Below are 72,089 nucleotides of genomic sequence, written 5' to 3'. Positions count from 1 at the left end.
TCCCAGATTATTGTTTATAAAAGTTTCCCCACCAATAAGGTTAAACTGACTGGCCTACAGTTGCTGGGTTTATCCTTGCATCCTTTTTTGAACAAGGGTGTAACATTTGCAATTCTCCAGTCCTTTGGCTCCACCCCCATATCTACGGATGTTTGGAAGATTATGACCAGTACCTCCGCAATTTCCAACCTTACTTCCCTCAGCAACCTAGGATGCATCCAATCTGGACCGGGTGATTTATCTATTTTAAGTATAGCTAGCTTTTCTAGCACCTCTTCTTTATCAATTTTTAGCCCATCCAGTATCTCAACTATATCTTCCTTTACTGAGACTCTGGCAGCTTCTTCTTCCTTGGTAAAGACAGATGCAAAGTATTCATTTAGTACCTCGGCCATCCCCTCTGCTTCCATGTGTAGATCTCCTTTATGGTCCCTAATCGGCCCCACCCCTTCTCTTAATACCCGTTTACTGTTTACATGCCTGTAGAAGACTTTTGGATCCTTTTTATGTTGGCCGCCAGTCTATTCTCATACTTTCTCTTTGCCCCTCTTATTTCCATTTTCACTTCCCCTCTGAACTTTCTATATTCTGCCTGGTTCTCACTTGTGTTTTCAACCTGACATCTGTCATACGCCCCTTTTTTCTGTTTCATCTTACTCACTATCTCTTTTGTCATCCAGGGAGCTTTTGGCTTTAGTTGCACTCATAGGCACTCAATCTCCCTCAAGTCAGATTATTGCTTATCAATCCCTACATGGTGGCCACTTTGTGAGGTTGTTGAATTTGACACCAACTTGGTTGCAAGTAATCTTTATTGAGTTTGACCGAGTCTTGACACACCCAGTGTCTTAAGCAATAGTCAGTCAGAGAAATAAATGGTATTACCTGCTTTCACTCTGCATAGGGAACGCAACCTTCATTGATTCTTTTGTACTTGTCTATACAAATTGTGAAGGAAAGCTTAAGATCTTTATTGGTCACTAATTATAGACAGGCATCCCTTAAAAGGAGTTGTTTTTCAGTTTCCTAACTGATCTGTTGATCATTGTCTTATTTGTTTGTGATTATAGAGTACCCTCTTATCTGGGAGAGCACTGACGCCTTATTCAGCATTCCTTGTTCACCAAAGACGTCTCCTTGCTGACAAAGCTTTTTCTTGCTAAATGTCATCCATACCCTGAAGAATTCTGGGAATGAGTAAATTGACCATTTTATTATTTCTAGTTACAGTACAAGTCTACGAGCAATTTATAAGAACATAAGAACATAAGAAATAGGAGCAGGAGTAGGCCAATCGGCCCCTCAAGCCTGCTCCGCCATTCAATAAGATCATGGCTGATCTGATCCTAACCTCAAATTTAAATTCATGTCCAATTTCCTGCCCGCTCCCCGTAACCCCTAATTCCCTTTACTTCTAGGAAACTGTCTATTTCTGTTTTAAATTTATCTAATGATGTAGCTTCCACAGCTTCCTGGGGCAGCAAATTCCACAGACCTACTACCCTCTGAATGAAGAAGTTTCTCCTCATCTCAGTTTTGAAAGAGCACCCCCTTATTCTAAGATTATGCCTCCTAGTTCTAGTTTCACCCATCCTTGGGAACATCCTTACTGCATCCACCCGATCAAGCCCCTTCACAATCTTATATGTTTCAATAAGATCGCCTCTCATTCTTCTGAACTCCAATGAGTAGAGTCCCAATCTACTCAACCTCTCCTCATATGTCTGCCCCCTCATCCTCGGGATTAACCGAGTGAACCTTCTTTGTACTGCCTCGAGAGCAAGTATGTCTTTTCTTAAGTATGGAGACCAAAACTGTATGCAGTATTCCAGGTGCGGTCTCACCAATACCTTCTATAACTGCAGCAATACCTCCCTGTTTTTATATTCTATCCCCCTAGCAATAAAAGCCAACATTTCGTTGGCCTTCTTGATCACCTGCTGCACCTGCATACTAACTTTTTGATTTTCTTGCACTAAGACCCCCAGATCCCTTTGTACTGCAGTACTTTCCAGTTTCTCGCCATTAAGATAATAACTTGCTCTCTGATTTTTCCTGCCAAAGTGCATAACCTCACATTTTCCAATATTGTATTGCATCTGCCAAATCTCCGCCCACTCACCCAGCCTGTCTATATCCCCTTGTAAGTTTTTTATGTCCTCTTCACTCTCTACTTTCTCTCCCATCATTGTATCATCTGCAAACTTTGATATGTTACATTCGGTCCCCTCCTCCAAATCGTTAATATAGATTGTAAAGAGTTGGGGACCCAGCACCAACCCCTGCGGAACACCACTGGCTACTGGTTGCCAGTCCGAGAATGAACCATTTATCCCAACTCTCTGCTTCCTGTCAGATAACCAATCCTCCACCCATGCCAGAATATTACCCCCAATCCAGTGATTCTTTATCTTGAGCAATAATCTTTTATGTGGCACCTTGTCGAATGCCTTCTGGAAGTCTAAATACACTACGTCCACTGGTTCCCCTTTATCCACCCTGTACGTTATGTCCTCAAAGAACTCAAGCAAATTTGTCAGACATGACTTCCCCTTCATAAAGCCATGCTGACTTTGTCCTATTAACTTATGTTCATCCAAATGTTCCGCTACTGTCTCCTTAATAATAGACTCCAAAATTTTACCCACCACAGGCGGGTTAGGCTAACTGGTCTATAATTTCCAGCCTTCTGCCTACTGCCCTTTTTAAATGAGGGTGTTACATTAGCAGTTTTCCAATCTGCCGGCACCTTTGCCGAGTCCAGAGAATTTTGGAAAATTATTACCAAAGCATCCACAATCCCTACTGCCACTTCCCTCAAGACCCTAGGATGTAAGCCATCAGGTCCAGGGGATTTATCCGCCTTGAGTCCCATTAATTTACTAAGTACCAATTCCTTAGTGATTTTAATCGTATTTAGCTCCTCCCCCCCGAGAGTCCCCTGTTTGTCCAGTGTTGGGATATTCTTAGTGTCCTCTACCGTAAAGACTGAAACAAAATATTTGTTCAGCATTTTTGCCATCTCCATGTTTCCCACCATTAATTTCCTGGTCTCATCCTCTAAAGGGCCTACGTTTGCCTTAGCCACCCTTTTTCTTTTTATATAACTGTAGAAACTCTTGCTATCTTTTTTTATATTCTTTGCTCATTTATTTTCATAATCTATCTTCCCTTTCTTAATCAATCCTTTCGTTACTTTTTGCTGTCTTTTGAAGACTTCCCAATCTTCTATCCTCCCACTAAGTTTGGCTACCTTATATGTCCTTGTTTTTAGTCGGATACTATCCTTAATTTCTTTACTTAGCCACGGATGGCTGTCATTTCTTTTACACCCTTTTTTCCTCAGTGGAATATATATGTTTTGAAAGTTGTAAAATAACTCCTTAAATGAACACCACTGCTCATGTACCGCCTTACCCTTTAATCTATTTTCCCAGTCCACTTTAATCAATTCCGCTCTCATACCATCATAGTCTCCTTTATTCAAGCTCAGTACGCTTGTTTGAGAACCAACCTTTTCACCCTCTAATTGGATATGGAATGTAACCATGTTATGGTTACTCATTCCAAGGGGATCCTTAACTCGGACATTATTAATTAATCCTGGCTCATTACACAGGACCAGGTCCAAGGTTGCCTGCCCCCTTGTAGGATCAGTTACATACTGCTCAAGAAATCCATCCCTAATACACTCAATAAACTCTTCCTCAAGGTTGCCCTGCCTAATTTGATTTGTCCAGTTAATATGATAGTTAAAATCCCCCATAATTATAGTTGTTCCCTTATTACATGCCCCGACTATTTCCTAATTAATACTTCTTCCAGCAGAGTTGCAACTATTAGGAGGCCTATATACTCCGCCCACTAGTGTTTTTTTCCCCTTATTATTCCTTATCTCTACCCAAACTGTTTCATTATCCTGATCCTTTGTCCCAATATCATTTCTCTGTATTACAGTGAATCCTTCCTTTATTAACATAGCCACCCCACCTCCCCTTCCTTCCTGCCTGTCCTTCCTGATTGTTAAATAACCTGGCATTTTTAATTCCCAGTAGTTGTCACCCTGCAGCCATGTTTCTGTAATGGCCACAAGATCATACCCATACGTAGTTATTTGTGCCGTTAACTCGTCCATTTTGTTACGAATGCTACGTGCATTCAGATAAAGAACTTTCAAATATGTTTTGTGACACTTAGTTCCTGCTTTTTCTTTTTTTAACACTTTACCTTTTACTCCATACCTTCTGTCCCTTCCTGACACGCTTTCCTCTTTCTCCCTGCTCAGGTTCCCAACCCCTTGCCACAGCTTTGATGCTGGGTTAATCGCCTTACGCCTTCTAGTTTTTATTTTATCTGTCGTGCCTAAAGTACACTTTCTTTCCGCTGCTCTACGCTTTTCCTTTTCACTTGTTCTTGAACAACTGTTTGTACTATTTGTATTGTAGATTTCCCCTGGGTCTTCCCCTCTCTTGCTGCTCTCAACTTTATTCTCTTCTGACTCCCCGCTCAGGTTCCCATCCCCCTGCCACTCTAGTTTAAACCTTCCCCAACAGCACTAGCAAACACCCCCGCGAGGACATTGGTCCCGGTCCTGCTCGGGTGTAACCCGTCCCGCTTGTACAGGTCCCACCTTCCCCAGAAACGGTCCCAATGTCTCAGGAATCTAAATCCCTCCCTCCTACACCATCCCTGCAGCCACGCATTCATCCTGTCTATTCTCCTGTTCCTATACTCACTAGCACGTGGCACTGGTAGTAATCCTGAGATCATTACCTTTGAAGTCCTGCTTTTTAATTTATCTCCTAACTCCTTAAATTCATCTTGCAGGACCTCATCCCTTTTTTTACCTATTTCGTTGGTACCAATATGGACCACGACTACTGGCTGTTCACCCTCCCCCTCCAGAATGCCCTGCAGCCGCTCCGTGACATCCTTGACCCGAATATCAGGGAGGCAACATACCATCCTGGAGTCACGGTTGCGGCCGCAGAAACGCCTATCTGTTCCCCTTACAATTGAATCCCCTATCACTATAGCCCTGCCACTCTTCTTCCCATAGCGAGGTGTTCGTCGTCATTGATGACATGTTGAAGGCTGCGGAGAACATGGCGTAGTTTCTCCGCTCCGGGGACGTACTGGACAACGTAGGGTACTCTGTTGGCACCTCGCTAAGGCCATCCCCACACCTCCACTACTCGCCTTCAAACAGCCACCCAACCTCAAACAGACCATCGTTCGCAGCAAATTACCCAGCTTTCAGGAGAACAGCGTCCACGACACCACACAACCCTGCCACGGCAACCTCTGCAAGACATGCCAGATCATCGACACAGATACCACCATCACACGAGAGGACACCACCCACCAGGTACATGGTTCATACTCCTGTGACTCGGCCAACGTTGTCTACCTCATACGTTGCAGGAAAGGATGCCCCGGAGCATGGTACATTGGCGAGACCATGCAGACACTGCGACAACGGATGAACGGACACCGCACAACAATCGCCAGACAGGAGGGTTCCCTCCCAGTCGGGGAACACTTCAGCAGTCAAGGACATTCAGCCACCGACCTTCGGGTAAGCATTCTCCAAGGCAGCCTTCGAGACACACGACAACGCAAAATCGTCGAACAGAAATTGATAGCCAAGTTCCGCACCCATGAGGACGGCCTCAACCGGGATCTTGGGTTCATGTCACGCTACACGTAACCCCACCAGCGAATAAAAGTTATCTGTTTTTAATACAACGGGTCATTCTCTGTCTTTCTCTTCCTTTCGGATGTTTCTCCCTCTCTCTCTCTCTCTGTCTTGTGTTCTGGCCATTTGTATATTTGGTGGTCCTGTAGGTAACACCTCTCTGTCTGAACACTTTGATTGCCTTGACAACGGGCAGTTGGAAAGATTATCTGTAATCACCAGGTTTTGTTCTCTGAATATAAATGTGAAACGTTCAAGGATTCCCACATTCACCTGACGAAGGAGAAAGCCTCCGAAAGCTTGTGATTTTCAAATAAAATTGTTGGACTATAACCTGGTGTTGTACGATTCTTTACATTTGTCAACCCCAGTCCATCACCGGCATCTCCACATCATATATAAGAATAGGGTATCTTACAACCAGTCTTGGGAGTGTTTGATGGGATGGTGTAGAGGGAGCTTTACTCTGTTTCTAACCCGTGCTGTACCTGCCCTGGGAGTGTTTGATGGGACAGTGTAGAGGGAGCTTTACTCTGTATCTAACCCGTGCTGTACCTGCCCTGGGAGTGTTTGATGGGACAGTGTAGAGGGAGCATCACTCTCTATCTAACCCGTGCTGTACTCAGTTCATCTCATTCTTCTGAGTCAGAAGGTTATGGGTTCAGAGCTGCACTATCTACTTGCGTATGTAATCTCAGTCGGCACTTCAGTGCAGTGCTGAGGGAGTGTTTCATTGTTGGAATTGTTACCTATTGAATGAGATGTTGAAACAAGGCGGCTTCTGCCTTTTCAGGTGGACATTAAAGATCCCATAGGGTTATTTTAAGAAGAGCAGCGGATTCTGTTAGGAATGTAAATTTTGTAATATATTGATGAAGTCAGCAGTCCTGCACCTGTACGCCAAGATGAGTTCAACATGCAAACACTCAAAGGTTCATTAAAGATTAAATGAACCAACATACTCACAGCCAATATCGAGATTACATAAGATGTGGTTGTGAAAGAAAGACTTGTATTTATATAGCACCTTTCACAGCCTCAGGACGTCCCAAAGCACTTCGCAGACAATGAAGTACTTTTTTTTTGAAGTGTAGTCACTGTTGTAATGCAGGAAACGCGGCAGCAGCCAATTTGCACCCAGCAAGATCCCACAAACAGCAATGTGATAATGACCAGGTAATCTGTTTTAGTGATGTTGGTTAAAGGTTAAGTATTGGTCAGGACACCGGGGAGAACCCCCCTGCTCGTCTAATAGTGCCAGGGGATCTTTTACATCCACCTGAGAGGGCAGACTGGTCCTCGGTTTCCTGTCTCATCCGAAAGACGGCACGTCTGACAGTGCAGCACTCCCTCAGTACCCAAGTGCCAGCTTAGATTTTGTGCTCAAGTCTCTGGAATGGGATTTGAACCCACAACCTTCGGTGTCAGAAGGCGAGAGTGCCACCCACTGTGCCAGGCTGACAAGATACACACATTACAGCCGTTTGAGCTCAACCCTCCAGTGGTCTTCCTTCTTCATCCCCCCAAGCCATAGTTCCAATTTTACCCCATTTATACTGTTTCTAGCTGCACTACTCCATAGGCATCTGTATTCCATGTGTCTTCACCCACTCTCAGTGCCAGTCCCTAGCAAGATGTCCCCAGGCCTGCGAAATATTTTGGTCCTCAAAGTTGCACATAAAGTACCGGTGTTTGTGTTAGCAAGACATAACACAGAAGGGAGTCGCCAGCTGTTGTGATAAAGGGAATCTAAATGTAAACAATGTGTGACCTGACCTGAAAATGTGTCTGTCCAGAGGTCGTGTGCAGACTGCACACGACCTCTGGACAGACACATTTTCAGCCTTTTTGCTGCCTAATTATAAGATTATTTAACTACAGAACTAAAATGGAATATAATATACGAATATAAATGGATCCTTCACTATTTCTGACAGGTTCTCCCAGTGTCCTGGCCAATATTCTTCCTGCAGCCAATACCACAAAACCAGCTTATCTGCTCATTCATTCACTCGCTGTTTGTGGGACTTGGCTGCGTGCAGAAAGCAAAATACTGAAGATGCCGGAAATCTGAAATAAAATCAGAGAATGCTGGAAACACTCAGCAGGTCAGGCAGCGTGTGTGGAGAGGGAAAAGAGGTTAGGTTAACTTTTCATGTCCTATGACCCTTCAACAGAACCCAAAAACTCGTTCATAAGACCTGAAATGTTAATCTAACATTTTCCCTCTCTCTACAGATGCTGCCTGACCCGCTGAGTCTTTCAAGTATTTTCTGTTTTCACTTGCTGTATGCAATTTGACTGTTGTATTAGCCTAGAAAATAACAATGATTGCAGTTCAAAAAGTATTGTTTGGTTGTGAAACGTTATATAAATGTGTTCTCTCTTTCTTTCTTTCAAAACCCATCGCACTTTAGAGTAGTACATAGGAATACGTGATCAGGAGTAGGCCATTCAGCCCCTCGATCCTGTTCTACCATTTAATTAAATTATGTACCTGAACTGCATTTACCCACTTTTGCTCCATATCCCTTGATACCTTCCAACAAAAATCTATCCATTCCCGTCTTGAAAGCTCCAATTGAGCCCCAGCATCCACAGCCTTTAGGGGGAGAGAGTTCCACATTTCCAATATCCTTTATGTGAAAAATGCTTCCTGATTTCCCTCCTAAATGGCCTGCCTCTAATTTTAAGATTATATCCCCTCGTTCTTGATTCCCCCACCAGGGGAAATAATTTTTTTGCATCTACCCTGTTGAATCCCTTTAATATTTTAAAGACTTAATAGAGCCAGATAATTGGCTCTCAACTGGAAGATTGTGGTGGAAAAAAATTGGATAAGGGCCGTTTTTGGGTGCGGGTAGCGTGATGCAATATTAACCCACGCCCAATGACCCCTGCGCAGGCAGGATGCGAGTTTCGGCTGGCCAGAGGACTCACCTGGAATCAGCATTCCATTCCGGGCCTTGCATGTGGAATCAATGCAATTCACACTTTCCACCAGCAGGGGAGCTCAATCTCTTAAAGGGCAGATGTTTCTTAGAAATCTCTTAAAGGTAGCTGGTACCTGTTATTTGTTGAATATAACAGTCTACTGTCTGCACGGAGTCTGAACGGAGATCAGACATCGCACACGTAAAGCACAGACGCAGGTCCCATCCCCATGTTTACACACTGATGAGTTATGTTAAAACATTGAATAAAGGTTGCGCACTACTAAATCCCACATCCTCCAATCTGCAGGCCAGACCTCACTAAACTGCCGATCCGAGTTTGTACCAGGCCTGTGAGAGTGCATGCACCAAGGTTCTCTGCTGATGCGCTAAAGGCCTTGGTGTAAGAGGTGGACAGAAGGAGGGACATCCTATATCTGCGGGGGTGGAGTTGGGGTTGGGGAGCAAGATGCCCTCCAGACGTACACCCAAATGGCAGTGGGAGGCAGCGGGGGATGAAGTCAATGCCAGGGGCACAGCATCATGAACATGGATGCAGTGCAGGAAGAAGTTCAATGCCTAGACGCAAATGGTCAAGGTGAGTGAGGTCAACTGTCAAGTGGCGTCTCCTACCAACTGCACCACTAGCCACATCCACTGCACCACACACTACACCCCCCATCACCCACACACCAAAAAACTCTTTCCATCAGTACTCAACCCTTCCAATCAGATGCTTCCTCTCACCCTCACATTACGTCTGTTTCAAGCCGCCTACCCACAACTCACAGGCCACACACACTGGCAGCTATTCAACCATGACAGGCACATCACCCAGACACACGTCCTGCTTTCTTGCAGGAGAAGGTGGCGCATATCAGGAGGCAGCAAGTGGCAGTGGCATTTAGCCCCTCGAGCCTGTTCCACCATTCAATGAGATCATGGTGGACCTGTGACCTAACTCCATATACCCGCCTTAGCCCCACATCCCTGAATACCCTTGGTTCACAGAAATCGATCAATCTCAGATATAACTTTCACAATTGAGCTGGCATCAACTGCCATCTGCAGAAGAGTGTTCCAAACTTCTCCCAACCTTTGTGTGTAGAAGCATTTCCGAACTTCACTCCTGCTTGAAATGTTAGGCTATCTCTCCACGTCCTAGTATTCAAGTCTAGGAGACCTCCAAAAACAGTTATAAATGTCTCAGCAGCCAGAAGCAATAATCCAGCCATTAACCTGTAGATACTTCATGGTCCCTTTAAATAGTGCCGGTGGGGGGTCCTCCAGGCACTCTAGGACACGTTCAGTTGGTCGGGGTTAATGATGTGCGTTGAGTTGAGCGTTAAGTCCCAAAATACTGTCCATAACTTTAAATCAGCGTTGTACACTGATTGAAGCCATGTTCTCCCCACTTCACATGATTCCAGTGATCGTTATCTGCACCTGCGCTAACTCCTATACCAAGATGGCGTCCGCGCACGTCACACTGGAAACGTGCGTGCGCATCCAAGCAGCTATCTTGGATGTCAGAGAGGCCGTGTAACGCCAAAATAACGGGCGCTACTCAGCCCAATTTGGCGCCCTGTATGTTTGGGACCCAGGGGATTATATTACTCCAAGCAGGTTGTTCAGGTTCACTAAGTTTCATTTGTTAGCTTGTTTGTTTTTGTTTGGTAAGGGTACAAAGGAATATGGAACCAAGGCGGTTGCATGGAGATGGGTAAATATCAGCCATGATCTAATTAAATGGTAGAAAAGGCTCGAGGGGATGAATGGCCTACTCCTGTTCCTATATTCCGAGGTTTGAAGGGAAGAGCAAGGAGGCCCATCTCAGTCAAGTAGGATCGATGGAGGAGGAGGAGTGTAAAATTCCCTCCATTGAATCGTACACGAGTGGAGATAGGGCTCTCTGCACGATCTCCTTCACACCTTTCAGACTGGAAGAAGGGTCATGAGAATACCAGCAAACATTCCGCGTCACACTGCTCCCTCAAAACCAGCAAACATTCCCCATCACGCTGCTCCCTCATAACCAGCAAACATTCCCCACCACACTGCTCCCTCAAAACCAGCAAACATTCTCCATCACACTGCTCCCTCAAAACCAGCAAACATTCCCCATCACACTGCTCCCTCAAAACCAGCAAACATTCTCCATCACACTGCTCCCTCAAAACCAGCAAACATTCCCCATCACACTGCTCCCCCAAAACCAGCAAACATTCTCCATCACACTGCTCCCTCAAAACCAGCAAACATTCCCCATCACACTGCTCCCTCAAAACCAGCAAACATTCTCCATCACACTGCTCCCTCAAAACCAGCAAACATTCCCCATCACACTGCTCTCTCAAAACCAGCAAACATTCCCCATCACACTGCTCCCTCAAAACCAGCAAACATTCCTCATCACACTGCTCCCTCAAAACCAGCAAACATTCCCCATCACACTGCTCCCTCAAAACCAGCAAACATTCTCCATCACACTGCTCCCTCATAACCAGCAAACATTCCCCATCACAATGCTCCCTCATAACCAGCAAACATTCCCCATCACACTGCTCCCACAAAACCAGCAAACATTCCCCATCACACTGCTCCCTCAAAACCAGCAAACATTCTCCATCACACTGCTCCCCCAAAACCAGCAAACATTCCCCATCACACTGCTCCCCCAAAACCAGCAAACATTCCCCATCACACTGCTCCCTCAAAACCAGCAAACATTCCCCATCACACTGCTCCCCCAAAACCAGCAAACATTCCCCATCACACTGCTCCCTCAAAACCAGCAAACATTCCCCATCACACTGCTCCCCCAAAACCAGCAAACATTCTCCATCACACTGCTCCCCCAAAACCAGCAAACATTCCCCATCACACTGCTCCCTCAAAACCAGCAAACATTCCCCATCACACTGCTCCCCCAAAACCAGCAAACATTCCCCATCACACTGCTCCCTCAAAACCAGCAAACATTCTCCATCACACTGCTCCCCCAAAACCAGCAAACATTCCCCATCACACTGCTCCCCCAAAACCAGCAAACATTCCCCATCACACTGCTCCCTCAAAACCAGCAAACATTCCCCATCACACTGCTCCCCCAAAACCAGCAAACATTCCCCATCACACTGCTCCCTCAAAACCAGCAAACATTCCCCATCACACTGCTCCCCCAAAACCAGCAAACATTCTCCATCACACTGCTCCCCCAAAACCAGCAAACATTCCCCATCACACTGCTCCCTCAAAACCAGCAAACATTCCCCATCACACTGCTCCCCCAAAACCAGCAAACATTCCCCATCACACTGCTCCCTCAAAACCAGCAAACATTCCCCATCACACTGCTCCCTCAAAACCAGCAAACATTCCCCATCACACTGCTCCCCCAAAACCAGCAAACATTCCCCATCACACTGCTCCCTCAAAACCAGCAAACATTCCCCATCACACTGCTCCCTCAAAACCAGCAAACATTCCCCATCACACTGCTCCCTCAAAACCAGCAAACATTCTCCATCACACTGCTCCCTCAAAACCAGCAAACATTCCCCATCACACTGCTCCCTCAAAACCAGCAAACATTCCTCATCACACTGCTCCCTCAAAACCAGCAAACATTCCCCATCACACTGCTCCCTCAAAACCAGCAAACATTCCCCATCACACTGCTCCCTCAAAACCAGCAAACATTCTCCATCACACTGCTCCCTCAAAACCAGCAAACATTCCCCATCACACTGCTCCCTCAAAACCAGCAAACATTCCCCATCACACTGCTCCCTCAAAACCAGCAAACATTCCCCATCACACTGCTCCCTCAAAACCAGCAAACATTCCTCATCACACTGCTCCCTCAAAACCAGCAAACATTCCCCATCACACTGCTCCCTCAAAACCAGCAAACATTCCTCATCACACTGCTCCCTCAAAACCAGCAAACATTCCCCATCACACTGCTCCCTCAAAACCAGCAAACATTCCCCATCACACTGCTCCCTCAAAACCAGCAAACATTCTCCATCACACTGCTCCCTCAAAACCAGCAAACATTCCCCATCACACTGCTCCCTCAAAACCAGCAAACATTCCCCATCACACTGCTCCCTCAAAACCAGCAAACATTCTCCATCACACTGCTCCCCCAAAACCAGCAAACATTCCCCATCACACTGCTCCCTCAAAACCAGCAAACATTCCCCATCACACTGCTCCCCCAAAACCAGCAAACATTCCCCATCACACTGCTCCCCCAAAACCAGCAAACATTCCCCATCACACTGCTCCCTCAAAACCAGCAAACATTCCCCATCACACTGCTCCCCCAAAACCAGCAAACATTCCCCATCACACTGCTCCCTCAAAACCAGCAAACATTCCCATCACACTGCTCCCTCAAAACCAGCAAACATTCTCCATCACACTGCTCCCCCAAAACCAGCAAACATTCTCCATCACACTGCTCCCCCAAAACCAGCAAACATTCCCCATCACACTGCTCCCCCAAAACCAGCAAACATTCCCCATCACACTGCTCCCCCAAAACCAGCAAACATTCTCCATCACACTGCTCCCCCAAAACCAGCAAACATTCTCCATCACACTGCTCCCTCAAAACCAGCAAACATTCCCCATCACACTGCTCCCTCAAAACCAGCAAACATTCCCCATCACACTGCTCCCTCAAAACCAGCAAACATTCCCCATCACACTGCTCCCTCAAAACCAGCAAACATTCCCCATCACACTGCTCCCTCAAAACCAGCAAACATTCTCCATCACACTGCTCCCCCAAAACCAGCAAACATTCTCCATCACACTGCTCCCTCAAAACCAGCAAACATTCCCCATCACACTGCTCCCTCAAAACCAGCAAACATTCCCCATCACACTGCTCCCTCAAAACCAGCAAACATTCCCCATCACACTGCTCCCTCAAAACCAGCAAACATTCCCCATCACACTGCTCCCGCAAAACCAGCAATCATTCCCCATCACACTGCTCCCTCAAAACCAGCAAACATTCCCCATCACACTGCTCCCCTAAAAACCAGCAAACATTCCCCATCACACTGCTCCCCCAAAACCAGCAAACATTCCCCATCACACTGCTCCCTCAAAACCAGCAAACATTCCCCATCACACTGCTCCCTCAAAACCAGCAAACATTCTCCATCACACTGCTCCCTCAAAACCAGCAAACATTCCCCATCACACTGCTCCCGCAAAACCAGCAAACATTCTCCATCACACTGCTCCCTCAAAACCAGCAAACATTCCCCATCACACTGCTCCCTCAAAACCAGCAAACATTCTCCATCACACTGCTCCCCCAAAACCAGCAAACATTCCCCATCACACTGCTCCCTCAAAACCAGCAAACATTCCCCATCACACTGCTCCCTCATAACCAGCAAACATTCTCCATCACACTGCTCCCTCAAAACCAGCAAACATTCCCCATCACACTGCTCCCTCAAAACCAGCAAACATTCCCCATCACACTGCTCCCTCAAAACCAGCAAACATTCCCCATCACACTGCTCCCTCAAAACCAGCAAACATTCTCCATCACACTGCTCCCCTAAAACCAGCAAACATTCCCCATCACACTGCTCCCTCAAAACCAGCAAACATTCCCCATCACACTGCTCCCTCAAAACCAGCAAACATTCTCCATCACACTGCTCCCCCAAAACCAGCAAACATTCCCCATCACACTGCTCCCTCAAAACCAGCAAACATTCTCCATCACACTGCTCCCTCAAAACCAGCAAACATTCCCCATCACACTGCTCCCTCAAAACCAGCAAACATTCCCCATCACACTGCTCCCGCAAAACCAGCAATCATTCCCCATCACACTGCTCCCTCAAAACCAGCAAACATTCCCCATCACACTGCTCCCCCAAAACCAGCAAACATTCCTCATCACACTGCTCCCTCAAAACCAGCAAATATTCCCCATCACACTGCTCCCTCATAACCAGCAAACATTCCCCATCACACTGCTCCCTCAAAACCAGCAAACATTCTCCATCACACTGCTCCCTCAAAACCAGCAAACATTCCCCATCACACTGCTCCCTCAAAACCAGCAAACATTCCCCATCACACTGCTCCCCCAAAACCAGCAAACATTCCCCATCACAATGCTCCCTCAAAACCAGCAAACATTCCCCATCACACTGCTCCCTCAAAACCAGCAAACATTCTCCATCACACTGCTCCCTCAAAACCAGCAAACATTCCCCATCACACTGCTCCCTCAAAACCAGCAAACATTCCCCATCACACTGCTCCCCCAAAACCAGCAAACATTCCCCATCACAATGCTCCCTCAAAACCAGCAAACATTCCCCATCACACTGCTCCCTCAAAACCAGCAAACATTCCCCATCACACTGCTCCCTCAAAACCAGCAAACATTCCCCATCACACTGCTCCCTCAAAACCAGCAAACATTCTCCATCACACTGCTCCCACAAAACCAGCAAACATTCCCCATCACACTGCTCCCTCAAAACCAGCAAACATTCCCCATCACAATGCTCCCTCATAACCAGCAAACATTCCCCATCACACTGCTCCCTCAAAACAAGCAAACATTCCCCATCACACTGCTCCCTCAAAACCAGCAAACATTCCCCATCACAATGCTCCCTCATAACCAGCAAACATTCCCCATCACACTGCTCCCTCAAAACCAGCAAACATTCCCCATCACACTGCTCCCTCAAAACGAGCAAACATTCCCCATCACACTGCTCCCTCAAAACCAGCAAACATTCTCCATCACACTGCTCCCCCAAAACCAGCAAACATTCCCCATCACACTGCTCCCCAAACCAGCAAACATTCTCCATCACACTGCTCCCCCAAAACCAGCAAACATTCCCCATCACACTGCTCCCGCAAAACCAGCAAACATTCCCCATCACACTGCTCCCTCAAAACCAGCAAACATTCCCCATCACACTGCTCCCCCAAAACCAGCAAACATTCCCCATCACACTGCTCCCTCAAAACCAGCAAACATTCCCCATCACACTGCTCCCTCAAAACCAGCAAACATTCCCCATCACACTGCTCCCCCAAAACCAGCAAACATTCCCCATCACACTGCTCCCTCAAAACCAGCAAACATTCCCCATCACACTGCTCCCCCAAAACCAGCAAACATTCTCCATCACACTGCTCCCCCAAAACCAGCAAACATTCCCCATCACACTGCTCCCCCAAAACCAGCAAACCTTCCCCATCACACTGCTCCACCAAAACCAGCAAACATTCCCCATCACACTGCTCCCTCAAAACCAGCAAACATTCCCCATCACACTGCTCCCCCAAAACCAGCAAACATTCCCCATCACAATGCTCCCTCAAAACCAGCAAACATTCTGCATCACACTGCTCCCCCAAAACCAGCAAACATTCCCCATCACACTGCTCTCTCAAAACCAGCAAACATTCCCCATCACACTGCTCCCCCAAAACCAGCAAACATTCTCCATCACACTGCTCCCCCAAAACCAGCAAACATTCCCCATCACACTGCTCCCCCAAAACCAGCAAACATTCCCCATCACACTGCTCCCCCAAAACCAGCAAACATTCTCCATCACACTGCTCCCCCAAAACCAGCAAACATTCCCCATTACACTGCTCCCTCAAAACCAGCAAACATTCCCCATCACACTGCTCCCCCAAAACCAGCAAACATTCTCCATCACACTGCTCCCCCAAAACCAGCAAACATTCCCCATCACACTGCTCCCCCAAAACCAGCAAACATTCCCCATTACACTGCTCCCTCAAAACCAGCAAACATTCCCCATCACACTGCTCCCCCAAAACCAGCAAACATTCCCCATTACACTGCTCCCTCAAAACCAGCAAACATTCCCCATCACACTGCTCCCTCAAAACCAGCAAACATTCTCCATCACACTGCTCCCCCAAAACCAGCAATCATTCCCCATCACACTGCTCCCTCAAAACCAGCAATCATTCCCCATCACACTGCTCCCTCAAAACCAGCAAACATTCTCCATCACACTGCTCCCCCAAAACCAGCAAACATTCCCCATCACACTGCTCCCCCAAAACCAGCAATCATTCCCCATCACACTGCTCCCTCAAAACCAGCAAACATTCCCCATCACACTGCTCCCCCAAAACCAGCAAACATTCTGCATCACACTGCTCCCCCAAAACCAGCAAACATTCCCCATCACACTGCTCCCTCAAAACCAGCAAACATTCCCCATCACACTGCTCCCCCAAAACCAGCAAACATTCTCCATCACACTGCTCCCCCAAAACCAGCAAACATTCCCCATCACACTGCTCCCTCAAAACCAGCAAACATTCCCCATCACACTGCTCCCCCAAAACCAGCAAACATTCTCCATCACACTGCTCCCCCAAAACCAGCAAACATTCCCCATCACACTGCTCCCCCAAAACCAGCAAACATTCCCCATCACACTGCTCCCTCAAAACCAGCAAACATTCCCCATCACACTGCTCCCTCAAAACCAGCAAACATTCCTCATCACACTGCTCCCCCAAAACCAGCAAACATTCCCCATCACACTGCTCCCTCAAAACCAGCAAACATTCCCCATCACACTGCTCCCTCAAAACCAGCAAACATTCCCCATCACACTGCTCCCTCAAAACCAGCAAACATTACCCATCACACTGCTCCCTCAAAACCAGCAAACATTATCCATCACACTGCTCCCCCAAAACCAGCAAACATTCACCATCACACTGCTCCCCCAAAACCAGCAAACATTCCCCATCACACTGCTCCCTCAAAACCAGCAAACATTCCCCATCACACTGCTCCCTCAAAACCAGCAAACATTCCCCATCACACTGCTCCTGCAAAACCAGCAAACATTCCCCATCACACTGCTCCCTCAAAACCAGCAAACATTCCCCATCACACTGCTCCCGCAAAACCAGCAAACATTCCCCATCACACTGCTCCCTCAAAACCAGCAAACATTCCCCATCACACTGCTCCCTCATAACCAGCAAACATTCCCCATCACACTGCTCCCGCAAAACCAGCAAACATTCACCATCACACTGCTCCCTCAAAACCAGCAAACATTCCCCATCACACTGCTCCCTCAAAACCAGCAAACATTCCCCATCACACTGCTCCCTCAAAACCAGCAAACATTCCCCATCACACTGCTCCCTCAAAACCAGCAAACATTCCCCATCACACTGCTCCTGCAAAACCAGCAAACATTCCCCATCACACTGCTCCCTCAAAACCAGCAAACATTCCCCATCACACTGCTCCCTCAAAACCAGCAAACATTCCCCATCACACTGCTCCCTCAAAACCAGCAAACATTCCCCATCACACTGCTCCCTCAAAACCAGCAAACATTCCCCATCACACTGCTCCTGCAAAACCAGCAAACATTCCCCATCACACTGCTCCCTCAAAACCAGCAAACATTCCCCATCACACTGTTCCCCCAAAACCAGCAAACATTCCCCATCACACTGCTCCCCAAAACCAGCAAACATTCCCCATCACACTGTTCCCTCAAAACCAGCAAACATTCCCCATCACACTGTTCCCCCAAAACCAGCAAACATTCCCCATCACACAGCTCCCTCAAAACCAGCAAACATTCCCCATCACACTGCTCCCGCAAAACCAGCAAACATTCCCCATCACACTGCTCCCTCAAAACCAGCAAACATTCCCCATCACACTGTTCCCTCAAAACCAGCAAACATTCCCCATCACACTGCTCCCGCAAAACCAGCAAACATTCTCCATCACACTGCTCCCTCAAAACCAGCAAACATTCCCCATCACACTGCTCCCTCAAAACCAGCAAACATTCCCCATCACACTGCTCCCGCAAAACCAGCAATCATTCCCCATCACACTGCTCCCTCAAAACCAGCAAACATTCCCCATCACACTGCTCCCCCAAAACCAGCAAACATTCCCCATCACACTGCTCCCCCAAAACCAGCAAACATTCCCCATCACACTGCTCCCTCAAAACCAGCAAACATTCCCCATCACACTGCTCCCTCAAAACCAGCAAACATTCCCCATCACACTGCTCCCTCAAAACCAGCAAACATTCCCCATCACACTGCTCCCTCAAAACCAGCAAACATTCTCCATCACACTGCTCCCTCAAAACCAGCAAACATTCCCCATCACACTGCTCCCTCAAAACCAGCAAACATTCTCCATCACACTGCTCCCTCAAAACCAGCAAACATTCCCCATCACACTGCTCCCCCAAAACCAGAAAACATTCCCCATCACACTGCTCCCGCAAAACCAGCAAACATTCTCCATCACACTGCTCCCTCAAAACCAGCAAACATTCCCCATCACACTGCTCCCTCATAACCAGCAAACATTCCCCATTACACTGCTCCCCCAAAACCAGCAAACATTCCCCATCACACTGCTCCCTCAAAACCAGCAAACATTCCCCATCACACTGCTCCCTCATAACCAGCAAACATTCCCCATCACACTGCTCCCTCAAAACCAGCAAACATTCTCCATCACACTGCTCCCTCAAAACCAGCAAACATTCCCCATCACACTGCTCCCTCAAAACCAGCAAACATTCCCCATCACACTGCTCCCTCAAAACCAGCAAACATTCTCCATCACACTGCTCCCTCAAAACCAGCAAACATTCCCCATCACACTGCTCCCTCAAAACCAGCAAACATTCCCCATCACAATGCTCCCTCATAACCAGCAAACATTCCCCATCACACTGCTCCCCCAAAACCAGCAAACATTCCCCATCACACTGCTCCCTCAAAACAAGCAAACATTCCCCATCACACTGCTCCCTCAAAACCAGCAAACATTCCCCATCACAATGCTCCCTCATAACCAGCAAACATTCCCCATCACACTGCTCCCTCAAAACGAGCAAACATTCCCCATCACACTGCTCCCTCAAAACAAGCAAACATTCCCCATCACAATGCTCCCTCATAACCAGCAAACATTCCCCATCACACTGCTCCCTCAAAACAAGCAAACATTCCCCATCACAATGCTCCCTCATAACCAGCAAACATTCCCCATCACACTGCTCCCTCAAAACCAGCAAACATTCTGCATCACACTGCTCCCCCAAAACCAGCAATCATTCTCCATCACTCTGCTCCCTCAAAACCAGCAAACATTCCCCATCACACTGCTCCCTCAAAACAAGCAAACATTCCCCATCACAATGCTCCCTCATAACCAGCAAACATTCCCCATCACACTGCTCTCTCAAAACCAGCAAACATTCTCCATCACACTGCTCCCCCAAAACCAGCAAACATTCCCCATCACACTGCTCCCCCAAAACCAGCAATCATTCCCCATCACACTGCTCCCTCAAAACCAGCAAACATTCCCCATCACACTGCTCCCCCAAAACCAGCAAACATTCTGCATCACACTGCTCCCCCAAAACCAGCAAACATTCCCCATCACACTGCTCCCTCAAAACCAGCAAACATTCTCCATCACACTGCTCGCCCAAAACCAGCAAACATTCCTCATCACACTGCTCCCCCAAAACCAGCAAACATTCCCCATCACACTGCTCCCTCAAAACCAGCAAACATTCCCCATCACACTGCTCCCCCAAAACCAGCAAACATTCTCCATCACACTGCTCCCTCAAAACCAGCAAACATTCCCCATCACACTGCTCCCTCAAAACCAGCAAACATTCCTCATCACACTGCTCCCCCAAAACCAGCAAACATTCCCCATCACACTGCTCCCTCAAAACCAGCAAACATTCCCCATCACACTGCTCCCCCAAAACCAGCAAACATTCCCATCACACTGCTCCCCCAAAACCAGCAAACATTCCCCATCACACTGCTCCCTCAAAACCAGCAAACATTCCCCATCACACTGCTCCCTCAAAACCAGCAAACATTCCCCATCACACTGCTCCCTCAAAACCAGCAAACATTCCCCATCACACTGCTCCCCCAAAACCAGCAAACATTCCCCATCAGACTGCTCCCTCAAAACCAGCAAACATTCTCCATCACACTGCTCTCTCAAAACCAGCAAACATTCTCCATCACACTGCTCCCCCAAAACCAGCAAACATTCCCCATCACACTGCTCCCTCAAAACCAGCAAACATTCCCCATCACACTGCTCCCTCAAAACCAGCAAACATTCCCCATCACACTGCTCCCCCAAAACCAGCAAACATTCTCCATCACACTGCTCCCTCAAAACCAGCAAACATTCCCCATCACACTGCTCCCTCAAAACCAGCAAACATTCCTCATCACACTGCTCCCCCAAAACCAGCAAACATTCCCCATCACACTGCTCCCTCAAAACCAGCAAACATTCCCCATCACACTGCTCCCCCAAAACCAGCAAACATTCCCATCACACTGCTCCCCCAAAACCAGCAAACATTCCCCATCACACTGCTCCCCCAAAACCAGCAAACATTCCCCATCACACTGCTCCCTCAAAACCAGCAAACATTCCCCATCACACTGCTCCCTCAAAACCAGCAAACATTCTCCATCACACTGCTCCCTCAAAACCAGCAAACATTCCCCATCACACTGCTCCCCCAAAACCAGCAAACATTCTCCATCACACTGCTCCCTCAAAACCAGCAAACATTCCCCATCACACTGCTCCCTCAAAACCAGCAAACATTCCCCATCACACTGCTCCCGCAAAACCAGCAAACATTCTCCATCACACTGCTCCCTCAAAACCAGCAAACATTCCCCATCACACTGCTCCCTCAAAACCAGCAAACATTCTCCATCACACTGCTCCCCCAAAACCAGCAAACATTCTCCATCACACTGCTCCCTCAAAACCAGCAAACATTCCCCATCACACTGCTCCCTCAAAACCAGCAAACATTCCCCATCACACTGCTCCCTCAAAACCAGCAAACATTCTCCATCACACTGCTCCCTCAAAACCAGCAAACATTCCCCATCACAATGCTCCCTCAAAACCAGCAAACATTCTCCATCACACTGCTCCCTCAAAACCAGCAAACATTCCCCATCACAATGCTCCCTCAAAACCAGCAAACATTCCCCATCACACTGCTCCCTCAAAACCAGCAAACATTCTCCATCACACTGCTCCCACAAAACCAGCAAACATTCCCCATCACACTGCTCCCTCAAAACCAGCAAACATTCCCCATCACACTGCTCCCTCAAAACCAGCAAACATTCCCCATCACACTGCTCCCCCAAAACCAGCAAACATTCCCCATCACACTGCTCCCTCAAAACCAGCAAACATTCCCCATCACACTGCTCCCTCAAAACCAGCAAACATTCCCCATCACACTGCTCCATCAATACCAGCAAACCTTCCCCATCACACTGCTCCCCCAAAACCAGCAAACATTCCCCATCACACTGCTCCCTCAAAACCAGCAAACATTCTCCATCACACTGCTCCCTCAAAACCAGCAAACATTCCCCATCACACTGCTCCCTCAAAACCAGCAAACATTCCCCATCACACTGCTCCCTCAAAACCAGCAAACATTCCCCATCACACTGCTCCCTCAAAACCAGCAAACATTCCCCATCACACTGCTCCTGCAAAACCAGCAAACATTCCCCATCACACTGCTCCCTCAAAACCAGCAAACATTCCCCATCACACTGCTCCCGCAAAACCAGCAAACATTCCCCATCACACTGCTCCCTCAAAACCAGCAAACATTCCCCATCACACTGCTCCCTCATAACCAGCAAACATTCCCCATCACACTGCTCCCGCAAAACCAGCAAACATTCACCATCACACTGCTCCCTCAAAACCAGCAAACATTCCCCATCACACTGCTCCCTCAAAACCAGCAAACATTCCCCATCACACTGCTCCCTCAAAACCAGCAAACATTCCCCATCACACTGCTCCCTCAAAACCAGCAAACATTCCCCATCACACTGCTCCCTCAAAACCAGCAAACATTCCCCATCACACTGCTCCCTCAAAACCAGCAAACATTCCCCATCACACTGCTCCCTCAAAACCAGCAAACATTATCCATCACACTGCTCCCCCAAAACCAGCAAACATTCACCATCACACTGCTCCCCCAAAACCAGCAAACATTCCCCATCACACTGCTCCCTCAAAACCAGCAAACATTCCCCATCACACTGCTCCCCCAAAACCAGCAAACATTCCCCATCACACTGCTCCCTCAAAACCAGCAAACATTCCCCATCACACTGCTCCTGCAAAACCAGCAAACATTCCCCATCACACTGCTCCCTCAAAACCAGCAAACATTCCCCATCACACTGCTCCCGCAAAACCAGCAAACATTCCCCATCACACTGCTCCCTCAAAACCAGCAAACATTCCCCATCACACTGCTCCCTCAAAACCAGCAAACATTCACCATCACACTGCTCCCTCAAAACCAGCAAACATTCCCCATCACACTGCTCCCTCAAAACCAGCAAACATTCCCCATCACACTGCTCCCTCAAAACCAGCAAACATTCCCCATCACACTGCTCCCTCAAAACCAGCAAACATTCCCCATCACACTGCTCCTGCAAAACCAGCAAACATTCCCCATCACACTGCTCCCTCAAAACCAGCAAACATTCCCCATCACACTGCTCCCTCAAAACCAGCAAACATTCCCCATCACACTGCTCCCTCAAAACCAGCAAACATTCCCCATCACACTGCTCCCTCAAAACCAGCAAACATTCCCCATCACACTGCTCCTGCAAAACCAGCAAACATTCCCCATCACACTGTTCCCCCAAAACCAGCAAACATTCCCCATCACACTGCTCCCCAAAACCAGCAAACATTCCCCATCACACTGTTCCCTCAAAACCAGCAAACATTCCCCATCACACTGTTCCCCCAAAACCAGCAAACATTCCCCATCACACAGCTCCCTCAAAACCAGCAAACATTCCCCATCACACTGCTCCCGCAAAACCAGCAAACATTCCCCATCACACTGCTCCCTCAAAACCAGCAAACATTCCCCATCACACTGTTCCCTCAAAACCAGCAAATATTCCCCATCACACTGCTCCCGCAAAACCAGCAAACATTCCCCATCACACTGCTCCCTCAAAACCAGCAAACATTCCCCATCACACTGCTCCCCCAAAACCAGCAAACATTCCCCATCACACTGCTCCCCCAAAACCAGCAAACATTCCCCATCACACTGTTCCCTCAAAACCAGCAAACATTCACCATCACACTGCTCCCTCAAAACCAGCAAACATTCCCCATCACACTGCTCCCTCAAAACCAGCAAACATTCCCCATCACACTGTTCCCTCAAAACCAGCAAACATTCCGCGTCACACTGCTCCCTCATAACCAGCAAACATTCCCCATCACACTGCTCCCTCATAACCAGCAAACATTCCCCATCACACTGCTCCCTCAAAACCAGCAAACATTCCCCATCACACTGCTCCCTCAAAACCAGCAAACATTCCCCATCACACTGCTCCCCCAAAACCAGCAAACATTCCCCATCACACTGCTCCCTCAAAACCAGCAAACATTCCTCATCACACTGCTCCCTCAAAACCAGCAAACATTCCCCATCACACTGCTCCCATAAATCCAGCAAACATTCTCCACACCAATCTGCTCACTCAAAACCAGCAAACATTCTCTCTGTAACACTGCTCCCTTAACCCCTGTTACCATTCTCCCAACACACTGCTCCCTCAAAACCAGCAAACATTCCCCATCACTCTGCTCCCTGAAAACCAGCAAACATTCTCCATCACACTGCTCCCTCAAAACCAGCAAACATTCTCCATCACACTGCTCCCTCAAAACCAGCAAACATTCCCCATCACACTGCTCCCGCAAAACCAGCAAACATTCCCCATCACACTGCTCCCTCAAAACCAGCAAACATTCCTCATCACACTGCTCCCTCAAAACCAGTAAACATTCCCCATCACACTGCTCCCTCAAAACCAGCAAACTTTCCCAATCACACTGCTCTCTCAAAACCAGCAATGATTCTCCCTGTCACACTGCTCCCTCACAACTGTAGGGGTGGTGGTATGTGTCAGCTTCGCCTCTGACATCTGAACAGTTCGAATCACTCCCACTCCCTGGGTTCTAGACCTTGGATTTATTTGGGGGTTGTGACAAAGTGCAGCAGACAACTGGTTTTGGTGCAAGTAACTTCGATCTTTATTCAAGAGAGAAAATACAACACAACAATCTTAACACTCTAATAAAATGGGGAACACTTCGGTACACACGAGGGAAATTACAGTAGAAAGATACCTCACCTCTCCCAATCCCACTTTACTAGCTAAGTTGGACTCTAAATGACCAGAGATAATGCTCACCAAACGAATCCTTGACAGTAATTCACCCAGTGGTAAGTCCGGAATAGATTGTAGAGTGGAAACTTTGCGGATCTTCGGTTTTCTCCCGAGTTGGTTTTCTTTGGTCGCGGTGGCCCAATATTACCCGGTTGGTTGGTGGCAATATTCGGTTGGTTGTTTCGTAAGGCCCTTGTTGCCGCGAGGTGTCTGATGGTCACTGGGGCTGTTGCTCTGGTTTCTTCTTGTGTGTCGGCCTGCTTCTAGAGCTGCTGACCTTCTCTCTGTTGCCCCCTCGCCTTGTTGAACTGTCACCTCCCGAGCTGTTGAACAATCTTTTGCACTTGCAGGTCTGGCTGACCGGTTCTCTCATGTGGGGTTCGTTGGTTTCGCTGGAAGCTGCTCTCCTTCCAGAGACAGGCAGACCAAGAGAAGCAGAACACAAGAGCCAGCAAGAGCCAGAGAGAGAGAGAGGTTTCGAGTTTCCACTTCTATATCCCTCTCTTACAATGGTCTTCGTCACTTAAAAAAAAAGCACTTCATGTATGTTTAAACAGTTCTTACAAAGTCCTTAAGAATCTTTGATGGCTTTTGATGGTCCCTCATCATGTTGCAATTGCTTCTCCCGATGGGTCATTGTTTTAATTCTGATTTGCTGATCACCTGGTATACAGGCTTCCTTTTGTATCCAACGTCCCAGGTGTTGATCAGTTTTGCTTTAAAACAAAGACATGGCCCCACTATGTCTGGAGCAGTTGCCTTTTTCAATGGCCGACTGCCTTTCGAATTAGTGCTGAGTGTTGACCACCTGCTGTTGGTTTTGCATTAAAACAGAGACATGTCTGAAGCAATAATTCTCCCACATTCCTCTGTGTGTGTTGTTGATTTGTCTGGTGACCTCTCACCTATCCTTCCATCTCAGGATTTCAGTCAATGGCCAAAGTTTTCCATACTCAGGGAAAAGGTGAATTCCCAGAATTCTTACAGTCGCCCCTACAAGGAAGCAAGTCCCTTAAAGGACGTGGATTCCTCGAAAAGTACTTTTCCCTGGTTGATGCTTCCTGGTGCGGCACATGTGTGAGTCGGCCCAATATTTCATCACCCTGAAATGGTTAGAAAAGAGTCCAAAGGTCTTTTTCTTTCGGGTTTTCCTCCGAGTTTTGGGGGATCTGTGAATTTTGAGAATCTTACATTCTCCCCTGTGATACTTTACTTGCTAGAGTATCATGCTGGGTGAGCAAAATTCTCGATCCACGAGAGCCAATCCTCCCCTGTAATTACCTATCTAAGATCTCATGACACATACATTCCCCATTCTTTAAAAATGTGGTGTACGTAAGCATGCACAGGCAAAATACAGTTATTTATGTACATCCAAACATGGAGGGGGTCCAACACCCCACTTGGTGCACATACATCTTTATTATAAGAAAACAACACGTAAAAGTCTTTCTTAAAAATAACCAAACACAAAAAAAACAACAATCTTTATTATGGAACAAAAAAAAAAATATGAAAGCTTCAAACAGGTGTATCTCTCTCCACCTTAGCATAATGCTTCTTCCAGGGCCTTTCGTTTTGGAACTCTAGGATTTTGCCTTTTCCCTTGCACTGAGAGCACAACAGGTACAACACTATTCCCAGCTGGCAAACCACGAGGATGTGGGAAGCCATTCTGACCCATGAAGGGACCTCTATGTTTTCGAAAATGTCCCACCAGGGCGGGACTGTGATACCTTGAATCTCTCCCTCTATCTCGTGTGTTTTCTGTTCCAAAGTATAGAAATGCTTTTGTGATAACTCTACAGCTTTTAGTAGTTTAGTAAGATGTTCTGGTAGAGGGGGAATTTCGTAACCGAAATGTGTGACATAGCTCTGCAGGTTGGTAATGTTTTCCCTAACAGTGAGGTGAACAGTGGAGGGTTCAGGAATGGGGACAATCCGTTCCTGGGCCACTTGAACTTCTGCCTCGGGTTTAAAACAAAAACTGCTGTCACTCACCGGACACCAGATGTGCTGTCCAAGCTGGTAGTGGGGCGCACTTGTGGTGACACAATATGTCCCACCCCCTATATATACTACCTGTGGGGGAACATGGCCTTGTACCATTACCTCCATGGTACAGTTTATAGGTCGTGCACCAGCAGTTTTAAACCCGCACTGTGGTCTAGAATAGGCATTTAAGTGCTGAGGACACAGTACTACATGTGAACCCCGGCTCCGGCACCCAGAGAGGTCTGGACCTGTCATCATGTGCTCCCACTTTATGACGTAAGGTGGGACCGCCACGAAACGGACGTGTGCACCCCCTTGAATGACTCCAATGTTCTCCACCCTATATATCGGTGCAGGTCGGGCTGTCCCACCCATGACCGGCATCCTCACTACGATACCCATGATGGTGTGGTTGGAGCGCCCACAATCTACTGGGACAGGGTATGCTTCAGAGGCTAGGCGGAACTGACACGGGCTTAGTGAATTCTCAAATGGGTGGAGGGCTGCGAGGTGCTTGTTGCTGATCCAGGAGGGGACTAAACCCTGCTTTAAATCCTCCAGGTTGCTGCGGCCCTCGCCCAGCAACCATGCCCCGTACAGCACGCACACCTCATTCTGTGCAGCCTGGTCTGATGCATTCCTATGCTCTCGAATGAGTGCATTCACTGTTTTGGCGTGCCTTTCCAACTCAGCAATAATCTCCTTTAAATGGACTGTCATGGCCTGGTCCTCGTGTAGCTCTGAGCCGACCACTGCGTTCTCCTCTGTTAAGATTTTTCATAATTGTGTTTTTAAACCATTTATTTGTGTCTGCAATTCTATGTCATCCAGACTGTTTATCACAGAGGATCCTGTATTGTATGCTGTGAAAACATCATTCCAGGTTCCCCTTCTTTGTCTCCCCGCATTGCTAAAGTACTCAGTGTAGGCAGTGTACAGTTCTGTTTTGTCTACATTGGCAAAATCGAACTCATAGAATTTCCTGAACATTTCTCTTAACAGGGCCTGGTATAGCTGTTCTGTCTCCTTGGGGCACCACTCAGGTAAGTGTACCTCTGTGAGGTTTAGAATCACGGGTGCTACCACGTAGTGTACCCCCTGGTATAGCACCTTTTCGGTCGGCACTAGTACCAGCCCATTCCCTGGTCCCTTGGTGGTGGCAGGGCACTTCTCCATATGTGTCCTTACTGTCGGAGCTGTGGGCAGGGCCTTTCGGGCGCGTGCCACGAGTTCAGTGGCCTTAACTGAGGCTGGAGAGGATGGGGTTATGCAAGTGTGTAGGTGGGAATCCCATTCCACTCCCTTCCCCTTGTCCAGCCATGCTGCGGAAAAGATCATGGATACGCCCACGGGGCAGATCTTCCGCGACCCCCACATGCAGACATAGATTCCCTGTTCCGATTTCCACCACTTGTCCCAGCACACGCTCACCCCCCCATGGTTCCCTGTAATGGTCCGATGGGTGTCGTTCCCCAGTCGCTCCCAGTCAGCTGTACGGTCCCCCATGTCTCTGCTCAGCTTCCTGAGCCACCACCACCTTCCCAGGGGAATCTGTCCTCTGCAGGTCAGGCACACACATTTCCCCTCAGTGACCCCGACCTGTGAGGCCACAACCTGTACACTGGGGCAGGGGAGGGAGGCCTCCCCGTGGGTGAACCCGGTCTGACTGGAGTATCGGGTGGAGTTCGATCCCAGCCACCCTGGCCATCTTCCCTCTTGGGAATAGGTGGTGATCTCCTCCACGTTACCTTCGCTGCCCCCCGCAGTCACAACCGGTGCTCTCTCCCCTGAGCACCCCAAAATGTGGGAGTCCTCCACGTCACCTCGTCTCCCAGCGGCCATTCCTATCAGGGCGAGTAGGAGTATGCCCCCCATCCTATCGAAATCTCTTCTGTAGGGAGACATAAGAGCATATAGCCAGGTCCCAAACAGATTCGCTGGCTTGGGTAAAGCATGGTCGAGTCTTGCAACCTCGACTCAATACAAACACTCTTAAACAATAATACTTAAACTACCAACCACCTTATTTAAAATTTAACTAAAACACCCAAACTTAACAATCTCAAAATTAAATAACAGAAGCTATGTACATCCGCCGCCCGTCCCCGGGCGGCCAGGCTAATCCCTGTTCGAGTTACAGCAAACTACTCCCTTCGGTGTGACCGCGCTGTCCTGTACCTTTGGTCCCTCGCAGCCTGCGGCTGCTGGCTGGGGACCTCTGTCCTCAGATTGAGGGGCTGCCCTTTTAAACTGGGGAGCCGGTGACCACGGTTTCTTTGGCCGTGGCGTTCGTGGGGGCCTTCTAGGGACTCTGGCTGGTCGGGGTTTTCTGGCTGGTGAGTCTATAACTCGAGCCACTGTCCCCTCTTGTGCGGTCTGTGGAATCTCCACTGCCGCTGGCTGGGGATTTCTATCCTCAGGTTGTACCTCTTCTAAACCTATGTCAGGGGCAGGTAACTCTCTGCCCTCAGGTCCCACCTTGTCTGAGTCCCAGATGAGCGGGGAAGTGTCCCAAACGGTGGGTGGGATGGCCCTTCCCTTAAAACAAGCCACTGCACCCGCTTGTGCAGTCTGGGAGTTTGATCCTGCTGCAGGCTGAGGATTTTTATCCTCAGACCTTGCCCCAACTGGCTGTTCCCTTCTCTCCGATTTAAACAACTTACATTGGTTAATGTGGAACCATTTGGTGCGCCTCGGCAGCTTTATGGCGTATACCATGGGGCTTGCCTTATCTACAATGCTGTAGGGCCCCATGTATAATGGTTCTAGACTGCCTACCCGAGCAAAATTCCTAACCATAACCTGATCCCCTATCTCCCGCTCGTGGTGCGTACGGGGTTCTAGCAGCAGTCGGTTACTCCGATGCTGTTTTCCCATGTTGCTAGCAGCCTGCCAGTGAACCTGTTTAAGGTGTTCAAACAGATTCCTGACGAAGCTGTCCCGGTTCACCTCTCTGAGCTGACCCTCCGTGAGCACCGGGGCTAGCACATGGGTGGGGGTCCGCATAACCCTACCAGTCATGAGCTCGTGTGGGGAATACCCCGTGCTTTTTGACTGGCTGGCTCGGATCCCCATTAGGACCAATGGTAAGACTTCTACCCACTTTCTAGGTGAGTCTACCGTCTCTTTCCTCAGCCTTTCTTTCAAGGTTCTGTTCATCCTCTCTACAATCCCTGAGGACTGTGGGTTGTGTGCAACGTGCCATTTCCCCTCTATGCCAAGTACCATAAGGGTATTCTGCATGACCTGCCCGGTAAAGTGACTCCCTTGGTCGGACTCCACGTACTGTGGTAGCCCCCATCGTGAGAACACCTCCCTGACCAGGATCCTGGCTGTACTCAGAGCTGTGGCTGTTCGACAGGGGAAGGCTTCTACCCCTCTGTGAACACATCTACCAGGAGTAGGCAGTACTTATAGCCTCCCTGAGCGGTGGGTAGGGGCCCAATATAGTCGACCTGGATCGACTGCCATGGTCCCTCTACCCTCCTGATGTGTCCCATAGGTACTTTCCTTTTGTGGGGGTCAGGGTTGTTAGCAGCACACACCAGACAGCTGGCACAGAACTCGCGGACATCTTCCCTGAGTCCTGGCCACCATCCTGCCTGTTCCACCCGCTGCCAGGTGGTCTCAGGCCCGGGATGCCCCGCTCCTGGACCCTCATGGGCCAGTTGAAGGAATTCCCTCCTGTGCTGCTGCGGTACTACCCATTGCTCTCCCTTAAACAGCATGTCCTCCTTTACAGAGAGGGCTGCTGTGCTGTAAGGGCCCTCTACCCTTTTCCCTTCTGCCACTGCACTGAGGACTGCCTTGAGGACGGGGTCTTGGGTTTGGACCGTCTTAAGGTCCGGGGTTAAAGCTACCCCTGCACTCCCCTGTGTCCCATTCCTACCCGTGACTGCTGCGATAGGACGGGACCCAAATGGGTCCCAGAAAGTGCCTGTGTGGGCACCCTCCTTAGCAAGCACGTCGGCCTGCCAGTTGCCCTCACTCCGGGGTTCTGCGGAGGAATGGGCTTTCACCTTATGGATGAAAACCTCCCCTTCCTCCCCCACTGCTGCTAAGATTTTCTCCAGCAAGGGTTTCACTGTGAGGGGTCTCCTGTCAGCGGAGGTGTATCCGCGGCGGGACCAGATGACCAGGTACTCCGTACACGAATTGCATGTGAACATGCTGTCCGAGCAAATCGTGTATGGGGTGGGGAAGATCTCGGGGTGTGTAACCACGTACACTGCCGCGGACAGTTCAGCCTGCTGGGCGCTCATGGTGCTGGGGAGCTTAATTGCCAGGGCAAGGTCTGCCGCTGGGTCATAAACTCCACACCCCGTGAGTCGCTCACCAGCAGATACTGTGCTGGAGCCATCCACATAGATTTCACGGCCTGTTGGGTGTATCCCGGCCCGTAAACCTATGTCTACTTCCCAAACCCCTTCTATGGAACACCGGTGGGCTGTTCCAGGATATACCAGGTTAGCTGCGAGCTTTGGCTCGCAGAGCCCTTTTACTTTCAGGTCCATCTGTGAGAGAAGCAGGGTCCAGCGAGCAATGCGGGCACTGCTCACTGTCCCATCCTTGATTCTCCCGTCCAGGAGCATCTGGGTGGGCGTGTGATGGGTGAGGAGGGTGATGGGAGAGGTGCCTGTGAAGATCAGCGATCTTTTCACAGCCCAATATGTGGCCAAGAGGTGCCTTTCACAATTGGAGTAGCTCTTCTCCACATCTGTGAGTATCCTGGAGGAGTAGACCACCGGTCTCAGCTTGCCATGCCGCTCTTGGAGCAGCACAGCACTCAGGCTGTCCCCGCTGGCTGCTACCTCCAGGGAGAACTCTTCCCCTTTATCTATGGCCCCTAGAGCTGGTGCGGTCTGCAGATCTTTCTTAAGCCTGACAAATGCTGCCTGGCACCCCTCATCCCAAACCCACTCCACTCCCTTATGCAGGAGTCGGAGCAGAGGGGCTGCTGTGGCCGCATAGTCCTCACTGAAGTCTCTGCAGTACCCGGTTAGCCCTAGAAACGATCTCACTCCCATGACTGTATTGGGGACTGGTAACTCCTGTACTGCTTCCCTTCTAGCTTTATCTATGGCCCTTTCCCCAGCACGTATTGTCAGGCCCAGGAATTTCACCTCCTGCTGGCCAATCTGTGCTTTCTTTGGGTTCACTTTAAAACCTTCCTGCCCGAGCAGTTCCAGCAGTTCGGCCAGAAGTGGGCCATGCTCCTCTCTCGAATCGGTGAATAGGAGAAGGTCATCCACATATTGTACCAGCTGCCTGGGCTGGCTGAAGCCCTTTAAACTGTTTGCCATGCTGGGGCTATTGTGGAAGCCCTGAGGCAGACAGTTCCAGGTGTACTGTTGCCCTTTAAAGGTAAAGGCAAACTTGTACTGATCCTCTCTCCTTAAAGGGATGGACCAAAACCCGTTGGAGATATCCAGCACCGTGAAAGTGGTCGCGGATGCTGGGATACTTCCTATCAAGTCGGCAACTGCTGCTACCGTGGGTGCACAGGCTGGGATGTTACTGTTGAGCACCCGATAGTCCACTGTGGCCCTCCAGGAGTTGTCCGGTTTTCTAACCGGCCACAGTGGAGAGTTCACGTGGGTGGCTATCGGTCTCAGGACCCCCTGTTGCACTAAGGAGGACATGGCTGCTTCCATGTCTGGCTCCGCTTCCCTGGGGAAGTTATATTGCTTTTGTGGTCGGGCCATAGGGTCCCCATCTACACTGACCTCGAACCCGTTGACCCTCCCACAGTCGTGTTTGTTTGTGGCAAATGTGGCTAGGTGGGCTCGCACAAATGCCTGGAACTCCCTTGGGGTATTACTGACCATGAGTTCGAGGTTATAACCCTCTTTAGGCTTCATGGTGCACAGGGTCCCCTTCCCCTGTTTCCCTGGGATGACGACTACTCCGCCTTCCTTTCCTGTATTTGCTCCCCACAGGCAGTGATTCCTCAAATCCACTAGGATCCCATGGCCTACAATAAAGTCGGCTCCCAGGATCCCTTTTCCACCCTCCACTTTCCACTTCATTAGGATACCGGTCCACTTACAGCGGAGTGTTGCTAAACGAATGGTCAGCGGGATGGAAAATGAGCCAGCCTGTTCTTTACCTGTGAATCCCGACAGACTGTATGGGACCCCGTTAGATAGAGGTGAGGTGGTGGGGTTAGCTGAATGGATCACGGTACATGATGCTCCCGTGTCCAACAGATAGGTCCCCTTTACCTCTTCTACCTCCATCTCAACGAGGGGTCTCTTCCATAAGTCGTAGGTAAGGGAGCACAGGTAAACAGGCTGCGCTGGCTCTAGTCAGGGTTGTGGGTTAGATGGGGCTGCTACCTTCCCTGGACCAGTCAATAGGGTTCTCAAAAATGACTCGACCGTGGCGGGAGGGATTCCTGTCTCTGCCTTTTGGGCTGGATGTGGAGATGCCGGTGATGGACTGGGGTTGACAATTGTAAACAATTTTACAACACCAAGTTATAGTCCAACAATTTTATTTGAAAATCACAAGCTTTCGGAGGCTTCCTCCTTCCTCAGGTGAATGTGGAAATGAAATCCTCGAACCTTTCGCATTTATAAATCACAGAACAATACCTGGTGATTACAGATAGTCTTTCCAACTGCCCGTTGCCAAAGCAATCAAAGTGTTCAGACAGAGAGGTGTTACCTACAGGGCCACCGAATATACAAACAACCAAAAAAAAACAGAGAGAGGCAGAAACATAGAAACATCCGGAAGGAAGAGAAAGACAGCAAATGACCCGTTATATTAAAAACAGATAACTTTTGTTCGCTGGTGGGGTTACGTGTAGCGTGACATGAACCCAAGATCCCGGTTGAGGCAGTCCTCATGGGTGCGGAACTTGGCTATCAATTTCTGTTCGACGATTTTGCGTTGTCGTGTGTCTCGAAGGCCGCCTTGGAGTATGCTTACCCGAAGGTCGGTGTCTGAATGTCCTTGACTGCTGAAGTGTTCCCCGACTGGGAGGGAACCCTCCTGTCTGGCGATTGTTGCGCGGTGTCCGTTCATCCGTTGCCGCAGTGTCTGCATGGTCTCGCCAATGTACCATGCTCTGGGGCATCCTTTCCTGCAACGTATGAGGTAGACAACGTTGGCCGAGTCACAGGTGTATGAACCATGCACCTGGTGGGTGGTGTCCTCTCGTGTGATGGTGGTATCTGTGTCGATGATCTGGCATGTCTTGCAGAGGTTACCGTGGCAGGGTTGTGTGGTGTCGTGGATGCAGTTCTCCTGAAAGCTGGGTAATTTGCTGCGAACGATGGTCTGTTTGAGGTTGGGTGGCTGTTTGAAGGCGAGAGGTGGAGGTGTGGGGATGGCCATAGCGAGGTGTTCGTCGTCATTGATGACATGTTGAAGGCTGCGGAGAACATGGCGTAGTTTCTCCGCTCCGGGGAAGTACTGGACGACGAAGGGTACTCTGTTGGTTGCGTCCCGCGTTAGTCTTCTGAGGAGGTCTATGCGATTTTTCGCTGTGGCCCGTCGGAACTGTCGATTGATGAGTCGAGCATCATATCCCGTTCTTACTAGGGCGTCTTTCAGAGTCTGTAGGTGTCCATCGTGTTTTGGGCTGTGGTTGAGGAATTCTTTCCCTTGTTATCTTTCCAAGGATTCTTACACTCCTTCCTCCAGTGTCCATCCTTCCCACACCCATAACAGTTGAGCTTTGTGCTGGAAGGGTTATTCCCTTCCTGATGCCACTCCTTCCTACCCTGGCCGGGTTTCATTTCATGCACTTTCCCTTTTGGTGGGTGTGCATCGGTTCCTTTACCATTACGGTAAGCTATGGTCAATTGTCTGACCAATGTGAGTTCGGTAGTCAGGGGATTCTTTGGATCAAACCACATTCCTGCAGCGGCCCTGACCTGTGGCAAGCTGTTTGCCACCAGGCAACGGAGCCAGTGGGCCCGCTGATCCTGGTCCAGGTTAGCTCGGTTAGGTGTCCCACTGCATGCGCTCCTATACACCGGCCACAATCTGTCTGCAAAAGCCTGCGGGGTCTCTCCTACGAGCTGCACTGTTTTTTCCACCCGGGAGAAAGGACTTCCCTCATTCATCCCCATGGCCTCAAGAACTTCCTCCTTGAGCTCCCCATAATCACACTGTCCCATCTTACATTGGTCAGAGAGGGACTGGAAGAGCTTCCTCTCCAGGGAGAATAGCAGCATTTTGACCTGTTCAGCATCATTGCACTCGTTGATGCTTGCTGCTTGTTCCACTTCCCTGAAGTGGACCGAGGGGGTCCCCATTTGCCCCAAGTTTAGTTAAATGGCTTACCATGACCCTAAGCTGTTGGGTGCCGTGGGGGACTACGAACTGGTTTTGGAGGGGTCCCTCATCCCCGTTATCAGCGAACGGGCCGAACCTTTGCTGCCGGGCCGGGCACATCGGCCCCAGTCCCAGCCTCTCTTGCTGGGGGTTTTCCTCCTTAGCTTCTGCCCCTAATTCCACCCCCCTCTCCTGCCAGATTTTGCTAAAGCTTGGCGCTACGGGTGGTGGTCGTGGGCCCTCCTGCTCCTCAACCAGGTCGTCCCTTGGCACTACCTGTGGTGTCTGAACCGTTCTCCCCAGGTTCCCTGTGAAGTCGACCTGGGCTGCACTAGGGCTTATCAGGCACACCATGCCTTTTGCCGTCCTTAGAGCAAGGTTCAGACTCTCTATCTGCTTCTGGCAGGGGCCATGGTCTGAATCTTCAAACCTCTGTGTGCTCACTATCTTATAGGCTGCCTGTAAGCCTTTTACTTTCTCCTCCTGCTCTCTTACTTGACTTGCCAGGCGGGCATTCTTTTCCCGCAACCTCAGCTCGTTGTTCTTGGCCTCAGTGACCTGACACTGTAAATATTCCTGCTGGGTCTTATGCTCCCCCACTAACTGCACCCTTTCCTGGTTCAGAGTCTGCAATGCTAACAGTAACTTCTCCCATGCTAGGGCCTTTGGACCTCCAGGGCTGACTCCCAAATCTCAGCTGCCTGTGCTTCAACGAGCCTGTCCAAAAGCTGGATCTGTTTCTTGAAGCACATCAGCAAGACTGCCTTTTCTGTGGATTTTTTATGATCCTTCCCTTCTGTCCATTTAGCTGCAGCATCTACCGGGCGCCCAGCCTTCATCAGATTAGTGACCCATTTTTTTTCCATATTCACCTTACTGAACACATAATCTGAAATCCTCTCTTCCATTACAGTTCTCTCTTCCAAATCAGTGTCCACTGTATCACATCCCTTTTGCCAAGGTCCCTTCATGGTCGCCATTCTGTAGGGGGTGGTGGTGTGTGTCAGCTTCGCCTCTGACTTCTGAGTGATTCGAATCGCTCCCACTCCCTGGGTTCTAGACCTTGGACGTATTTGGGGGTTGTGACAAAGTGCAGCAGACAACTGGTTTTGGTGCAAGAAACTTCGATCTTTATTCAAGAGAGAAAATACAACACAACAATCTTAATACTCCAATAAAATGGGGAACACTTCAATACACACGAGGGAAATTACAGTAGAAAGATACCACGCCCCTCCCAATCCCACTTTACTAGCTAAGTTGGACTCTAAAGGACCAGAGATAATGCTCACCAAACGAATCCTTGACAGTAATTCAAGATCGTAGAGTGGAAACTTTGCGGATCTTCGGTTTTCTCCCGAGTTGGTTTTCTTTGGTCGCGGTGGCCCAATATTACCCGGTTGGTTGGTGGCAATATTCGGTTGGTTGTCTCGTAAGGCCCTTGTTGCCGCGAGGTGTCTGATGGTCACTGGGGCTGTTGCTCTGGTTTCTTCTTGTGTGTCGGCCTGCTTCTAGAGCTGCTGACCTTCTCTCTGTTGCCCCCTCGCCTTGTTGAACTGTCGCCTCCCGAGCTGTTGAACAATCCTTTGTACTTGCAGGTCTGGCTGACCGGTTCTCTCACGTGGGGTTCGTTGGTTTTGCTGGAAGCTGCTCTCCTTCCAGAGACAGGCAGAACAAGAGAAGCAGAACACAAGAGCCAGCAAGAGCCAGAGAGAGAGAGAGAGAGAGGTTTCGAGTTTCCACTTCTATATCCCTCTCTTACAATGGTCTTCGTCACTTAAAAAAAAAGCACTTCATGTCTGTTTAAACAGTTCTTACAAATTCCTTAAGAATCTTTGATGGCTTTTGATGGTCTCTCATCATGTTGCAATTGCCTCTCCCGATGGGTCATTGTTTTAATTCCGATTTTCTGATCACCTGGTATACAGGCTTCCTTTTGTATCCAACGTCCCAGGTGTTGATCAGTTTTGCTTTAAAACAAAGACATGGCCCCACCATGTCTGGAGCAATTGCCACTTTCAATGGCCGACTGCCTTTCGAATTAGTGCTGAGTGTTGACCACCTGCTGTAGGTTTTGCATTAAAACAGAGACATGTCTGAAGCAGTGATTCTCCCACATTCCTCTGTGTGTGTTTTTGATTCGTCTGGTGACCTCTCACCTATCCTTCCATCTGAGGATTTCAGTCAATGGTCAAAGTTTTCCACACTCAGGGAAAAGGTGAATTCCCAGAATTCTTACAGTCGCCCCAAGAGGAAGCGAGTCCCTTAAAGGACGTGGATTCCTCGAAAAGTACTTTTCCCTGGTTGATGCTTCCTGGTGCGGTGCATGTGTGATTCGGCCCAATATTTCATCACCCTGAAATGGGTAGAACAGAGTCCAAAGTCCTTTTCTTTAGGATTTTTCTCTGAGTTTTGGGGGATCTGTGAATTTTGAGAATCTTACAGAATCAGCTAACATTCCCCAACACACTGCTCTCTCAAAACCAGTAACTATTCTCCCCATCACTCTGCTCCCACAAATCCAGCAAACATTCTCCACATCAAACTGCTCGCTCAAAACATGCAAAGAGTCTCCCCGACATGCTGCTCCCTCAAAACCAGCAAACATTCTCCCATTCACACTACAACCTCAAAACCAGTAACCATTCCAATCACACTGCTCCCACAAATCCAGCAAATATTGTCTGTCGCAAAAGTCCTTCAAAACTAGTAACTATTCTCTCCGTCACACTGCTCCCTCAAAATCCGCAAATATTCCCCGTTGCACCGCCACCTCAACACCAGTACCTATTCTCCCAATCACACAACTCCCTCAAAATCAGAAAACATTCCCAATCACACAACTCCCTCAAAATCAGCAAACGTTTCCCATCAAATTACTACCTCAAAACCAGCAAACATTCCCCATCACACTGCTCCCCCAAAACCAGCAAACATTCCCCATCACACTGCTCCCTCAAAACCAGCAAACATTCCCCATCACACTGCTCCCTCAAAACCAGCAAACATTCCCCATCACACTGCTCCCCCAAAACCAGCAAACATTCCCCATCACACTGCTCCCACAAAACCAGCAAACATTCTCCATCACACTGCTCCCCCAAAACCAGCAAACATTCCCCATCACACTGCTCCCACAAAACCAGCAAACATTCCCCATCACACTGCTCCCTCAAAACCAGCAAACATTCCCCATCACACTGCTCCCCCAAAACCAGCAAACATTCTCCATCACACTGCTCCCTCAAAACCAGCAAACATTCCCCATCACACTGCTCCCACAAAACCAGCAAACATTCTCCATCACACTGCTCCCTCAAAACCAGCAAACATTCCCCATCACACTGCTCCCCCAAAACCAGCAAACATTCCTCATCACACTGCTCCCCCAAAACCAGCAAACATTCCCCATCACACTGCTCCCTCAAAACCAGCAAACATTCCCCATCACACTGCTCCCCCAAAACCAGCAAACATTCCCCATCACACTGCTCCCCCAAAACCAGCAAACATTCCCCATCACACTGCTCCCTCAAAACCAGCAAACATTCCCCATCACACTGCTCCCCCAAAACCAGCAAACATTCTCCATCACACTGCTCCCTCAAAACCAGCAAACATTCCCCATCACACTGCTCCCTCAAAACCAGTAAACATTCTCCATCACACTGCTCCCCCAAAACCAGCAAACATTCCCCATCACACTGCTCCCTCAAAACCAGCAAACATTCCCCATCACACTGCTCCCCCAAAACCAGCAAACATTCCCCATCACACTGCTCCCCCAAAACCAGCAAACATTCTCCATCACACTGCTCCCCCAAAACCAGCAAACATTCTCCATCACACTGCTCTCCCAAAACCAGCAAACATTCCCCATCACACTGCTCCCTCAAAACCAGCAAACATTCCTCATCACACTGCTCCCTCAAAACCAGCAAACATTCCCCATCACACTGCTCCCTCAAAACCAGCAAACATTCCTCATCACACTGCTCCCTCAAAACCAGCAAACATTCTCCATCACACTGCTCCCTCAAAACCAGCAAACATTCCCCATCACACTGCTCCCTCAAAACCAGAAAACATTCCCCATCACACTGCTCCCTCATAACCAGCAAACATTCCCCATCACACTGCTCCCTCAAAACCAGTAAACATTCCCCATCACACTGCTCCCTCAAAACCAGCAAACATTCCTCATCACACTGCTCCCTCAAAACCAGCAAACATTCCCCATCACACTGCTCCCTCAAAACCAGCAAACATTCCCCATCACACTGCTCCCTCAAAACCAGCAAACATTCCCCATCACACTGCTCCCTCAAAACCAGCAAACATTCCCCATCACACTGCTCCCTCAAAACCAGCAAACATTCTCCATCACACTGCTCCCTCAAAACCAGCAAACATTCCCCATCACACTGCTCCCTCAAAACCAGCAAACATTCCCCATCACACTGCTCCCTCAAAACCAGCAAACATTCCTCATCACACTGCTCCCTCAAAACCAGCAAACATTCCCCATCACACTGCTCCCTCAAAACCAGCAAACATTCCCCATCACACTGCTCCCTCAAAACCAGCAAACATTCCTCATCACACTGCTCCCTCAAAACCAGCAAACATTCCCCATCACACTGCTCCCTCAAAACCAGCAAACATTCCCCATCACACTGCTCCCTCAAAACCAGCAAACATTCCCCATCACACTGCTCCCCCAAAACCAGCAAACATTCCCCATCACACTGCTCCCTCAAAACCAGCAAACATTCCCCATCACACTGCTCCCTCAAAACCAGCAAACATTCCCCATCACACTGCTCCCCCAAAACCAGCAAACATTCTCCATCACACTGCTCCCTCAAAACCAGTAAACATTCCTCATCACACTGCTCCCTCAAAACCAGCAAACATTCCCCATCACACTGCTCCCCTAAAACCAGCAAACATTCCCCATCACACTGCTCCCTCAAAACCAGCAAACATTCCCCATCACACTGCTCCCCCAAAACCAGCAAACATTCCCCAGCACACTGCTCTCCCAAAACCAGCAAACATTCCCCATCACACTGCTCCCCCAAAACCAGCAAACATTCCCCATCACACTGCTCCCTCAAAACCAGCAAACATTCCCCATCACACTGCTCCCCCAAAACCAGCAAACATTCTCCATCACACTGCTCCCTCAAAACCAGCAAACATTCCCCATCACACTGCTCCCTCAAAACCAGTAAACATTCCTCATCACACTGCTCCCTCAAAACCAGCAAACATTCCCCATCACACTGCTCCCCTAAAACCAGCAAACATTCCCCATCACACTGCTCCCTCAAAACCAGCAAACATTCCCCATCACACTGCTCCCCCAAAACCAGCAAACATTCCCCAGCACACTGCTCTCCCAAAACCAGCAAACATTCCCCATCACACTGCTCCCTCAAAACCAGCAAACATTCCCCATCACACTGCTCCCTCAAAACCAGCAAACATTCCCCATCACACTGCTCCCCCAAAACCAGCAAACATTCCCCATCACACTGCTCCCTCAAAACCAGCAAACATTCCCCATCACACTGCTCCCCCAAAACCAGCAAACATTCCCCATCACACTGCTCCCTCAAAACCAGCAAACATTCCCCATCACACTGCTCCCCCAAAACCAGCAAACATTCCCCATCACACTGCTCCCCCAAAACCAGCAAACATTCCCCATCACACTGCTCCCCCAAAACCAGAAAACATTCTCCATCACACTGCTCCATCAATACCAGCAAACATTCCCCATCACTCTGCTCCGCAAAAACCAGCAAACATTCCCCATCACTCTGCTCCGCAAAAACCAGCAAACATTCTCCATCACACTGTTCCCCCAAAACCAGCAAACATTCCCCATCACACTGCTCCCTCAATACCAGCAAACCTTCCCCATCACACTGTTCCCCCAAAACCAGCAAACATTCCCCATCACACTGCTCCCTCAAAACCAGCAAACATTCCCCATCACACTGCTCCCTCAAAACCAGCAAACATTCCCCATCACACTGCTCCCTCAAAACCAGCAAAACATTCCCCATCACACTGTTCCCCCAAAACCAGCAAACATTCCCCATCACACTGCTCCCTCAAAACCAGCAAACCTTCCCCATCACACTGTTCCCCCAAAACCAGCAAACATTCTCCATCACACTGCTCCCTCAATACCAGCAAACCTTCCCCATCACACTGTTCCCCCAAAAAAGCAAACATTCTCCATCACACTGTTCCCCCAAAACCAGCAAACATTCTCCATCACACTGCTCCCCCAAAACCAGCAAACATTCCCCATCACACTGCTCCCCCAAAACCAGCAAACATTCCCCTTCACTCTGCTCCTTCAAAACCAGCAAACATGCTCCCCGTCATGCTGCTCCCCCAAAACCAGTGACCAGTCCCCATCACACACCTCCCTCAAAACCAGCAAACATTCCCCATCACACTGCTCCCCCAAAACCAGCAAACATTCCCCATCACACTGCTCCCCCAAAACCAGCAAACATTCCCCATCACACTGCTCCCCCAAAACCAGCAAACATTCCCCATCACACTATTCCCTCAAATCCAGCAAACATTCTCCATCACACAGAAACATGGAAACATAGAAAATAGGAGCAGGAGTAGGCCGATCGGCCCTTCGAGCCTGCTCCACCATTCAATATGATCATGGCTGATCCTCTTTCTCAATACCATACTCTCGCTCTTCCCATACCCCTTGGTGCCTTTTGTGTCTAGGAATCTATCCATCTCCTTAAATATATTCAGTGACTTGGCCTCCACAGCCTTCTGTGATAGAGAATTCCGCAGGTTGATAACCCTCTGAGTGAAGAAATTTCTCCTCATCTCAGTCCTAAATGTCCTACCCCATATCCTGAGACTGTGATCCCTCTTTCTAGAAGCCCCTGTCAGGGGTAAAAATCCTCCCTGCATCCAGTCTGTTGAGCCCGGGTCAGATTTTTATACATTAAAATGAGTCACACTGCTGTCTCAAACATTCTCCATCACACTGCTCCACAAAAACCAGCAAACATTCCCCATCACACTGCTCCCTCAAAACCAGCAAACATTCCCCATCACTCTGCTCCCTCAAAACCAGCAAACATTCCCCATCACACTGCTCCCTCAAAACCAGCAAACATTCCCCATCACTCTGCTCCCTCAAAACCAGCAAACATTCCCCATCACACAGCTCCCTCAAAACCAGCAAACATTCCCCACCACACTGCTCCCTCATAACCAGCAAACATTCTCCATCACTCTGTTCCCTCAAAACCAGCAAACATTCCCCATCATTCTGCTCCACAAAAACTAGCAAACATTCCCCATCACACAGCTCCCTCAAAACCAGCAAACATTCCCCATCATTCTGCTCCACAAAAACTAGCAAACATTCCCCATCACACTGCTCCCTCATAACCAGCAAACATTCTCCACCACACTGCTCCCTCATAACCAGCAAACATTCCCCATCACACTGTTCCCTCAAAACCAGCAAACATTCCCCATCATTCTGCTCCACAAAAACTAGCAAACATTCCCCATCACACTGCTCCCTCAAAACCAGCAAACATTCCCCATCATTCTGCTCCACAAAAACTAGCAAACATTCCCCATCACACTGCTCCCTCAAAACCAGCAAAAATTCCCCATCACACAGCTCCCTCAAAACCAGCAAACATTCCCCATTACACTGCTCCCTCAAAACCAGAAAACATTCCCCATCACACTGCTCCCCCAAAACCAGAAAACATTCCCCATCACACTGCTCCCTCAAAACCAGCAAACATTCCCCATTACACTGCTCCCTCAAAACCAGAAAACATTCCCCATCACACAGCTCCCTCAAAACCAGCAAACATTCCCCATTACACTGCTCCCTCAAAACCAGAAAACATTCCCCATCACTCTGCTCCCTCAAAACCAGCAAACATTCCCCATCACACTGCTCCCCCAAAACCAGCAAACATTCCCCATCACACAGCTCCCTCAAAACCAGCAAAACATTCCCCATCACACTGCTCCCCCAAAACCAGCAAACATTCCCCATCACACTGCTCCCTCATAACCAGCAAACATTCCCCATCACACAGCTCCCTCAAAACCAGCAAAACATTCCCCATCAAACTGCTCCCCCAAAACCAGCAAACATTCCCCATCACACTGCTCCCTCATAAACAGCAAACATTCTCCATCACACTGTTCCCTCAAAACCAGCAAACATTCCCCATCGTTCTGCTCCACAAAACCTAGCAAACATTCCCCATCACACTGCTCCCCCAAAACCAGCAAACATTCCCCATCAGACTGTTCCCTCAAAACCAGCAAACATTCCCCATCATTCTGCTCCACAAAAACTAGCAAACATTCCCCATCACACTGCTCCCTCAAAACCAGCAAACATTCCCCATCATTCTGCTCCACAAAAACTAGCAAACATTCCCCATCACACTGCTCCCTCAAAACCAGCAAACATTCCCCATTACACTGCTCCCTCAAAACCAGAAAACATTCCCCATCACACTGCTCCCTCAAAACCAGTAAACATTCTCCATCACACTGCTCCCTCAAAACCAGCAAAAATTCCCCATCACACTGCTCCCTCAAAACCAGCAAACATTCCCCATCACACTGCTCCCTCAAAACCAGCAAACATTCTCCATTACACTGCTCCCACAAAACCAGCAAACATTCCCCATCACACTGCTCCCTCATAACCAGCAAACATTCCCCATCACACAGCTCCCCCAAAACCAGCAAACATTCCCCATCACACTGCTCCCTCATAACCAGCAAACATTCCCCATCACACTGCTCCCTCAAAACCAGTAAACATTCCCCATAACACTGCTCCCCCAAAACCAGCAAACATTCCCCATCACACAGCTCCCCCAAAACCAGCAAACATTCCCCATAACACTGCTCCCCCAAAACCAGCAAACATTCCCCATCACACTGCTCCCCCAAAACCAGCAAACATTCCCCATAACACTGCTCCCCCAAAACCAGCAAACATTCCCCATCACACTGCTCCCTCAAAACCAGCAAACATTCCCCATAACACTGCTCCCCCAAAACCAGCAAACATTCCCCATCACACTGCTCCCTCAAAACCAGCAAACATTCCCCATCACACTGCTCCCTCAAAACCAGTAAACATTCCCCATCACTCTGCTCCCTCAAAACCAGTAAACATTCCCCATCACACAGCTCCCTCAAAACCAGCAAACATTCCCCATTACACAGCTCCCTCAAAACCAGCAAACATTCCCCATCACACTGCTCCCATAAATCCAGTAAACATTCCCCATCACACAGCTCCCTCAAAACCAGCAAACATTCCCCATTACACAGCTCCCTCAAAACCAGCAAACATTCCCCATTACACAGCTCCCTCAAAACCAGCAAACATTCTCCATCACACTGCTCCCTCAAAACCAGCAAACATTCCCCATCACACTGCTCCCTCAAAACCAGCAAACATTCCCCATCACACTGCTCCCTCAAAACCAGCAAACATTCCCCATCACACTGTTCCCTCAAAACCAGCAAACATTCCCCATCACACTGCTCCCTCAAAACCAGCAAACATTCCCCATCACACTGTTCCCTCAAAACCAGCAAACATTCCCCATCACACTGTTCCCTCAAAACCAGCAAACATTCCCCATCACACTGTTCCCTCAAAACCTGCAAACATTCCCCATCACACTGTTCCCTCAAAACCAGCAAACATTCCCCATCACACTGTTCCCTCAAAACCAGCAAACATTCCCCATCACACTGCTCCCTCAAAACCAGCAAACATTCCCCATTACACTGTTCCCTCAAAACCAGCAAACATTCCCCATCACACTGCTCCCCCAAAACCAGCAAACTTTACCCATCACACTGCTCCTTCAAAACCAGCAAACATTCCCCATCACACTGCTCCCGCAAAACCAGCAAACATTCCCCATCACACTGCTCCCCAAAACCAGCAAACATTCTCCATCACACTGCTCCCTCAAAACCAGCAAACATTCCCCATCACACTGCTCCCTCAAAACCAGCAAACATTCCCCATCACACTGTTCCCTCAAAACCAGCAAACATTCCCCATCACACTGTTCCCTCAAAACCAGCAAACATTCCCCATCACACTGCTCCCTCAAAACCAGCAAACATTCCCCATCACACTGCTCCCATAAATCCAGTAAACATTCCCCATCACACAGCTCCCTCAAAACCAGCAAACATTCCCCATTACACAGCTCCCTCAAAACCAGCAAACATTCCCCATTACACAGCTCCCTCAAAACCAGCAAACATTCCCCATCACACTGCTCCCTCAAAACCAGCAAACATTCCCCATCACACTGCTCCCTCAAAACCAGCAAACATTCCCCATCACACTGCTCCCTCAAAACCAGCAAACATTCCCCATCACACTGTTCCCTCAAAACCAGCAAACATTCCCCATCACACTGCTCCCTCAAAACCAGCAAACATTCCCCATCACACTGTTCCCTCAAAACCAGCAAACATTCCCCATCACACTGTTCCCTCAAAACCAGCAAACATTCCCCATCACACTGCTCCCTCAAAACCAGCAAACATTCCCCATGACACTGTTCCCTCAAAACCAGCAAACATTCCCCATCACACTGCTCCCTCAAAACCAGCAAACATTCCCCATCACACTGCGCCCGCAAAACCAGCAAACATTCCCCATCACACTGCTCCCCCAAAACCAGCAAACATTCACCATCACACTGCTCCCTCAAAACCAGCAAACATTCCCCATTACACTGTTCCCTCAAAACCAGCAAACATTCCCCATCACACTGCTCCCCCAAAACCAGCAAACATTCCCCATCACACTGCTCCTTCAAAACCAGCAAACATTCCCCATCACACTGCTCCCCAAAACCAGCAAACATTCCCCATCACACTGCTCCCCAAAACCAGCAAACATTCTCCATCACACTGCTCCCTCAAAACCAGCAAACATTCCCCATCACACTGCTCCCCAAAACCAGCAAACATTCCCCATCACACTGCTCCCTCAAAACCAGCAAACATTCTCCATCACACTGCTCCCCCAAAACCAGCAAACATTCCCCATCACACTGCTCCCTCAAAACCAGCAAACATTCCCCATCACACTGCTCCCTCAAAACCAGCAAACATTCTCCTTTAAGGAGAGGAAATTCAGGAGGTAATAATGAATAAAAGCAAAATTAACGGTTTTTATTACAGCTATTACAGTAACGGGAGCCACGGGCACAATTTCTAAAGATATTAGGTGACTTGAGACGGATCATTTTCTGTAATAGTTTTCTGTCCAAGAAATATTCTTGATTTGTGCTTTTGAGCTGTTCAAACATAATTCAGGATTTGGGCTTGCATTGGGTCACAAATAAATTGTCATTCACTGGATGCATCTCCTCATTTCAATGTGTGTGACATAATTGTTCATTTACCACTAAACCATCTAGAATTACAAAGTGTGTGGAATCAGTGGATGTGCAAAGCTTGTTATTACCGTTGATGGTTCAATTTCACACACCATTTAAAAACTCAGATTGAAAGCGTCTTTGTCCTCCTACCTTACTTTTAAATTGTGCGTTGCTTTAATGATTAATTAAGAAGGTTTCTGCGCTCTGAATTCGCAGCACAATAAGAAATAAAGTCAGAGGGAAAGCACCCACTGCTGAGACTGTCTAATGCCATTACACTGCCTTCACGGCTATTTACTCTGGCGTTGCTGAATTGTGTCAAAGTTGCTCATCAGGTTGGGTCTGTTGTCTGTAGCAGGCTTAAGAGGGCTTTCATAGAATTTACATAAAGTTTACAACACAGAAACAGGCCATTCGGCCCAACAGCTCCATGCTGGTGTTTCTGCTCCACACGAGCCTCCTCCCTCCCTACTTCATCTAACCCTATCAGCATATCCTTCTATTCCTTTCTCTCTCATGTGTTTATCCAGCTTCCCCTTAAATGCATCTATGCTAGTCACCTCAACTACTCCTACGAGTTCCACATTCTAACCACTCTCTAGGTAAAGCAGTTTCTCCTGAATTCCCTATTTGATTTATTAGTGACTATCTTATATTTATGGCCCCTAGTTTTGGATTTCCCCACAAGTGGAAACATCTTCTCTACATCTACCCTATCAAACCCCTTCATAATTTTAAAGACCTCTATTGGGTCACCCCTCAGCCTTCTATTTTGTAGAGAAAAGAGCCCCGGCCTGTTCAGTCTTTCCTGATAATTATAACTTCTCAACTCTGGCATCATCCTTTTCAAAATAACTGCGCGTCAGGGTGTTTCTGGTGAGTCCTACAGTGCCCGTCAGATTTGAGGTGATTGAAGCACATGCAGGAACAGATGCAATTCCATCTAACTACCTCTGGGACCTGGGACTGAATCCAGCAGACTGTTGGGGTGATCTGATGGAGGTGTTTAAAATGTTAAAAGGGTTTGATAGGGAAAGTACAGAGAAACTATTTCCTGTGGTAGAGGAATCCAGAACGAGGGGACATAATCTTAAAATTAGAGCTGGGTCATTCAGGAGAGAAATCAGGAAGCACTTTTTCACACAAAGGGTAGTGGAAATCTGGAACTCTCTCCCCAAAAGTCTGTGGATTCTTGGGGTCAATTGGAGCTTTCAAGACTGAGATCGATAGATTTTTGTTCGATAATGTTATCAAGGGAAATGGAGCAAAGGTGGGTAAATAGAGTTGAGGTACAGATCAGCTATGATCTAATTGAATGGTGGAGCAGGCTCGAGGGGCTGAATGGCCTACTTCTGTTCCTATGTTGCTATGATGGGGCGATCATCTCCTCTCTCTTCTTGGCTGAGTTTGGGGCAGTGTTGACCCAGTTCCTAGAGGGCCCACAGCACAAAACTATTACTAATTCACAACTACTTGGCAATCTCACTCGGAGAGGCCAGAAGGCTGGTGGGAAAGGTCACCCAGAATGTTCTCTCGGGGCTGGGATACTCTAGTCATGTGGCATTCAATAGTGCAACACATCAGATCAGTGGAGAGATCTGCTTGTCATCACTTTTAGGTTTCCCCAGCCTCTGTCTTGAAAATTTCAATTTTTAAAATATTATTGAATCTCAGGATGTGGGCCTTGCTGGCAAGGCCGGCATTTATTGTTGCACTGAGAAGATGGTGGTGGGCCTTCTTGATACAACTGAATGGCTTGCCAGACCACTTTAGAGAGCCGGTAAGAGTCAATCATCTTGGTGTGGGGCTGGAGTCACCTATAGGCCAGACCGGGTAAGGACGGCAGTGAAACAGATGGATTTTTATTACAATCTGACAGCTTCCTGATCACTTTTACTGAAACCAGCTTTTTATTTCTAGGTTTGCTTAAACTGAATTAAAATTCTCAAATTTCCACGGTCGGATTTGATTTCCTGCTCTGTGGATCGTTAGTCCAGGCCTGACTGAATTACTAGTCCAGTCACATAACCAGCACACCACCATACCCTATAATTGACCTCCAGCACCCGCAGCCTTTTGGGGAGAGAGTTCCAGATTTCTACTACCCTTTGTGTGAAAAAGTGCTGCCTGACCCCTGAACGCCCTGGCTCTAATTTTAAGATTATGCCCCCTTTGTCTGGACTCTCCCACCAGAGGAAATCATTTCTCTGTATCTACCCTATCGAATCCCTTTATCATCTTAAACACCTCAATCAGATTACCCCTCATTCTTCTAAACTCAAGGGAATACAAGCCAAGTTTATGCAACCTGTCCTCATAATTTAACCCTTTAAGCCCTGGTATCATTCTGGTGAACATAATAACATAAGAAATAAGAGTAGGCCATACGGCCCCTCGAGCCTGCTCCGCCATTCAATCAGATCATGGCTGATCTTTGACCTCAACTCCACTTTATCCCTTGATTCCCCTAGAGTCCAAAAATCCATCCATCTCAGCCTTGAATATATTCAATGACTCAGCATCCACAGTCCTCTGGAGTAGAGAATTCCAAAGATTAACAATCCTCTGCGTGAAGAAATTCCTCCTCATCTCAGTCTCGAATGGCCGAACCCTTATTCTGCGACTATGCCCCCAGTTCTCGACTCCCTAGATAGGAGAAACAATCTCTCAGTATCTATCCTGTCAAGCCCCCTCATAACCTTATATGTTTCAATGAGATCACCTCTCATTCTTCTAGACTCCAGAGAGTATAAGCCCATTCTATTCAACCTCTCCTCATAGGACAACCCTCTCATCCCAGGAATTAATCTAGTGAACCTTTGTTGCAACGCCTCTAAGGCAAGTACATCCTTCCTTAGATAAGGAGACCAAAACTACACACAGTACTCCAGGTGAGGTCTCACTAAAGCCCTGTACAACTGTAGTAAGACTTCCTTACTCTTGTAATCCAACCCCCTTGCAATAAAGGCCAACATGCCATTTGCTTTCCGAATTGCCTGCTGTACCTGCAAGCTAACTTTTTGTGTTTTGTATGAGGACACCCAAGTCTCTCTGAACAGCAACATTAATAGTTTCTCACCATTTGAACAATATTCTATTTTTCTATTCTTCCTACCAAAGTGAATAACCTCACATTTCCTCACATTATGCTCAATTTGCCACTTTCTTGCCCACTCACTTAATCTGTCAATATCCCTTTGCAGACTCTTTGGCCCCGATATTAGCGGGGAGGTGGTGAGGATGGCAGCGGGGTGGGGGTGGGGGCACGATTGGGCACGAGTAACCCACCCAATAAAATCTGTCCGTTCCCCAAGCGATCGCGGGCAAATTGGAGCCACTTAACGTGGTTTCCAGGTTTGCCGTCGGAAACTAGCGCAGTGGGCGGACTGTGGACCCACATCACAGGCTGTCAGCTGGAGGAGCTCGATTTAAAGGGGCAGTCCTCCAATGACTGCTCCTGCAGCAAAAACTGAAAGAGCACAATGGAGCACCCCCGGGGAAAGGCTGAGCAACGATTCAGTGATGCCTCACTCCAGGTGCTACTGGATGGGGTGAGGAGGAGGAGGGATGTGCTCTACCCGGCGGACGGGAGGAAGTGGCCTGCCTCTACCACTAAGAAGGCCTGGCTCGAGGTGGCAGAGGAGGTCACCAGCAGCAGCAACATCTCCCGCACCTGGATCCAGTGCAGGAAGCGCTTCAATGACCTAACTAGGTCAGCAAAGTGAGTACACTTACTCATTCTCCTACACTCCGTCTTCCACATCACCGCCCCCACCCCCCAAATCATTCTGCACTACCAACACTACTCTATCACATCACTCCTCACACCCACTCAAAGCTCATCCACAACTTACCTGCACTTCCTCACCATTTCCTCACCTCCGCATTACTCACCCCACCACTACCACTCAATCCAATCCTCATACTCACCCTCTGATGCATCCCTCTCACAGTCAGCCGCACCCAAACCAATGCATTCATTGGTTGACCACGTCACCATCACTCACTCACGCATCTGTACTTTCTCCCCTTATAGTAGAAGAGAGCCCAGAATGCACGGGAGAGGTCGAGGACCGGAGTGGGGCCACAACAGATAGTCGTCCTCACAGGATGCACTGCAGCAACTCGCCAAGGCTTCTTTGACAGCACCTCCCAAACCCGCGACCTCTACCACCTAGAAGGACAAGGGCAGCAGGCACATGGGAACAACACCACCTGCACGTTCCCCTCCAAGTCACACACCATCCCGACTTGGAAATATATCGCCGTTCCTTCATCGTCGCTGGGTCAAAATCCTGGAACTCCCTTCGTAACAGCACTGTGGGAGAACCTTCACCACATGGACTGCAGCGGTTCAAGAAGGCGGCTCACCACCACCTTCTCAAGGGCAATTAGGGATTGGCAATAAATGCTGGCCTCGCCAGCCATGCCCACATCCCATGAACTAATAAAAAAAGACATGGAGCAGGAGGCGCTGGAGCTGAGCCGCACCCTCGCGTGCCTGTCCGTCAGGGACACCGAGTCTGGCACCCGACGAACAGCAGGTGACAAAACTTTAACATTCAGCACACACAACATTAATTGATGTTAACATGCCCCGCCATCTTCAGCGCCTCAACATCTGTGATCATGCTTAATATTGCCTTCTGTTCTCTTACAGGGCCTTCAGCGACCGCCGTGATGGCTGAGGGCGATTCCTCAGAGGATCTGCCGGTCTCTGAGGGGGCACCATCATATCTGAGCGAGCCATCCATCAGCACAGATACACACACCTCGGTGGGTCCCCATCCTCAGTTAGTTGGGGTCGCACATTGTGAGTCACCACACACACGTGAGCACGAGCAGACGCTAGTGTCAGGGGCAGCTGTGGAGAGTCCGCATCGGTGGGAACACTCTTCTCCAGGCTCTGCTCAGCTGGACCCAGATGCTGAACCCTGGGGGCCATCCTTTAAAAGGAGAATGATCGAGGGGTAGCAGCACATTTGCGAGGTGCTGGAACAAGTGCCACGCGCACTCTCCACAATCGCACAGAGGATGGAGGAGTCCAACTCCTGCATTAGTGGAATGGTGGCACAGGTACAGGAGGGAATCTCTGAGATACTGTCACAGGGAGAGAAGGCATCTCTGAGATAGTGTCACGGGTAATTGCAGGAATATCTGCGATGGAGGGAATGCTAGCCTCCATCAAGCTTCAAGCACAGCTGACAAATGAATCCATTCAGACCCTGACAATGGCCATTTGGACTCAGGGTGAACAACATTCTGCCGCCTTAAACAGGCAGATACACTAGCACTGGTCTTACAGGGCTTCACACATGACCTCCAAACTGTCATCCAGCAAAGTGGTAAGAGTGGTGTGGGCCTAGCCCAGGGGAGGGATGATGGCGAAAGAGGACATGGAAGTGGGGACGCCACTCAAAGCGCCCCCACCTCTCACCCATTGCCCCCCTCTCAACCAGTACCCACAATGCTGCCTCCTCTCCAGGTGGCCGAGTCTGACCCTGCACAGGTGCAGGTGGAGCAGTCTTTGGAGGGGCCCTCACAGGCACCAAAACCCAGAGGGCGTAGGCCCAAAGCATCTAATCGGTCAGGGCATGAACAAGAGTAACCTGCCACTACCTCTGCTGCAGCCACGGGGGATGCACCACGTAGGAGTAGTCGGAAGTGAAAGGCGAAGGTTTTGTGAGCACAAAGAGGATGCACAAGGGGGTTTGACGGTTGGTCATGTTTTTTATTTATATTTGCTTTTTGTTAAACGCATATTAAGTATTATTATTGTCACCACTACTGCCATATCTTGGCCATTCTTGACTGGCTTCTGTAATAAGTCCCTTTCATGAGGTTCACCATGAACACCCACACTTGATGCCACCCATTGGGTCACTCTACAGTGGGTGTATGTGTAGTTGCAGGACTGTTTTGTGCAGCGTGGGGGGCTGGTGTGGGCGCTGCTCTATCCGGTGGTGTGAGGGCTGGACTCTTCACACTGTCTGATGTTAGGAGAACCGTTCACATATCAGTGACTCCCTGACCTCACGAGCAGCGAGGTGAGCCGCTGTTTTGCCCATGAGTTGCTCCTCCTCCTCCTCTTCTGCCTCCTCTTCCTCTACCTCCTCCTCCTCCTCCTCCTCCTCCTCCTCAATGTGGGGGCAGATGTGGATGGGGCCTCCTCCAGCAGCACCCCTCTCTGTTGTGCCACATTGTGCAGGACACAACACACGACTATAATGCGTCCCACTCTGTCTGGTGCGTATTGAAGCTCTCCCCCAGAACGATCAAGGCCCCTGAAGCGTATCTTGAGCAGCCCTATAACATGCTCAATTGTAGTCCTGGTAACGATGTGGCTGTCGTTATATCGACACTGTTGCTCGGTGATGGGGTTCCTCAGAGTGTCATGACCCACGTGTGCAGGGGGTATCCCTTGTCCCCCAGGAGCCAGCCCTTACAGGTGTTCGGTGTGTGGAAGAGGGGCGGGATGTTGGATTCCTGGAGGATGAAGGAATCGTGGCAGCTGCCAGGGAATCTGGTGCACACGTGAAGGAATCTCTTGCGGTGGTCACAAATGAGCTGAGTGTTGATGTTGTGATAGCCCTTCCTGTTGATGAACAGTCCTGGCTCATGTGGAGGTGCTCGTATTGCTATATGGGTGCAATTGATTACACCCTGCACCCGTGGAAAGCCAGCCACAGAGTGGAATCCCACTGCTCTCTCCGTCTGGCTGAGGTCGTCCATGGGGAAGTTGATGTAGTGTGAGGCCCTGCGAAACAAGCCATCGGTGACCTGCCTTATGCACTTGTGTGCAGACGACTGAGAGACCCTGGCGATGTCCCCAGTGGTACCCTGGAACGATCCAGAGGCAAAGAAGTTGAGGGCAGTGGTGACTTTGACAGTGACAGGTAAGGAGATGCTGCTCGACCCAGCCGGGAGCAGCTTGGCACGAAGGAGGCTGCAGATGTCCGCGACTAACTGGCGATTGACTCTGAGCCTCCGTATGCACTGCTCCTCAGAGAGGTCCAGGAAGCTGAGCCTCGGTCTGTAGACCCTGTGGTGAGGGTAGTGCCTCCTGCGATGTCGCTCCCTCTGTTGTTGCCCTCTGTGCTCTTGTGCAGGTGCCTGTGGTGCAGCACTGTGTTGTGGAGCTCCACGTGGCGGAGGTGGACACCGTGCCTGGCGAGGCTGGTGATGTTGCTCGTCCTCAGATGAAATGATGAATGCAGCCATGGAGCCCCCCATCCTGACGTTGTGAGTTTGAGGGGGTCCGCAAAGTAGGTAAATATGTTTGTACATCGGAGTTTTGGGTGGAAAGTATGAATTTTGAATGAAAACACAAAGGTGTTGCAGCTAAAACTTTGCCTGAAGTGACAGAGTGCCCCTGCTGCAATAAATGAGGTTTTCCCCCCACCTGTCAAATAATCCTTTGCATCTCCCACTGGCTGCTGACTGAAACACGTCTGCTCCAACAGGGAGTGTTTCCCACAGCACGGGAAACACGCTGAGGATCCTTCAAAATTGCACCCCTGCCAAAATATCAACTCAATCAAGTATTTCAAGTACTTTAACTATCTCTCAAACTATGTAAATCGTTATCCCGTTGGCTTTAATTGCCGGTGGGACTTCCGCATTCGGGAGGCCCGCGCACACCCGAACGCATCACCGGGTAACCGGGAAGTTGGCGGGTTGGAGCCGGGCTCCGAACCTGCTCCGGATTGCAGCGATTTTCGGACCCCCCCCTCCCCCAACGGACCCACTCCGTCATCCGAAAATCGGCCCCTTTGTGTCCTCCTTATACCTTGCTTCGTCATTAGCTTTTTATCGTCAGCAAACTTGGATACATTACACTCGGTCCCTTCATCTAAGTCGTTAATACAGATTGTGATTAGCTGAGACTCAAGCACTGATCCTTGCGGCACCCCACTAGTTACAGACTGCCAGCCTGAAAATGACCCGTTTATCCCTACTCTCTGTTTTCTGTCTGTTAACCAATCCTCTATCCATGCTAATATATTAACCCCAACCCCATGAGCCCTTGTCTTGTGTAACAACCTTTTATGTGGCACCTTATCGAATTCCCTTTGAAAATCCAAACATACTACATCCACTGGTTCCCCTTTATCTACCCTGCTAGTTACATCCTCAAAAAACTCTAATAAATTTGTCAAATGCAATTTCCCTTTCATAAAACCATGTTGACTCTGCCTAATCATATTATGATTTTCTAAGTGCCCTGTTACCACTTCCTTAATAATGGATTCCAGCATTTTCCTGATGACTGATGTCAGGCTAACTGGCCTGTAGTTCTCTGTTTTCCTTCTCTCTCCTTTCTTGAATAGTGGGGTTACATTTGTTACCTTCCAATCCATTGGGACCATTCTAGAATCTAGGGAATTTTGGAAGATCAAAACCAATGCATCCACTATCTCTGCAGCCACCTCTTTTAGAACCCTTGGATGTAGGCCATCAGATCCAGGGAATTTGTCGGCTTTTAGTCCCATGAGTTTGTCCAGTACTTTTTCTCTCGTGATATTAATTGTTTTAAGTTCCTCACTCTCATTTACCCCTTGGTTCCCTATTATTTTTGGTATGCTTTTTGTGTCTTCTACTATGAAGACAGATCCAAAATATTTGTTTAACGCATCTACCATTTCCTGATTCCCCATTATAATTTCTCCTGTCTCAGCTTCTAAGGGTCCAACATTTACTTTTGCTACTCTCTTCCTTTTTATATACTTGTAGAAGCTCTTACAATCTGTTTTTATATTTCTTGCTCGTTTACTCTCGTATTCTATTTTCTCCCTTTTTATCAATTTTTTGGTCGTCCTTTGTTGATTTCTAAAACTCTACTAATCCTCAGGCTTATTACTCTTCTTGGCAACATTATAAGCCTCTTCTTTCAATCTAATGCTATCCTTAACTTCTTTAGTTAGCCACGGGTGGATCACTTTTCCCGTGGAGTTTTTATTTCTCAAAGGAATGTATATTTGTTGAGAATATTGAAATATTTCTTTAAATGTTTGCCATTGCTTTTCAATTGTCAAACCCTTGAATCTAATTTCCCAATCTACCTTTGACAACTCACCCCTCATACCTATGTAATTGGCCTTATTTAAGTTTAAGACTCTAGTTTCTGACTTAAGTACGTTACTTTAAAATTTAATGTGAAATTCTATCTTATTATGATCACTCTTTCCCAGAGTTTCTTTTTCTGTGAGATTACTAATTAACCCTATCTCATTGCACAATTCAAGATCTAAAATAGCCTGTTCCCTGGTTGGTTCCATGATGTATTGCTCTAGGAAACCGTCTCGAATACATTCCATGAACTCGTCCTCCAAACTATCTTTGCCAATTTGACTTGCCCAGTCTATATGCAGATTAAAGTCCCCCATGATGACTGCATTTCCTTTGTTACAAGCTCCTATTGTCTCTGATTAATACTCTGTCTAACGGTATAGCTACCATTAGGGGGCCTATAAACTACTCCCACCAGTGTTTCCTGCCCCTTGTTATTTCTAATTTCCACCCATACTGATTCTACTTCCTGATCTTCCGGGCCAAGATCCTTTCTCACCATGGTCCTTATCTCATCCTTTATTATTAGGGCTACCCCCCCACCCATTCTGCCTGACTTTTCTAAATGTCATGTACCCTGGAATATTTAGTTCCTAACCTCGGTCATTTTGCAAGCATGTCTCTGTAATGGTTATTAGGTCAAACCCATTTATCTCTATTTGTGCCATTAATTCCCGTACCTTGTTATGAATGCTCTGTGCATTCAGATAAAGAACCTTTAATTTTGACTTTTTAGCATCTATCCTACTTTTTCCTTACTTGTTGTTGCACTATTATTGGTAAACTCTGTCCCTTCCTGCCACACTCTGCTTATCTTTACCCAAGTCACTACTCTGTTCTATTGTCCTAACTTTTCTCATTAGATTTCTAAATTTCCCCTCACCTGACCCCTCCCCCCGCAACCTTTTTAGTTTAAAGCTCTGTCTACTGAATCTGTGCTGCACCTCCTCCAAGGCCAATATATCCTTCCTAAGGTATGGTGCCAAAACTGAACGCAGTCTCCAGATGGGGTCTGTTCAAGTCTCCGTACAACTGAAGCATAACCTCCATCCCTTTGTATTCCAGCCCTCTTGAGAAAAAGGCAATTATTCCATTAACCTTTTTGATTACTTTTTGTACCTGTCCACTAGTTTTTAGAAAATGATGGTAAAGCCGCCCTCCTCAGGCCCGTCCAAGCACACCCACAGACAGCAGGAGAAAACAGCTCATAATTCACAGTGTCAGCAACTGTGGGGGGGAGATCACCAGACATCCGTGTGTTAGGAAGAGTGTGCAATGGAAAAGAAAGAAAAACTTGCATTTATATAGCGCCTTTTACAACCTCAGGATGTCTCAAAGCACTTTACAGCCAATAAAGTGCATTTTTGAAGTGTAGTCACTGTTGTAATGTAGGAAACGCAGCAGCCAATTTGCGCACAGCAAGATCCCTCAAACAGTAATGACCAGATAATCTGTTTTTATTGATGTGAGTTGAGGGGTAAATATTGGCCGTGACACTGGGAAGAACTCTCTTGTTTGACTTCGAAATAGTGCTGTGGAATCTTTTACCTCCACCTGAGAGGGCAGATGTCTAACTTAACACCTCATCCAAAAGACAGCACCTCTGACAGCGCAGCACTCCTTCAGTACTGCACTGGGAGTTATCAGGCTAGATTTTGTGCTCAGAGTCTCTGGAGTGGGACTTGAACCTTTGACCTATGTCAGAGTCAAGGGTGCAATCCATTTATCCACAGCTGATACCATAGATACCAGCTGCTCTCAAATTAGAAGGGGATGAAGTAGGAAGCTCTGCAGCCACAAAGACTTCATTCAGAGCAGCTAAATGTCCTGGAATTTTAAGAGACGGCATCTGTATCATATCTGAATCCATTGTGTTGAGGAGACCCCGAAAGGGTCTGAACATGGAACGAGGTGCAGTAACCTTATCGATCAGAAACTTTGAGCGATTCTTTTTATTTTCACAGAAGTCACAAGCAAAGAATCACTGGGCGAGGGCACAGAGGCCTAGAAATACAATCATGCCTAGGGGTCGCCAACCCTCCAGGATTGTCCTGGAGTCTCCAGGAATTAAAGTTTAATCTCCTGGTCACTGGTGCGAGCAACACGGGAGAAAAATCATAGGGCATTTAAAAAAAGTGTGTTTTTTTCATATCCTTTGAATACTTTGGTTTCTTAGTTATAAAAATACTGGAGAGGGGAAAGAAACGCTGTTTGACTAGGCGGGGTGGCTGGAGGTGGGCGGTCATGTGATGAAACCTCCAGGAACACGTCCAACCAGAGTTGGCGACCCGAATCACAGCTGTTCACGTGGGCACAGAGACAATGTGAAATGGGTGCTGCCAGCTCATTATAACAGGTCAGGCGAGCAGCCAGCTCTATCCGCGATACACACCTGCATGGGAGGGCCAGATATCGGGCATCTCTGACGCCACTTAAAGACAGCCAGCACCTCTTAAAGGGGTGGTGCACTCTGGCTGTAGACAGGAGGGAACATTTGTGAAAATAGAGATGGGGCCCCCGAGTTCTCTGATGCTGTGTTGGAGGTCCTGAGCCAGGCGCTGGACAGGAGGCGGGACATCCTCTTTCATCCAGGGGCAGAAAGCCCTCCAGGCAACACCTCCTCCACCAGTGGGAGGAGGTCAATGCCAGGAAGTTAACTCCCAGGTCATGGCTGCAACACTGTAAAAAAGTTCAATGATCTCAGCAGAGTTGTCAAGGTAAGAATTCTGCTTTCTTACTCTCAGCTCACATCTCCAGACTCACTACTCACAATACTCCCCTCCCCCGCTTCCCTTCACTCTCCTACAATCACTATACCACACTTCACTCCACCTCCTTCTCCTCACTCACACACTCATCACTATTGCAACCCTCACTTCCCCACACCTCACATCTGACACACTGCATGCCAACTATTCTGCCCTGGTTAGACCGCACCTGGAGTACTGTGAGCAGTTCTGGGCACCGCACCTTCGGAAGGACATATTGGCCTTGGAGGGAGTGCAGAGTAGGTTTACTAGAATGATACCAGGACTTCAAGGGTTAAGTTACGAGGAGAGATTACACAAATTGGGGTTGTATTCTCTAGAGTTTCGAAGGTTAAGGGGTGATCTGATCGAAGTTTATAAGATATTAAGGGGAACAGATATGGTGGATAGAGAGAAACTATTTCTGCTGGTTGGGGATTCTAGGAGTAGGGGCCACAGTCTAAAAATTAGAGCCAGACCTTTCAGGAGCGAGATTAGAAAACATTTCTACACACAAAGGGTGGTAGAAGTTTGGAACTCTCTTCCGCAAATGGCAATTGATACTAGCTCAATTGCTAAATTTAAATCTGAGATAGATAGCTTTTTGGCAACCAAAGGTATTAAGGGATATGGGCCAAAGGCAGGTATATGGAGTTAGATCACAGATCAGCCATGATCTTATCAAATGGCGGAGCAGGCACGAGGGGCTGAATGGCCTACTCCTGTTCTTATGTTCCTATGTTCCTATGACTAAACACCTCACCAGACTGTGATGAACACACGCTCTCCTTTCTTGCAGGAGAAGGTCGCCCACAGCTCCAGACAGCAGGCTGCCAGCGGAGGAGGCCGAGCCCGCCTGCTCACCCTCTCCCCCCTCGAAGAAAGCGTGCTGGTCACCACAGGCAGAGGGAGAGCCGTGTCCGTGACGACTGACAACGCTGGAGGAGACGACTGGCAGGCGATCTTGACACCGTATCCTCATTCTCCCTTCTTAGTTGTATCTCATCCTCCACACTCTGCATGGTGAGCTGCAGATGCTTTCACCCAGCCACCTCTCTCTCTGCTCTCCCTTCACACTAACAGCCAACTCTTGACCTTCTCTTTCATTTCAGGTCCTCCAACAACTATAGGACCCTAACTTGAATATTTTAGTCATTGATTTAAATAGTTCTGGCATCGGCCACGGAGATGCTCTCCTTCGGATGACACGTTAAACCACGTCTGCCTTTTCAGGTTCAAGTTTCATGACATTTTGTGAAGAGGCGCAGAAAATTCTCCGGGTGTCCTGACCAACATTCCTCCCTCAACCCACACCAGCGGGAGAAAAAAACATTAACTGGACTTTCAGCTCATCGTTATTTGTGGGATCTTGCTGTGCACAAAATGGCTGCTGCATTTGCCTACATAACAACGGTGACTGCACTTCAAAAGTAATTCATGTCAAATGCTTTGAGATGTTTCCCACAGATGTGGAAGGTTGCTTTATAAATGAAAGTCTGTTTTTTTTCCCCCTGTGTGAAGCACTGTGTGACATGGAACTGGGGCACACAGACCAGAAGGATCCCAGGTACGATTCCTGGTCAGGCTGATCTCGGGCAGGGCTGTAAATTGGAACAATTGCCCTCAGTGCCCCTGGAAGAGCAAGGGCTCCAGCTCTCGATCGCGATCCAGTGACCTCCACTGGAAAGTGTTGGGCGAGGATAAGATCGAGCATGGTTGCAATGCCTCCCATGGTCAAATATCTTGCTGAGTCTCACTCTCTCGGCTCATACAAGAGTGACCAGTTGGGCAGAGTATAGGGTGGCAGCTGACAACCATCATAACATGCATCATTAGCAGCACGCTCAGAAGAGTTGGGAGAGAGTCAGTATTTCAGGGGAGGGGGGAGAGAGTCAGGATCTTCAGAGGAGGGGGGAGAGAGTCAGCACCTTCAGGGGAGGGGGGAGAGAGTCAGCACCTTCAGGGGAGGGGGGAGAGAGTCAGCACCTTCAGGGGAGGGGGGAGAGAGTCAGCACCTTCAGGGGAGGGGGAGAGAGTCAGGATCTTCAGGAGAGGGGGGAGAGAGTCAGCACCTTCAGGGGAGGGGGGAGAGAGTCAGGATCTTCAGGGGAGGGGGGAGAGAGTCAGCACCTTCAGGGGAGGGGGGAGAGAGTCAGCACCTTCAGGGGAGGGGGGAGTGAGTCAGCACCTTCAGGGGGGGGGGGAGAGAGTCAGCACCTTCAGGGGAGGGGGGAGAGAGTCAACACCTTCAGGGGGGGGGGGAGTGAGTCAGCACCTTCAGGGGGGGGGGGGAGAGAGTCAGCACCTTCAGGGGAGGGGGGAGAGAGTCAGGATCTTCAGGGGAGGGGGAGAGAGTCAGGATCTTCTGGACAGGAGGCGGAGTGAATAAACATAAATAAATGTAGGGCTGATTTTCGGATGGCGGAGCGGGTGTGTTGGGGGCTTGTAAAATGGGGGAATCCCGGAGCGATTCCGGAGCCGGCTCCAACCCGCTCACTTCCGGGTTCCCCAGTGACACGTTCGGGTGCACGCACACCTCCCCCATGCGGGACTTCCACCGACAATTAAAGTCAGCGGGATGACAATTCAAACACTTATTTAGATACTTGAGGTACTTGACAGACCTGATTCACTGGAGATTTTGGCAGGGGTGCAATTTTGAAGGATCCTCAGCGTGTTTCCCGTGCTGTGGGAAACACTCCCTGTTGGAGCAGACGTGTTTCAGCCAGCAGCCAGTGGGAGATGCAAAGGATTGTTTGACAGGTGGGGGAAAACCTCATTTATTGCAGCAGGGCACTCTGTCACTTCAGACAAAGTTTTGGCTGCAACACCTTTGTCTTTCCACTCAAAATTCTTAAATTATACACTAAACTCTGTTGTTCAAACATATTTACCTACTTTGCGGACCCCCACAAACTCACACCGTCAGGATGGGGGGCTCCATAGCTGCATTCATCACTTCATCTGAGGACGAGCAACATCACCAGCCTCGCCAGGCACGGTGTCCACCTCCGCCACGTGGAGCTCCACAACACAGTGCTGCGCCACAGGCACCTGCACAAGAGCACAGAGGGCAACAACAGAGAGAGTGACATCGCAGGAGGCACTACCCTCGCCACAGGGTCTACAGACCGAGGCTCAGCTTCCTGGACCTCTCTGAGGAGCAGTGCATACGGAGGCTCAGAGTCAGTCGCCAGGTGGTCGTGGACATCTGCAGCCTCCTTCATGTCGAGAGCTCCCGACTGGGCCGAGCAGCATCTTCTTACCCATCGCTGTCAAAGTCACCACTGCTCTCAACTTCTTCACCTCCGGATCATTCCAGGGTGTCACTGGGGACATCGACAGGGTCTCTTGTTCACAGGGCCTCGCACTATATCAACTTCCCCATGGACGACCTCAGCCAGACGGAGAGGGCAGTGGGATTCCACACTGTGGCTGGCTTCCCACAGGTGCAGGGTGTAATTGATTGCACCCATATAGCAATATGAGCATCTCCACACGAGCCAGGACTGTTCATCAACAGGAAGGTATAAGATTCTCAAAATTCACAGATTCCCCAAAAGTAGGAGAAAAACCATAAAGAAAAAGACCTTTGGACTCTGTTCTAACCATTTCAGGGTGATGAAATATTGGGCCGACTCACACATGTGCCGCACCAGGAAGCATCAACCAAGGAAAAGTAGTTTTCGAGGAATCCACGTCCTTTAATGAACTCACTTCCTCGTAGGGGCGACTGTAAGAATTCTGGGAATTCACCTTTTCCCTGAGTATGGAAAACTTTGGCCATTAACTAAAATCCTAAGATGGAAGGATAGGTGAGAGGTCACCAGACAAATCAACAACACAAACAGTGGAATGTGGGAGAATTACTGCTTCAGACATGTCTCTGTTTTAATGCAAAACCTACAGCAGGTGGTCAACACTCAGCACTAATTCGAAAGGCTGTAGACCATTGAAAGAGGCAACTGCTCCAGACATGGTGGGGCCATGTCTTTGTTTTAAAGCAAAACCGACCAACACCTAGGACGTTGGATACAAAAGGAAGCCTGTGTACCAGGTGGTCAGAAAATCGGAATTAAAACAATGACCCATCGAGAGAAGCAATTGCAACATGATGAGAGACCATCAAAAGCCATCAAAGATTCTTAAGGACTTTGTAAGAACTGTTTAAACAGAAATGGAGTGCCTTTTTTTTAAGTGACGAAGACCATTGTAAGAGAGGGATATAGAAGTGGAAACTCGAAACCTCTCTCTCCCTCTCGCTCTCTGGCTGTTGCTGGCTCTTGTGTTCTGCTTCTCTTGTTCTGCCTGTCTCTTGGAGGAGAGCAGCTTCCAGCAAAACCAACGAACCCCACGTGAGAGAACCGGTCAGCCAGACCTGCAAGTGCAAAGGATTGTTCAACAGCTCGGGAGGTGACAGTTCAAAAAGGCGAGGGGGCAAAAGAGAGAAGGTCAGCAGCTCTAGAAGCAGGCCGACACACAAGAAGAAACCAGAGCAACAGCCCCAGTGACCATCAGACACCTCGCGGCAACAAGGACCGTACGAGACAACCAACCGAATATTGCCACCAACCAACCGGGTAATATTGGGCCACCGCGACCAAAGAAAACCAACTCGGAAGAAAACCGAAGATCCGCAAAGTTTCCACTCTACGATCTATTCCTGACTTACCTCTGGGTGAGTTACTGTCAAGGATTCGTTTGGTGAGCATTATCTCTGGTCCTTTAGAGTCCAACTTAGCGAGTACAGTGGGATTGGGAGAGGTGAGGTATCTTTCTACTGTAATTTCCCTCGTGTGTACTGAAGTGTTCCCCATTTTATTAGAGTGTTAAGATTGTTGTGTTGTATTTTCTCTCTTGAATAAAGATCGAAGTTTCTTGCACCAAAACCAGTTGTCTGCTGCACTTTGTCACAACCCCCAAATAAGTCCAAGGTCTAGAACCCAGGGAGTGGGAGCGATTCGAACTGCTCAGAAGTCAGAGGTGAAGCTGACACACACCACCACCCCTACAAAGGGCTATCACTCCATCAACACTCAGCTCAACTGTGACCACCGCAAGAGATTCCTTCACGTGTGCGCCCGATACCCTGGCAGCTGCCACGATTCGTTCATCCTCCAGGAGCCCAACATTCCGGGCCTCTTCCATGCACCGAACACCTGCAAAGGCTGGCTCCTCGGGGAGAAGGGATACCCCCTGCACACGTAGCTCATGACACCTCTGAGGAATCCCATCACCAAGCAACAGTGTCGATATAACGACAACCACATCACTACCAGGTCTACAATTGAGATGTTATAGGGCTGCTCAAGATGCGCTTCAGGGGCCTTGATCATTCTGGGGGAGAGCTTCAATACGCACCAGACAGAGTGGGACACATTATAGTCGTGTGCTGTTCCCTGCACAACATGGCACAACAGAGAGGGGTGCTGCTGGAGGAGGCCCCATCCACATTGAGGAGGAGGAGGAGGCAGAGGAGGAGGAGCAACCCATCGGCAGAACAGCGGCTCACCCGGCTGCTCGTGAGGCCAGGGAGTCACTGATATGCGAACGGTTCTCCTAACGTCAGACAGTGTGAAAAGTCCAGTCCTCACACCACCTGGATAGAGCAGCACCCACACCAGCCCCCTCCCCTCCCCCGCTCCCTGCACAAAATAGTCCTGCAACGACACATACACCCACTGTGGAGTGACCCAATGGGTGGCATCAACTGTGGGTGTTCATGGTGAACCTCATGAAAGGGACTCATTACACAAGCCAGTCAAGAATGGCCAAGATGTGGCAGTAGTGGTGAGAATAATAATATTTAATGTGAGTGGAAAAAAATTCAAATATAAATAAAAAACATGACAAACCATCAAACCCCCTTGTGCATCCCCTTCGTGCTCACAAAACCTTCGCCTTTCTCTTCCGACTACTCCTACGTGGTGCCTCCCCTGTGGCTGCAGCAGAGGTAGTGGCAGGTTGCTCTTGTTCATGTCCTGACCGATTAGATGCTTTGGGCCCACGCCCTCTGGGTTTCGGTGCCCGTGAGGGCCCCTCCAAACACTGCTCCACCTGCACCTGTACAGGGGAAGACTCGGCCACCTGGAGAAGAGGCAGCATTGTGGGTACTGGTTGAGAGGGGGACAACGGGTGAGACTTGGGGGCGATTTGAGTGGCGTCTCCATTTCCAGGTTCCCTTTCGCCATCATCCCTCTCTTGGGCCAGGCCCACATCACTCCTACCACTCTGCTGGATGACAGTTTGGAGGACATGTGTGAAGCCTTGTAAGGCCAGTGCTAATGTATCTGTCAGCCTGTTTAAGGTGGCAGAAAGTTGCTCACCCTGAGTCCGAATGGCCGTTGTCAGGGCCTAAATGGCCTTAATGTTGAGCTGTGCTTGAAGCTTGATGGAGGCTAGCCTTCCCTCCATCACAGACATTCCCGCACTTACCCGCGACACTATCTCAGAGATGCCCTCACATCCCTGTGACAGTATTCCACTCATGCAGGAGTTGGACTCCTCCATCATCTGCGCGATTGGGGAGAGTGCGCGTGGCACCTGTTCCAGCACCTCGCAAATGCGCTGCTGCCCCTCGATCATTCTCCTTTTCATGGATGGCTCCCAGGGTTCAGCATCTGTGTCTAGCTGAGCAGAGCCTGGAGAAGAGAGCTCCCACCGACGTGGACTCTCCATTGCCGTCCCTGACACCAGTGTCTGCTCGTGCTCACATGTGTCAGGGACGGCAATGGAGAGACCACGTTGTGAGGACGGGGACCCACTGGGGTGTGTGTATCTGCGCTGGTGGATGGCTCGCTCAGATGTGACGGTGCCCCCTCAGAGGCCGGCAGGTACTCTGTCGAATCGCCCTCCGCCATTACGGCAATCGCTGAAGGCAATATTAAGCATGGTCACAGATGTTGAGGTGCTGAAGATGGCGAGGCATGTTAACATCATTTGCTATTTTGAGTGCTGAATGTTAAAGTTCTGTTACCAGCCTTTTGTCGGGTGCCAGTCTCGGCGTCCCCGATGGACAGGCACTCGAGGGTGCGGCTCAATTTGAGAGCGTCCTGCTCCACGTCTGCGAGGAAGACCTGATGTTGTGGCCCTCCTCCAGTCCTCACCCTCTCGCATGCAATCTGGGCTCTCTTCTCCTGTAAGGGGAGAAAGTAGAGAGGTGTGAGTGAGGGATGGTGACGTGGCCAACCGCTGAATGCATTGTTTTGGGTGAGGCTGACCGTGAAAGAGATGCATCAGAGGGTGAGTATGAGACAGAGCCATGACATTGTATGAGGATTGGGTTGAGTGGTAGTGGTGGGATGAGTACTGGGGAGGTGAGGAAGTGCAGGTAAGTTGTGGATGAGATTTGAGTGGGTGTGAGGAGTGATGTGATAGAGTAGTGTTTTCAGTGCAGAATGAGTTGTGGGGTGGGGGCAGTGATGTGGAAGACAGAGTGTAGGAGAACCAGTAAATATACTCACTTTTGCTGACCTAGTTAGGTCATTGAAGCGCTTTCTGCACTGGATCCAGGTGCGGGAGACGTTGCTGCTGCTGGTGACCTCCTCTGCCACCTCGAGCCAGGCCTTCTTAGTGGCAGAGGCAGGCCACTTCCTCCCATCCGCTGGGTGGAATATCTCTCTCCTCCTCCTCACCCCATCCAGTAGGACCTGGAGTGAGGCATCATTAAACCTGGGAGCAGCCTTTCCCCTGGGCTGCTCCATTGTATAATTTTGGTTGTTTGCTGCAGCAGCATTGGAGGACTGCCCCTTTAAATAGGGCTCCTCCAGCTGACAGCCTGTGATGCGGGTGCGCAGTCCGCCCGCTGCGCAGGTTTCTAACGGGAAACCCGGAATCCACAGTAAGTGGCTTCAATTTACCTGCGATCGCGTGGGGAACGCACCGACTTTACTGGGCGGGATACCCACGCGCCCAGTCGACCCCCCGCTGCCAACCCGCCTCCCTGGTAATATCGGGGCCGTAATGTCTATGTAAAGAGGTCTTGATTTAAATGGTAGCAACAATTAAGATGTAAATGTAATGACTGAAACAAATAAAGGTTAATATATGAGAGATCGGCCGTGCGCCTGTAAAGGTCACTGTGCTCACCAGCTGCTGCTTCGGGCTCTGCTGGTTCGAAGGTAGCAGTGTTCTGGGTTTTGTATAGTCCCTCCTCCCTACCACTAATCACTCTTAATGTCACTGATCACAAAATCTTCAGGCCAACTATAAAGTAAGAAATACAAACTTTCATCTCATAAGCTATATATATATGTGTTGAAAGGAAGAAGGAACTAAATGGTTCAGTGGCCAGAATGGTGAACAAGGCACTGTGGAGCAAGAGGCAGTTCAAGAGGAGAGGAGCAGAACAGAAAGGTTATAATCATAGTGGGTTCTATAATTAGGGGGATAGGTAGCGTCCTCTGCAGTGATCAGGAGTCCGGAAGGGTGTGTTGCCTACGTGGTTCCAGGGTAAAGGATACCTCGAAGCGGCTGGAAAGGAACCTGGAAAGGGAGGGGGACGATCCAGTTGTCATGGTCCATGTTGGGACCAACGACATGGGAAAGAACAGGGAGGACATCCTGCTAAGGGAATATCAGGAGCTCGGAACTAAATTTAAAAGCAGGATCTTGAGTGTGGTAATCTCGGGATTATTACCCGAGCCACGTATTAATTGGCATAGGGACAATCAGGTCAGGAATGAGAATGCATGGCTGAAAGAGTGGTGTGGGAAGTAGAGGTTCCATTTCATGGGACACTGGCACCAGTATTGGGACAGGAAGGAGCTGTACCCCTGGGATGGGCTCCACCTGATCCGGGCTGGGGCCAAGGTCCTAGCTGAAAGGGTAAATGGAGTTTTAGGAAGGACTTTAAACCAATAAAGTGGGGGAAGGGTCTACATGGAAATAATAATAACCTAAAGATAAGAAAAAGAAGGAATGAGAGCAAAGTTCAGAGTACAAAAAGTGATAAAGATAACATCTCAAGGAACAGAAAAAGTTACAGGAATTAATAATAAAATACCTGTCAAAAATAGAGCATGAATGATAAAAAAATAAGAGCAGATTAAATTGTCCGTAGAGCAATGTATGGAGTATTAAATAGAGTTATTGGTGACAATAATTAAAAATGAGGAAATAGATGTAATCGGGATAACAGAAACATTGTGCTGTCGGGACAGTATGAGCAGTTAAATATAACAGGCTATAATGTATTTAGAAATTATAGGAAAGGATGAAGGGGAAGTGGGTTACTGTGTCAATCAGAGATAACATAAGGGCAGTAGCAAGAAAGGATATAACTAACAAAGAGATAGAATCAGAATCTATATGGATTGTGATAAAGGATAGGAAGGGATCGGCCATGCTATTAGGGGTATACTACAGATAATTGAATAGTGGAAAGGAAGTGGAATGAGAAATGTGTAGGTAAATATATGAAATAAGTAAAAAACACAGAATCATAATCATGGGGGATTTCAACTACTCCCAAACAAACTAAATGAAAGAAGAAAGACTTGCCTTTATATAACGCCTTTCACAACCTCAGAATATCCCAAAGTGCTTTACAGCCAATGAATTACTTTGTGAAGTGTAGTCAATGTAGGAAATGCGGCAGCCAATTTTCACACAGCAAGTTTCCCACAAACAGCAACTGGCAGGGAGAGTGGGTGAAAGGGGAGAAGGGTTGGGGTTTTTACAGTGTGCACAGGATTCCTTTCTGACCCAGTATGTAAGAAACCCAACCAGAGTAGAAGCACTGCTAGTACTAGTAATGGGAAATGAATCAGAGCAGGTAAGGGAAGTAAGCATAGGGGAGCATCTAGGGAGTAGTGATCACAATATAATAAGGTTTAAGGTAAAATTGAGAGATTATAGATAATACAAAGACCAAAGAAATAGACTTTGAAAAAGACATCTATGAGGGAATAAGGATGGAGCTAAGGAAGGTAAACAGGAGAAAAATAATGACAGACAAAGAGGTAGAACAACAGTGGGCAATATTTAAAGGAGAGATCGATAGAGTTCATTGGTTATATATTTCCTTAGAAAATGAGAATAAACTAGCCAAGAATGAGATGCCATCGATATATAAGAAGTGAAGATAAAACTGAACCTATAGTAAAAGGCGTACACAAAGTACATAAACAAAGAAGGAGGGGGTGACAAATGGGAATCTGATGAGTTTAGGAAAGAGATTAAAAAATAATTAGGAAGGCGAAGAGGAAACCTGAAATGAAAATGTCGAGGCATATAAAAAGAAATAGCAAAATTCTTTAGGCATATAAAGTAACAAAGGGATAATTAAGATAAGGAAAAGGCCACTAAGAGATGAGCAAAATAAACTCACAGGAGATGATACTGAAACGGCAGGGATACTGAACAGATACTTGCCACAGATTTCACTGAAGAGGCTACCAATGAGGAAAGGACAATAGAGCAGAAGTCGCGAGGGATATTACCACAGTTAAGATAGAGAGGAAGGAGACAAACGAGCCAAACTTAGGGAGGGCAAATTTCCATCTATATGGAGGACTGATGAACAGTAAATGCAATTCTTACCTTCAAATGGGATGCAAATCAGGCGGATTCTATAACGGGCGAGTGATCCGCTAGATTAACTCACAGGAGATGAGACTGAAATGGCAGGGATACAAATTTCAAATTTGTGGACGACACCAAATTGGGAGGTGTGGTTAATATATAGGAAGAATGTGACAAAATACAAGACGATATTAATAAACTTGCAGAATGGACATGTAATTGGCAAATGAATTTCAATATAGGTAAGTGTGAGGTGATACATTTTGGTAAGAAGAATAAGGAGGCCAGATATGCCTTGGATAATAAGAATCTAAATGGGGTAGAGGAGCAGAGGGATCTGGGGGTACAGATACACAAATCACTAAAAGTAGCGACATAGGTTAATAAGGCCATAAAAAGGCAAACCAAGTACTGGGGTTCATTTCTAGAGGGATAGAATTGTTAAACTTGTATAGAACCTTGATTAGACCACACTTCGGGGGTGATTTTAAACCCCCAAGAATGGGTGGGTTGGGGGTGGGTGGGAGTTGAAAATAGTTGTTTTTTTGGGTCGCAACCGCAAAATTTTCGGACTTTGCATTCCCAGTGGGAAGCCTGGACTTTTCCACTCCGACGTTAAACCCGGAAATAAAGCCTGGTTGCAGTCGCGACCCAAAAAACAACTATTTTCAACTCCCACCCACCCCCAACCCACCCATTCTTGGGGTTTAAAATCACTCATTGGTGTACTGTGAACAGTTCTGGTCTCCACATTATAAAAAGGATATTGAGGCATTGGAGAGGGTGCAAAAAAGATTCACAAGGATGATACCAGAACTGAGAGGTTATACTTACCAGGAAAGCTGAACAGGTGGGGCTTTTTTCTCTAGAAAAGAGACGGCTGAGGGGTGACCTGATAGAGGTCTTTAAGATTATGAAAGGGTTTGATAGGATAGATATAGAGATGCGTTTATGGAGAATCTAGATAAGCACATGAGGAGAATGGAGTGGAAGGATATGCTGTTCGAGTGAAATGAAGTAGGGAGGAAGGAGGCTCATGTGCAGCAGAAACACCGGCACAGACCAGTTGGGCCGAATGGCCTGTTTCCGTGTTGTAGACTCGATATTATTATGGACCAGACGATGAAGGTGAAACTCACCCCCTAATATCTTTGCTTGTACATTTATTATTTTAATTTAACTGTTTGAAGTATGTGGGGCACGAGGTAAGAAAGCAGCTAGGCTGCTGAAACATTTCTTTTTAATAATTTGATTGGTTGGTTTTGTAATTGTTGCTGATTCTTCATTGAAAGCTTTTTAAAAAATTGATCAATTTGATTGGTTTGTTTTATGGGCGTTGGAGGTTGGGAGGAGGCCAAGGCTGAGGCTTCAGGCAGGAAAGAGGCTAATGCTTAAGTGGCTGAGGCAGGTAGTGCTGAAACTGGGAGTGGGAGGCCCAGAGGCCAGGACCAGAAGCCAAGAGGAGACTGGATGCTGGTAGGAAAGGTAGGGCTGAAAACTGCGTGTAGGCCGGGGTTGAGATTCGGCAGAGAGCTAGGCCCGAGAGCGGGGAGGCTGGGGTTGAGATTCGGCAGGGAGCTAGGCCCGAGAGCGGGGAGGCTGGGGTTGGGATTCGGCAGGGAGCTAGGCCCGAGAGCGGGGAGGCTGGGGTTGGGATTCGGCAGGGAGCTAGGCCTGAGAGCGGGGAGGCTGGGGTTGAGATTCGGCAGGGAGCTAGGCCCGAGAGCGGGGAGGCTGGGGTTGAGATTCGGCAGGGAGCTAGGCCCGAGAGCGGGGAGGCTGGGGTTGAGATTCGGCAGGGAGCTAGGCCCGAGAGCGGGGAGGCTGGGGTTGGGATTCGGCAGGGAGCTAGGCCTGAGAGCGGGGAGGCTGGGGTTGAGATTCGGCAGGGAGCTAGGCCCGAGAGTGGGGAGGCTGGGGTTGAGATTTGGCAGAGAGCTAGGCCTGAGAGCGGGGAGGCTGGGGTTGAGATTCGGCAGGGAGCTAGGCCCGAGAGCGGGGAGGCTGGGGTTGAGATTCGGCAGGGAGCTAGGCCCGAGAGCGGGGAGGCTGGGGTTGAGATTTGGCAGAGAGCTAGGCCCGAGAGCGGGGAGGCTGGGGTTGAGATTCGGCAGGGAGCTAGGCCCGAGAGCGGGGAGGCTGGGGTTGAGATTCGGCAGGGAGCTAGGCCCGAGAACGGGGAGGCTGGGGTTGAGATTCGGCAGGGAGCTTGGCCCGAGAACGGGGAGGCTGGGGTTGCGATTCGGCAGGGAGCTAGGCCCGAGAGCGGGGAGGCTGGGGTTGGGATTCGGCAGGGAGCTCGGTCCGAGAGCGGGGAGGCTGGAGTCTAAGAACAGGGAGGGCCAGCCCCTATAATCAGAGGACTACAGCAGGGCCTGGAATATCTTGGAGAGTGTAACAGGAACAGCAAAAAGGCAGAGCAGAGTGCCAAGAGAGGCTAGATTGCTGAAGTAGGCCCCTTCACTGCGCAGCCCAGGTTTTGGAAGGAGATGGTAGACAAAATCTACTGAACGTTTCATGTGATTTTTGTTTGTCTTTGAGAAGAAAAGATTTTTGTAAATTGTAAAAAAGGATATATTGGCCTCAGAGAGGGTACACGGCAGATTCACTAGAATGATACCGGGACTAAAAGGGTTAAATTCTCAGGACAAGTTGTGTCGACCATTGCCTCGAGAAGAGAAGATTAAGGGGTGATCTAATTGAGGTGTTTAAGATGATTAAAGGATTTGATGGGGTAGATGGAGAGAAACTATTTCCTCTGGTGGGGAATCCAGAACAAGGGGGCATAACCTTAAAATTAGAGCCAGGCCGTTCAGCGATGATGTCAGGAAGCATTTCTTCACACAAAGAGTGATGGAAATGGGGAACTCTCTCCCCCAAAAAGCTGTTGAGGCTGGGGGTCAATTGAAAATTTCAAAGCTGAGATTGATCGATTTTTGTTAGGTAAGCATATTAAAGGTTA

The sequence above is a fragment of the Heptranchias perlo genome, chromosome 19 (assembly GCF_035084215.1).
Source record: "Heptranchias perlo isolate sHepPer1 chromosome 19, sHepPer1.hap1, whole genome shotgun sequence".
Taxonomy (NCBI): Eukaryota; Metazoa; Chordata; class Chondrichthyes; order Hexanchiformes; family Hexanchidae; genus Heptranchias; species Heptranchias perlo.
The sequence above is the reverse complement of the archived record's forward strand: the minus strand, read 5'-3'. Positions refer to the sequence as shown.